Source organism: Eubalaena glacialis, chromosome 3, assembly GCF_028564815.1.
Source record: "Eubalaena glacialis isolate mEubGla1 chromosome 3, mEubGla1.1.hap2.+ XY, whole genome shotgun sequence".
Lineage (NCBI taxonomy): Eukaryota > Metazoa > Chordata > Mammalia > Artiodactyla > Balaenidae > Eubalaena > Eubalaena glacialis.
Window position 1 is genome coordinate 175,977,879 of NC_083718.1, and position 71,684 is coordinate 176,049,562.

General features: G+C 45.7%; 1 protein-coding gene and 1 pseudogene across 3 annotated transcripts; both read right to left on the reverse strand.

Annotated features, from left to right (window-relative positions):
- Window positions 1-11,176: 11,176 nt before the first annotated feature.
- On the reverse strand, window positions 11,177-12,568 carry LOC133087242 (zinc transporter SLC39A7-like; annotated as a pseudogene).
- Window positions 12,569-18,257: 5,689 nt separating this feature from the next.
- Window positions 18,258-58,453, reverse strand: NCMAP (non-compact myelin associated protein). 3 transcript variants are annotated; one of them, XM_061186985.1, is made up of 5 exons: window positions 58,376-58,424; window positions 57,712-57,896; window positions 27,352-27,442; window positions 24,227-24,311; window positions 18,258-20,072 (listed from the first exon to the last, which is right to left on the reverse strand). In XM_061186985.1, the coding sequence occupies exons 3-5, from the start codon at window positions 27,431-27,433 to the stop codon at window positions 19,931-19,933; spliced, it is 309 nt and encodes a 102-aa protein (XP_061042968.1). In that variant the 5' UTR covers window positions 27,434-27,442; window positions 57,712-57,896; window positions 58,376-58,424; the 3' UTR covers window positions 18,258-19,930. The 3 variants fall into 3 exon arrangements, with proteins under 3 accessions (XP_061042968.1, XP_061042967.1, XP_061042966.1); XM_061186984.1 differs by lacking the exon at window positions 57,712-57,896 and having other exon boundaries at window positions 58,376-58,453; XM_061186983.1 differs by lacking the exons at window positions 57,712-57,896; window positions 58,376-58,424 and having other exon boundaries at window positions 27,352-27,466.
- Between the last annotated feature and the right edge of the window lie 13,231 nt (window positions 58,454-71,684).

Genomic DNA, 71,684 nt, shown 5'->3' on the forward strand with positions numbered 1-71,684 from the left:
CATATAACAAATGTCTACGGGGTTCATCTGAAATTCTTTTGAGTTTTTAGCATATGTCAGAGCTGTTCTAAGTATTTTACATGAATTTATTTAATCCTTACACCAACCTTATGAAGTTAGAACCGTCACCGTCAAAACTGAGGAAGTTTTAAGCTAAGGGTACATTTATTTATATTCATGAGGGGGCTTGAGCAGAGGAGAACTCAGCATAGAATTGGGGCAAAGGTTGAGAGAGTCCAAGCTTTAGTTGATTAAAGTCAGGAGGATCAACATCATCATCCCATCCTCCATGTGGGTGGGGACCTTACTTCCTGCAGAACTCAAAGATATATTATTATATATATCTCTTGAGGAACCAGGACCCTGCCCCAAGGCAGTACTATTGTTTCTTGACTGCTCCTCCCTTGTTTCTGCATTCCCTCCCTTAAGATCATTAATTACTGAGACCTGTTCAAGGGCAAGCATTGCAGCCAGGCTTAGATCACAAAATGGCTTAGGCCAAAATGGGTTCTCTTATGTTGAGAAAGCCATTCCTCGTTCTCTTTCTCCAGGGACCCCCTAACCTAATCTGCTTACAAAGGTTGCCTTGAAGTCCAAGGTTATTTCTCCAGGATATCTGAACCTCTAGAAATATTCTACCACATTGATAGATGGTCCTCTGTGATCACTCTGGTGTGAACTGGAGGCAGATCACTTTCCCCACCCCACCCCCCCATGGACATCTGTGAATCCAAACGTGTATTGTGTCTGCCATAAACTTCTGACTTGTGATGCCATCTTCCTGGGAAAGGGAAGTGTTTGAAGCTTTGATCCACAAAAATTGGGTGGGAAAGGAGGGTTGAGTCCTATTTAGATCTCTTGGGTTGTTATGAGGGTTGCTAAAGAAAATTGGATTTTATAGATAATTTAGTTAATAGCATATGTCAAATTTTATTATAATCTTGTTCCAAGGGAAAAGGCTTTTTAGTGGGCCAAATAAAAAAATTTGCTCCAGGGACTTCCCAGTGGTTAAGACTCTGTGGTTCCAATGTAGGGGGTGCAGTTCGATCACTGGTTGAGGAATAAGATCCCACAGGGCCAAAAGGTTAAAAAAAAAAAAAATTGCTCCATTATGGAAAAAAGAAAATGGATAGACAATCATTGTTTGATCAGATAAAGAAAAAAGGATTTCTAGACTATTGATAGAAGACGCTCAGACTCTCAGATAGAAGTCAGTTGGGTAGGTGAGTAGCTAGTTTCCAGAATAAGTCTTAATCCCATTAAAATTCATCAGAAACTTGTTTTAAACATTTTCTCAGAAATTTTGTTTTTGTTTTTCCTAGAGGAAAGCTGTGAATTAGATCCCACAGAAGCATTTTTCCCTAGATCAAGTTTGGGACAATTTACGTTTTACTATGATTAAATAAGTTTATATTTCTAAAATGTTTAGCATAGTCCTTGGTATATACAAAACTTTAGAAGTCTTTGAGAGAGAGAAGAGGAAGAGAAAGAGAGAAGAAAAGAAGAAAGAGAAAGTTATTAGAAGCTACATTTCTCTCTTTTTAAGCCTTAGTGTTTAACTCTTGTTAAGAAAAACTTCAAAATTTGGAAATAGGCTAAAAGGAATTATTGCATTTCTTTTTAATATTCTGGGGCATTGCCTAGCAAGTCCTATCAGTGATTATCCAATTCTTTAGAGGAGTGTACTTTTATTTCATTTATTATTTACTATTGATTAAAACATTTAAAAACTCTGAAAGCCTAGATGTTAATTTGTAGAAGACTGAGAGCAATGCAAATGCTTTTTGTCCAATGGCAATACAAAAAAATTTTATCAGAAAAGATAACCACAAAGATTATGGTTTTATTGCCCTTTGGCATTAATTTCGTTTTCCTTTTTTTTCCTGATTCTCAGTCTTTCATTCTCTTTGTTGAGATGATATCCATTGATCTGTTTTTTTGTTTTGTTTTGTTTTGTTTTTTCCCCCTGGCCACACCACACAGCGTGTAGGATTTCAGTTCCCCAGGCCACAGCTGTGAAAGCCCAGAATCCTAACCACTAGGCCACCATGGAACTCCCATCCATTGATCTGTTTCTAAGTTCACTGATCATTTCCTTGGTTGTATCCAACCTAATGTTGATCACATCCAAAGCGGTTTTGATTGCAGATACTGTATTTTCAGTTTGGGGATTTCCATTCTTTTTTTTTTTTTTTTTTATAGTTTCCAAATCTCTCTCGAAATTTCCTATGTCTTCAGTCACTATGTAGATCTTCTCCTGTAGACTCTAACAAATTTATCAATTTTATCTCAAATTCTTTGTCTGCTAATTCCAATGTCTGGGTCATTTGTGGGTATCTTTATATTGACTGATCTTTCTCTTTATTACAGGTCACAGTTTCCTGTTTTGTTGAATGTCTAATAATTTTATTATATACTTGACATTGTGGATGATATGTCATAGAAACTGTATTCTGTTATCTTCCTCTGAAGAATGTTATTTTATTCTAGCAGGCAGTTAAGTTACTGACAGATCACTTTGACCATGCTTTGTTAGGCAGGTACATTTCAGGAATTGGGGTCTCACAAAGAAAGGAGAGAAATAATAGGGCAAAAATAATTTTTTGAAGAAATACTAGCCAAAAATTTGGTTTAGAAAACAGTACCCAAAGATCCAGGTAGCTCAACAAAACTTAAGGAGGATAAAGTCAAAGAAAACCACACCTAGGCACATCATTATCAAACTGTTGAAAATCAAAAATAAAGAGAAAATATTTAAAGCAGCAAGAGAAAATAGTTGCATTGCGAATAGGGGAGCAATAAGAATGACAACTGATTTCTTATCGGATTGGAAGCTAGCAGATGATGGAACTACACCTTTAAAAGGCTGGAGGAAAAAGAAAAGTCAACCTAGAATTCTATATCTAGTAAAAATTTTTTTCAAAATGAGGATGAAATCAAGATATTTTCTGATAAATCAAGCTGAACCGATTTTTCACCAGCAGACACTCACCACAAGAAATTCTAAAGGAAATTAAGTAGGCTGAAAAGAAGTGATAACAATTGGATATTTAGATCTATAGAAAGGAAGGAAGGGGGGCTGAGTTCCCTCCCTGTTGGTTGTTTGGCCTGGGGTGACTCAGCACTGGAACCCACAGGGTCCTTGATGGGGCTGGTGGTGGACTCCGGGAGGGCTCAGGCCAGGGAGAGCTTCCCAGAACTTCTGCTGCCAGTGTCCTTGTCCCTGCAGTGAGCCACAGCTGACCCCCACCTCTGCAGGAGACCCTCCATCACTAGCAGGTGATAAGAATGGAGGTGAGCCTGATGATGCTGAACTGGTAAGGCTCAGTAAGAGGCTGGTGGAGAATGAGGTGCTCAAGGCTGTCCAGCAGTATCTGGAAGAAACACAGAACAAAAACAAGCCAGGGGATGCGAGCTCTGTGAAAACTGAAGAGGCTGATAAGAATGGCACTGACAGTGGCAACAGCAGGAAATGAGACCTGAAGGCAGGCAGGCCCCCGCCGCTCCGTGAGAAGCATCCCTGCTCCCTCTGCCGAGTCAATGGGCTAATTTGCATTGTGCTGTTCAAGTGTCTCTTGTCCAATCTGTGGAGATTGCCTAATACTTTCATGATTGATGTGTTTGCATTCCTGAAACACAGCAGAAGAGAAATGGAGTGCTGGGACTATCAGAGGAAATTAATTTATGAAGGAAGAATGGCCCCGGTTTCACTTGCCCTCAGCCGAGGCTGTGCGAGAGAGGATTTTGCGTTATGCCTCGTGGACTCAAATTAAAGGCCATGGAAGGGGCCTTGCTGTAAATGGAATACTGCCATTTATATTGCTTAGCAGGGCATTTGACTACTTTATGTGAGGCCAAAACACACACAGAGCTAACAAGTGCTACGATTAAAATGATCACTGTTGAAATTATTATCCATATAGTTAGTCCATAATGTTTCATGTTTGTCCTATGTGGGCTGTTGCTATGCAGTGATCTTGTTTCATGTAAATGATATATTTTTGGTGAAATGCAACCTTTTCTATAAATGTGGGCAGCATTTAAAAGTTTCTTTTTAACCCTCTTTTGATAAGTCGGTGTGCCATATTTAATGTTTTTCATTGGCATTTGCACATAAAATGTATCATATAATTTTTTTCCCATAGGCCAGAAACCTATTGGAATCCGGGACTTAATTAATGAAGCTTTGCGCCGAGAGAGGATGGGTCTGCAGTCCAAAGTGAAACAGATAAAGGAATTTTTATTAAAGCCTGAGACTCAGGCCAAAATTAGGAGGGAACATTTTGAATGAAGATTCATTAACAACAGTAATGAAGGAAATGATGTTGATTGCAGCGCAATTTTGAGGTAAGCTCTACATTGCTATCGTGGTACCAGAGTTTATGAAATCTTTTCAGCTCATTAAATAACTCTTTGGTAAATATCAAAGAAGTGTTCTGATAGAGTCTGCACAACAGCAAACCAACACTGGTAAGGAATTAACAATCTCTTACCAAAGAAAACTGATTCTGCACTGTTATTTTTAAGCTGAATTTGTGTTTTAGAATGTTTATCTCTATAATATCGAGATTCATTTTATAGAAAGGACTTCTTAATTAGCCATTGTGAGATGTTCGTTGGTTCCTCACAAATAAAATATACAGACCGTGGAAGATCATTTACAGACAAAAAAAAATAATAATACAGTATTTTAAGGGTAACTTGTCTCCTGTTGACATGATTTTTGTTGTTGTTAAATCAAAAGAAGCATTGTTCACATGTATCTATGCCTAGTGTTACTTTTAATGAGACTTTGAATGTTTATTGATCACCAGTACTTGAATGAACATTTTTAAATGTAATTATTGCAATCACTGGTTAAGAATGTTTTATAATGTCCATATGTGTTATTTTTCAATGATCAAAATGTAATTTGCTTTTTCATTTCTTAATGAATGTTTGGGATTTTTATTTTCTACTTTTCAGAAGATAACCCCCAGGTCTTACTGTAACCCTCACAATCTGCATTTGTTTGCACTGGTTCATTTCTAAAGAAAATTCTTGAAAAATTTCCCTCCCATATGATAATCACTGGTAACAGCTTTTCTATAGTCAGTGTAAAATTGCTGCTACTAAGAGATCATGATGGAGGGGGAAATTATTAGAGATCAAATATGTAATCATTTCAAAGATAAAATCCAGTTTACTCATGGATTTTAGCTATTTTTTCACTGGGTAAATTATGCTACGCTTATTTATAAGTGAGTTTATGCATTTTCATGCCTCTTAATAAATGTATTGTTTTCCCGTAAAAAAAAAAAAAAAAAAGAAAGGAAAGAAGGAAGAACAATGGGAATGGTAAATAAGTGGATGAATATTTAAAAATACAACTTTTCGTTCTTTTCTTAAATTTCTTAAATGTCAATTGACTTTAAAGCAAAACTAATAACAGTGTAAGTTGGGATTCTTTTTAACACATGTAGACATAAAATATGTGGCAACGACACAAAGGACAGTAGGGGTGTAAGTGGAATTATACCATTGTAAAGATGTCAGTTTTCTCCAAACAGATTTGTTTTTATTGTCCATCATCCAATAAAAATCCAAACAGAAGTTTTGAGGAACTTGCAAGCTGATTCTATTATTTTTATGAAGACAAATGTCCAAAAATAGCCACTGCTAAAGAGCAATTTAAGGTGGGAGAACTTGACCTCCTGTATTAATTAAGAAAATGCAGTATCTTAAATGAAGTAAGTCAGAAAGAGAAAGACAAATACCATATGATATCACTTATATGTGGAAACTAAAATATGACACAAATGAACTAATCTATGAAACAGAAACAGACTCACAGACATAGAGAACAGACTTGTGGTTGCCAAAGGGGAAGGGGCATGGGAGAGGGATGGATTGGGAGTTTGGGATTAGCAAATGCAAACTATTATATACAGGATGGATAAACAACGAGGTCCTACTGTATATCACAGGGAACTATATTCAATATACTGTAATAATCCATAATGGAAAAGAATGTAAAAAAGAATGTATATATATGTATAACTGAATCACTTTTCTGTACAGCAGAAATTAACACATTGTAAATCAACTATACTTCAATAAAAGAAATTTAGAAAAAACAACAAAAAAACCAACAACAAAAAAGCAAACCTATTGACAAACTCACCAAAGAAAACAATAGCATAGAAAAAGCCCCACATGTATATGAAAATTTGATATAAGACAGAGGCAGCTTTGTAGATATTAGAGAAAGGATGAGTGACACCGAGACAACTGGTTATGGATATAGAAAAAATGAAATTGGATTCATACTTCACCCTACACATAAAAGTTCATTCCTAATGATTAAAAACTTTCATGTGAAAGGCAAAACTTAAAACAAAAAGCTTCGAGAGCGTATCTTTAAGGCCTAGGGATAGGAAAGATTTCCTTAAACAAGATACAAAAAACCTGCTAACTATAAAATAGAAATATGAATAAATTTGACTACATTAAGTAAAAAATGTTTGTTCATCAAAAGATACCACGAAGATGGGACTTCCCTGGCAGTCCAGTGGTTAAGACTCCACACTCCCAATACAGGGGGCATGGGTCTGATCCTTGGTCAGGGAACTAAGATCCCACATGCCACATGGTGTGGCCTAAAAGAAAAAAAAGATATCACAAAGGGAGTCAAAAGACCAGTTGTAAACTGGGAGAAGATATTTGCAACAAAATTATTGAAACTGAGAAAAGATTAACATCTAGAATAGATACTGTTACAAACTACCATAAACGAAAAAGACACACAACCCAATGCAAAGACGGGCAAAGACTTGAACCAGCATTTCACAGAAGAACTTATCAACATATGACAAGATGCTCAACCTCTCTAGAAATCTAGGAAATGCAAATTCAGATCACAAGGTACCAGTTTACATCTACTGGACTACTCAAAATTAGGAAGTCTAGTGATACAAAGTGTTGAAGATGTGGATTAAACAAAACTCTCATGTACTGCTGGTGGAAGAGGAAATTTTACAAACACTTTAGAAAACGAGTTGGCATTATTGAATAAAATTAAAGATGTGCAAACCTTATGACCCAGCATTTCTACTCCAAACAATTGTATGCGTGTACCAAGAGATATGTATAAAATATCCATAGCAATATCCTTTCTACTTGCAAAAACTTGGATGTAAACCTAAATGTCTGTCATCAGGATAATGGGTAGATTGTAACATGTTTCCAAAGTGGAATATTATGCAGAAAGAAACAGAACTAGGTACAGCTACATGCAACAAAATAGATGAAACAGAAATATAAAGTTGAGTGAAAAAAAAAAAGAAGTTGCAGAAGACTATGCACAATATGAGCTCATTTATGAAAAGCTGGAAAAAAACTAGCAAAACTAAACAATGTATTATTTTAGGGAAGCACACATTTATGACAAATTTATTTTTTAAATGAGGAACATTCAGGAAAGTGGTTCCCTGGTGCAGGGTGGGTGAGAATAGAGAATATGATAGGGAAAGAACACAGAGGTAGATTATTAAACAGCACTGGTAATGCTCCAACTCGAGTTGAGTTAGGGTGGTTCAGAGCCATTTTTTAAAATGTTACATATTTTATTTGGTATTTTATAAATACAACGCAATGTGGGGGAGAAAAACTCCTGGCAATATGGTTAGATCATTGAACTCAATAGCTGGGATGCAAAAGACAGTGGACTCATATTTTCGAAGTGCTGAAGGCAAAGAACTTTGACACTAGAATTTTACCTCTGGTTATACTGTCATTTATTTATTTATTTATTTATTTTTATTTTCTAAATAAATGTATTTATTTTATTTATTTATTTTTGGCTGTGTTGGGTCTTCGTTGCTGCACACAGGCATTCTCTAGTTGTGGTGAGCGGGGCTACTCTTCATTGCGGTGTGCGGGCTTCTCATTGTGGTGGCTTCTCTTGTTGCGGAGCATGGGCTCTAGGCGCGCGGGCTTCAGTAGTTGTGGCACGTGGGCTCAGCTGTTGTGGCTCGCGGGCTCTAGAGTGCAGGCTCAGTAGTTGTGGCACATGGGCTTAGTTGTTCCGCGGCATGTGAGATCTTCCCGGACGAGGGCTCGAACCCGTGTCCCCTGCATTGGCAGGTGGATTCTTAACCACTGTGCCACCAGGGAAGTCCTATACTGTCATTTAAATACTCGAGGAAAATAAATATTTATTCAAGGTCTCAGAAATGTTGCCATGTAAAGAGCTTCTTTGAAATCCCTCCTAAAGTAAGCATAGAGCAAGAAGAGAACTGAATCCAGGAGAAAGCAATGAGATATGGGGAATAAAGGAGAATAAATGACTTAATAAATTTTATTAGTGTCTAAATAGTGATTTCTCCCCTTCCCTCCCTCTCCCCCCTCAAGAAAAACAAAAAAACAAACAACAACAACAAAAGAACCCGAAGGTTGCAAACGTCAGAACTAAAACTCTATGTGCTCTTACCTGGTAATCAGAGAAATGCAAATGAAAACAACAATTAGATAATATTTCATATCTGTAATAATGCCAAAAATTAGAAACTCAAGGTACTTCAAAGGGCCAGGAAGGATATGGAGGAAACAGGATTTTCCACAAATTGCTGATGGGGGGAGGCATAAATTATGTGTGCTTTCTCCCTGGCAGGCCTTTTGGCTGTACTTAGTTGAATTAAGCATATCTATGTTTGTCCTGTGACTCACCAATTGTACTCCTGAGTATACATACCGTCCCACTCCCTCCACTCCCCACCCCCAAAATACCAAAAAGATCTTTCACACAGATTCATAAGGTGTAAGTTGCAGAAAGTTTATTTCATGCTGTGTATATAGCTGGAGCTGCAGGCAAACCGTGCGTCCACCATTAAGGAGACGGATGAGAAAATGTGGCATTTGATGGCACACTATGCAGTGGTCAGAAATAATGAACTGGATTTACATTCAGCAGTACGGTTCGATCTTAACTATGTTTAGTGAGAAAGTAAGAAGCAGAAAATCTACATGACATTTATGTAAATTTATGTACATTCAAAACATTTATTCTTAAATGAACACTGTATATTTTTCAAGATTCTTTCATTCATCCCATCACGTATTCAATAGTATTTTTTTAATACTTATTGTCTGTCAGGCACCACTCTTGACGTTGGGAATATAGCAGCACACTAAGCAAAACTGTGGTTTTTATGGAACTTATATTCTACTAGAAGAAGAGAGATGACAAGGGAAAATAAATGAGGAACACAGGATGGAGATTGCAGGTAGAGGAGATGTGCTATTTTATACAGGGCGGCTGTGGAAGTCCTCTCTGATAAGGAGACCTGGGGGCAGAAGCCTGCTTTGAGAGGAACAAGACTGGTTATGTGAGGGAAGAGAACTCCAGGCAAAGAGGACAGTATGTGCAAAGGTCCTGGGGTGGGAGAATGTTTGGCATGTTTTAGGACATTAAGGAGGCCAGTGCATGGCCCGAGTAGAGTGAGAGAGGGAGTTACAGGAAGCGAGAGATGTAGTGGGCCAGGTCACACAGGGCCTTGCAGGCTGTGGTAAGTGCTGAGGGTTTTGCTGGGAACAAAATGAGAATCCATTAGACGCTTTTTAGCAGAGGAGTGAAACCATCTGGCTTGTTTTCACAGGATCACCATGGTTATGGTGCAGAGGCAAGACTAGAGGCTGGGAGAGCAGTGAGGAGGGGTTACAGTGATCCAGGACACGGTGCTGGTAATTTAGAATAGGGTGGTAGGAGAGATAGTGAAAGACAAATCTTTAGAGAAAAAAGAAAAGCTGCCAGAGAGTATCTTCAAGAACTAGGGATGGGAAATATTTCAAACAAGGTATTTTCATAAGTGTTAACCATAAAAGAAACAAATTACATTTGTTCATCAAAAGATACCACCAAGAGTAAAAAGACAAGTTGCAAACTGGGAGAACAGAGAGAATTTTAAAAAGAGCGGACGATTTATTAATAAATGGCTGTGAGGGAACAGGAGGAACCACAGATGTTGCTGACGGTTCACTGGGAGGGAAAGACTGGGGAAGAGTAAGTTTAGGTGGAAAAAACAGGAGTTTGGTTTGGTTTATGTTTGGGATGCCCGTTAGACATCCAAGTGGAGGTACTGAGAAGTCTGTTGGCCATTTATCTAGAATAGAATTCAGGGGAAAGGTCTGAGGATACACTTTTGGGAGTTGCAGTAGATAGAAGGTATTTAAATCATGGGATTAGATGAAGTCACCTAGAGACCACAACAGCAAGAGAGCCTGAGACCAAACCCCGAGACACTCCATTATTTAGAAGGAGGGAAGGTGGTGAGGAGCCAGCAAAGGAGGCCGAAAAGGAATGGCCTCTGAGGTTGGAAGAGAACCAAGAGAGGGTGGGGTTCTGGAGGCCAAGCGAGGAGCCATTTCCAGAAGGAAGGAGCAATAGGCTGTGCCCGATTCTGCTGATAAGCTGATAAAATGAGCGAGGAGGACTGAATAGTTTTGGCAAAGATAATTTAATGCAATGATGGGGTTGAAAGCCTCACTACTAGAGAGAGCTTTAGAGAGACCAGGAAAAGAAGTGGGTAAAGCAAGCAGAGACAGCACTTTTGTTTTTTGGGTGGGGCTGAAGATCCAAGGACTTTATTTCATCACCCCTACTCTCCATTCAAACAGTAATATAAAAAGAATAGAAACACACACACACAAATCAGGCCACGAGATTAGCAGCTAATCCCCCTCCTCCCGTCACTCCTGGATCAGGTCACAGTGATTGAAGTTTAATTGATGTTTATCCTCACCTCCTCCTGCTTCCCCCTCTGTCCAGGGTTCTGGTCTTCCCTGGAGCTTCCACCACCAGGTGGGAGAAGGGAGGCAGACCTTGGAGAAGCCTGTGTGTGGCAGCTTGGTCCTCCGAGAACAGGTGGGGTGGGGACACGGGGGGGGCTGCCATCCCCTCTCTCTCTTCCAGCCTTCTTCGTGGCCCCAGGTACCCCTCCAAACCCAACAATGTGGCCAGCCCGTGCCTGATGGCACCATCCCTCTGGCCTCTCAATTTCGCCTCTACAGCCCCTGTAAGACTGCCAAACCCTGACGGTCCTAGTGCCAAAGCCTCCACTTCCCTCAGATACAGCTCTTTCCTTTAGCAGAGCTCCCTGGCCAGGGCCTCCAACCTCCACAGACCCCTGACCTGGAGGAGTTAGAGGCTAGAAGTTTGGGGCAGGGGTGGGGGCAGTTTATCCCACCTCTCCCTCGAGTGGACCATCAGCACCGTTATGACAACCTGCCCCAGCATCTCCAGGAAGGGATTGCAATGGTGACACCTCCCTCAACAACTCAGGCCAGGCGGACATGGGACGTAGTTGCTCTGTAGATAAAGCAGTGAGTGGCAGAGCCCAGCCAGGACCCGCCCCGCCTGCACTTTACTGCCCACGCCCCTCCTTGAGTTAGGAGCGTAAGGCTGCACACACCAGCGCCCCTGTTGCCAGACTGGACCAACAAGGCATAGTCCCCGACTTCTTGGGGAACTTCCTGCAGTGGGACAGTCAGTGGGGTCAGGATCTCCAGCCCCCGACCCCCCGAAATGAAGCACCGTGGCCAGACCACCTGTGAGGTTGGTGCCAGTCAGCAGCCAGATTCAGCTACCCCAATACATGCAGGTCTGAACCTGATTTTTCCCCTTTAGAATTCTGAGGTCTCCTGGGCCCATCTTTGCGCCCTGTGCTCCCTCCTCTCCTCCTCTGAGACCCCTCCCCCCCACTTCCTTTCCTTCTTCCTCTGAGCTCTGCTTCTCCTTCAGGGGATGCTCCTGTCTTCCACATCCATGACTTCCATGTGTGATCCAGAGCATGTGCTTCTCCTCCCGCCTCGTCTCACAAAGAGAGGCGATAGTTCCACTGAGGACCCACCATCTCGCAGACAGCATAGGGCCTTCCCATTGTGCTTCAGACTAGTGGTAAGAATGAGGTTCCAGGGCAGGGGGCATGAGGTTGAGGAAGACATCTCCCAGGAGCCCACCCCAAGCAAAACTGAGTAAAATCTGGAGTGGAAAGCAGTGTCAGGGGACCTGGACTCCTCGGGGATAAGGAAGTGGAAGAAAAATGGAGCTGCAGAGATCAGCACTGTGGCCCCAGTGCATAGGCTGTGCTCATGGTCATATCCATGTCCTCTGTGGGAGAGGCCGTCATGGGAGTGGCCATGGCTATGGCCATGGGGCAAATCCTCCATGGTCGTGACCGGGGGTGTGCCCACGCCAGATGCTCTTGTGAGTGTGGCCATGGGCACAGGCATGACTGTCCTTGGTGGAAATCCACACCTGGGTGCCTGCGGCTGTGACCACAGAAGTTCTCATGCAGGCCTCCATGACCCTCATGTCTGGCCACCAGAAGCCCCAAGACCACCCAGGTCAGCAGTCCCACAGCCACCCAGTGCAGGTCCCTGGGCCTCAGGCCACTAAGCTTACCAGAGGGAGAGAGACAGTGACTCCACTTGACCTTCAGCTCTATACCTGCGTGGGGTCAGCTTTATCCCACTCATGCCCTCTGTCCACTTCTATGGTCGCTCCTCCATTCCATTCTGTCCCCACCCTCATTGCTCCCAAGACTCTTCCTAAGACTATTCCGCAGACAGCACTTTTGAAGAATTTTGCTATCAGGGAAAGCAGAGAGGTGGCCCAGTGCCTGAAGGGGCCTGAGTGGTCAATGGAAAGTTTTTGCTTGTTTTTTTTAATGAGATAAATTAAATAAATGAAAGGGAGTGTCTATGGTGGAGAGGAAAAGTAGGAGTGGCGATTCAGGGTGAAGTGGAAAACATAAAATAAGAAGGGGCTCATTTGGTCAGAGATGACAGCGCCATGAACTTGGAGAGAATGGTGGAGGGGCCAGGCAGGGAGGAGAAGCAAACACACGGATCAAAACAAACACTACCCTCTTCTCCCCTCCTTTATTATGCAGAGCAAACTGCCCAATTCACAGATTCTTCCAGTCAAGGCTGTGAATACTGAGACATGAAAGTGTTTTATCTTTTTTACTCCATATGCCTCCTAAGACAAGAACTGGAAAGCTAGAAAGAATGCCTAAATTGGTGGTTGTATTTCTCTGAGATCAATTAAGACAGTGCAGCATCTTTAAGAACATCTGGGGGCCCAGGTAGCATTCAATTCAGGAGATTGAGTTTGAGCCAGGAAGGGACCCTCTCTGCTACTATCTGGGCTGTGATCAGGTAGAGGGTTTCATGTCACTAGAGACCTGAAGGTCATTCTTGTTTTTACCTGCTTCTCCCAAACGTGGGCAGACCGTCAAGAGTCCAGGACAGTAGTATCTGAACCACAGTAGTTCGCCTCTTTGCCAGGAAATTTTCTGTATGGGGAATGGGTGTCCCGGGACAAAGGGCTACAGAGCTGATACAATGCCCCCCTGTGTGTTCCCATCCAGTGGGCCCGAGAGGATTCCTGAAGACATTTTTGTTGGGTTACTGCACACCCACAAATAGCTACTTAAAAAAAGGAAAAGAACAAAACTTCACAATTAGAGGGCTATTTACAAAAGGCATTTAAAAATTAACAGACACACAGATGCTCCTGTTACTTCTTGCCATAGACTTGAAACTGTTCTCCCAGCCTCCAGTCTCTCCCACACCAATCCATTCTGCACATTATAGCAAGATTCATCTCCTTAAAGCACAGATCTGATCTGGTCACTTCCACGCTCCAGCACCTTCTGTGGCTCCCCATTGCCCTTTATTTATTTATTTATTTATTTATTTATTTGGCTGCGTTGGGTCTTTGTTGCTGTGCGTGGGCTTTCTCTAGTTGCGGCGAGCGGGGGCTACTCTTCGTTGCAATGCACAGGCTTCTCATTGCGGTGGCTTCTCTTGTTGCGGACCATGGGCTCTAGGTGCACGGGCTCAGCAGTTGTGGCTCGCAGACTATAGAGCACAGGCTCAGTAGTTGTGGCGCACAGGCTTCCTTGCTCTGCGGCATGTGGGGTCTTCCCGGACCAGGGATCGAACCCGTGTCCCCTGCATTGGTAGGTGGATTCTTAACCACTGTGCCACCAGGGAAGTGCCCCATTGCCTTTAAAAGAGTGAAACCCTCAAGATCCTTCATCCTGGAGCCTCTCTTCTCTTTTCCTCACCCATCTCCTGCTGCTTCCTTGGCCATCTGCTGAGCTGCAGCTTCTCTCTCCTGCAGGGCTCCCCTCTTCATCTCTCTTCCTCTCCTCCCATTCTTCCCCTGCTCACTCCTACTCAGTCTTTCTCTCTTCACATAGATGTTGTTTCTTCTGCGGAGGCTTCTTCCCTATGCGTCAACCTCGGGCTGAGCTAGGTCCCCAAGCAAGAGGCTTCCATAACACCCTGAACTTCCTCTTATCACAAGAATAATTGTTCTATATTGTGGTTGTTTGTTTGTCTTCCCTGCTACGCAAGAAGTTCTGTGAAGTCAGGGGCCATTTCTATCTTGCCTATCATCCTCTCTCCAGTACCTGGTGTGCATCTATGAATGTGAGCCACAGAGAAGGAACAAGGGAACTGAACAGCCTTCTGGAATTTGATAGGGGTGATGGCTGCACAACTCTGTGAATATACTAAAAACCACCTTTAAAAAGGTGAACTTGATGGTATGCAATTTATATCTTAATAAAGCTGTTAGTTTTTAAAAAGGCAAGCCGCAAGCTGACAGAGGACTTATATCCAGAATTCATATAAAACTCTGACCAGTCAGTAATGAAAAGGGAAAGAAGCAAATACAAAAAATGGACAAATGGAAACATAACTTCATAAAAGATGAAACCTAATGAAATTGAAATGGCCAATGAACACATGAAAAAGCGATCAGTTCCATTAATCATCAGGGAATACAAATTAAAACCATAATGAGCACCCACTGCACACACATGAGAATGAGTGAAATGGAAGATTCTGAACATATCCTAGTGTTAGTAAAAGATGGGGAGCAGGTGGAACTCTCATACGCCACTGTAAATCGGTGCAGCTCTTTGGAAAACTGGCACTATTGACTAAGGCTAAATATATACATACCCTATGACCCAGCAATTACTCTGCTAGAAATATTCCCACAGAAATACATATATGACCACCACAATGTCCACAGCAGCACTACTTGTTACAGACCCAAACCGGAAACAGCTCTTATGTACATCAAACGGTAGAATGGATAAATAACATGTAGTTATAGTCACATAATGACATACTACCACAGTAAGAATCAATGATCTTCAACTACAGGTAACAATAGCAACACACATTACAAACACCATGTTGTGCAAAACAAGCCAGAAACAAGAGTTTACAGTATAATTCTACTTATAGACAAAATTGTTCCATGGTGGTAAAAGTCAGGAGAGTGGGTACTCTTTGCGGGAGGTGAACAGGGCAGGAGGAGGAAAAGGGAGGCTGCTGGGGTGCTGGTAATGCTTTATTTCTTCATTTTCATGTCGGTTACACAAGTATGCTCAGTTTGTGAACATTTTTTGAGCTGCACACACACACACACACACACACACGAGCATGTGTGTTACACTTCAATTAAAAAAACTTTAAAAAATCCTACCCATTCTTCCAGGTTCTTTTTAAATACTCCCTCATTAACATTTACAAAGTCACAAAGTCTCTGGGATAAGAGTAATTGGTGGTGACTTTACTTCCTCTATGATTTCACAGCACTTTGGGATCCTTTGATCACTTGCCTGGAAGCATGTGCATGGAAAGAGCAAGAGCTTTGGGGACCTGGGTTCTAGTGCCAGCCACTTCCCATGTGGGTGGCCACGAGCAAGTCTCCCACAGCCATATAGTACTTAGCTACAAGCAACAGGAAGTGACTCTTGATTTCAGCAGAAAAGGGAATCAGGTAGTTGCTAGAATTCCTAGAAGGCTAGAACCAGGCTCAGAGATATGAGGCCAGGTGTGGTGCTTAAAATCCTACTACAGAACTAGTTTGGTACAGATACCATGGCTGATGTTGTCGGGCACAGCTCAAATAGTCAATTCCAATGGGCACTGGGTCTGGACTCAAGAATGCCCCTGCCACTGCTGCTAGAATCCCTGATGTGGCTGCCTCTTGAAGTGGAGGGTGCCAACACACCTGCCACCAGAGCAGATTCTGCAGTTCCTATCCCTTGAGGTTGCCAACTTCAGGATTCAAAGTCTGCGGCACGGGTGTCTGATTGGCAAAGCCTAGGTCATGTGACCTCCCCCTAGCTGAAAGAGACTCCAAGAAAATGAGTGTCTGGCCTTTCCAGTTTTTATAGCAGGAGGTGGTCCCGTCTCTTAAAGCAGAGGACTTCCCAAACACAGGAATGGTCACTGTTGGGGCTCAGAGTAGCCTGCCCAAGATTCGCCGTGATGGCATATTGATTATTTTGAATTAAAGTTACTTGAGAAACAGCTGGTAGAAAAAAAAATGATATTAAAAAAAACCTCTCTGACCCCCCTGTTTCTCCCTGATAGTGGGAAATAAATCTCCCATGTGAAGGTATCCTCCTTATACCAGGAGGATAGAAAGCATCCTTATCAGCCTTGAGTTAGGGAATTCAAGGCTAAGAAAGCTGTATAAACAAACATTTTTACTTCTTCATTCATCTGCTACCCCAAGCACCAGCCCCTTTGTTTCACTGAATCTTCACAAATAATTGTTTCTTTGTCTAAAAATGATATTGCATAAACAGCCTGCTTTGGTCACTTCAGGGGTCCCATTTCTATGAGACCTCCATGCACATAAATTAATTTTCTTTCTCCTGTTAATATGTCTTATGTATATTTAATAATTAGACCAGTCAAATGAACTAAACATCACCAAAAGAAGGACACATGTCCATGATATCACCCATAGACAAGCTACCTCCCTGCACCTGTTTCCTCATCCAAAAAATAGAAATAATGATCACTCTATGCATGGGAGCTGTAATGGTTAAAGGAGCTGGTGGGTAGAAAGGACCCATCCTATGCCTGGCTCACAGTAGGAGCTTAGTTAATGGTAAACATCATTATTGGTGATTTGGGTTCCATTCTAATGTCTCCTCCACTCCCCGGGGTCCCCAAACCTCAGCTTCTCAGCCTGCTGTGAAATGGGATTCCCTGCAAAATATTTCATCAAGTTAACACATTTTCTACCTCACAGAGCAGCCCATCTTTTCCACCATCCTACAGAAGTGAGAACGCAATGTTTGAAACAGCTCCGGCTTTCCCTTAGGGCCCTGTCTACATTGTCAGGGAAAGGAAGTTTCTAAAAAAGGTATTTGTTATCTCTAAACTGAATTGAAATCAACTCAACAAATGTTTGATTTAAACTTTTTTATTTTTAGACATTTTTCTTTAAGCGTTTAATATCATTTATTGATTCAGTGGCCAAATAAGGCAGCGTCTGCTCCGTTAGGAAAGGCACCTGTCAGAAATGAAATTCAACTGTGCTGCAAGATCCCTGTCTCAGGAGGCCAGCTGCAGACTCCCTGAGTGCAGGGACCATGCTTACTGTGTTTAGTAGCACCTCAACTGGCATACAGGAGCCCTTAAAGGATGTTTACTGAGTTAATCGTCATCAGTTAAAAACAAAACACAACGCTTTTCTTTGCCTCCCCCTCACCTCTCTACCTCCCCCTTCCATTTCCAAGTTTTCATTTATACTAGAGGGATATGTCCTTCTTTCTTCCAGGAAGATTCCACTGTGGACAGAAGAGTTTGGCTTTAGGGCTAGAACACTCCAAACAATCTTTTTTTTTTTTTTTTTTTTAAAAGCAGAATACATCTGGGAAACATACCTATGTGGGCTTGAGTCCTTAAATGGCTTTGCCCTGGTTCGAGGCCATCTCATGCCTTGCCCCTTGGGCCTAAGTGGTGGGGGAATGAAGCAGAAATCCTCAGAGCTTGGATGGATTTGGAAAGGGCCCCTTTGGCTACAATCACGGAAGCCCAAAGGAGGCTACCAAAGTGACTTTGCCCCACTTTTGGTGTGGAAGCTGACCCCCGACCTCCACTCTGACACATGGGTAAGCCTGTCCTCCTCTTGTTCAGCTCACAAAAGGATTCATGTTCTTTGAGCCGGGATGTTAGGGAAGAGTGTGATACAACAAAAAGATGGACTTTGGAGTCAAAGAGACCAGGGTTTGAGTCTTGTCTTTGCAACTTACTGTCTCACAAGCTGTGAGACTTTGAGCGAGTATTTTTTCTTCTTGAGTTTGAAATTCTCATTGGCAAATGGGAAAAATAATACCTCCCAGGGTTATTGGGAAAAATAAATCCCATGACATAACTTATGTAAAAGCACCTTGCAAAGTGTCTGGTGGATATTTAAACACAGGAGGGAGAAGAGATGTCTGGGGAGAAAGAATTTGCCTGTATTTCTCCAGATATATTCAAGTGAGCATTTTTATAGTGGGATGACATGAACTGTGTGACCCTGTGTCCGTCTTCTTACCTCCTGACCCTCAGTTTTCCCTCAGAAGGGATTTCCCTCAGAAGGAGAGACTCCTAGAATTTAAGGTTAAATGTCAGAGTGTGTCACTGTCTGTAACAGAATACAGATTTATTACCTTGTTTCCAAGATGCCTTCAATTGTAAAATGCACAACTGGCTAAAAAACAGCTTTTTGAGAGAGAGAGAGAAAAAAAATGCAACCTTATTAGTGGACCCATCAATTTTAAGACATACTCTGATTTCAGAATCATTAAAATGGGAACAAGTGTATGTCTTACAATGGAAGAAATTCGTAATAATAATGCTGGCTCCCATTTATAAAGCCTCTGCTGGGTGCCAGGCACTACCTAAGCTGCTTTACTAAGTCCTTGGCTTGTTATAGTCACCCAGTGAGGCAGATGTTATTCCCATTTCATGTTAGGAAACAGAATATGGAGGGGTCAAGTCACTTTCCCAAGGCCACAAAACCAGGAAATAGGGCTTGGAAGGCAGGTCTTCTTAACTCCAAAATGCTTTCCTCTTTCAGTAGATTGTTCTCCAGGCTAACGTGTCAAAGAGATGAGTTCTGTCCAGAGGAATGGTTTGTGAATGTGGTACTTTGAATATATCCTGAATCTTTGCAAGGTGACCAGGAAGGGCAGAGGTAACATAAATAGAGTCGTAATCTAATCAGTCTCCAAATACTGGACCTTGGAGGTAAGATGGTAACTGGAGAGTGAGGATTGCTCAGAATCCAAATAGAGGGAAGCCAAGAAATGAGACTGAGTCAAGGTTAATCCAGCCCCCATGGGGGGGGGGAGGGGCCCTGACCAGACACCAGGCTCATTCCAGGCCCATGGACACTACAACAAGCTTTCATCCTAGATGCCATTCTTCCTCAAGGTCATCCTATGCCTTCGACTTTGACTCTTTACTAAAGAAGTAGACACCTTTGGAGAAGAATCCAGTTTTTCCCAAAACCTTTCTTAAAGAGGGAGAAATGTGCTGATCAATCATCATGAGCTAGCTAGCGGTCATTTAGCACTGGAACAAGTTATAAATTAACAAGCTGGGTTTTTGGTGAGTTAGTCCAAGTTAGTTTCCCTGTGCTTGATTATGGGATTGACTATTTTGCTCTACAAAGCTGTGGATATGGCTCTTCCTCTGATATGACCTCAGGCAGACCCTCTCAGGAGCATGCCCTGACCCCTGACTCCTGGCCAGAAGACTCCTGGGCTATCTGCCTGTCTGTCTGTCTGTCTGTCTAGCTATTGTGTTTGGGAGGAGACAGCTAAACCCACAGCAGTGGATTCCCAAAATAGCACAGCTTTTTGGAAGGGTGGCAGCAGGGATATGGACGTACCTGGGGTGGGGCCTGGCAGGATGGGGTTGGGGGTTGCCTGAAGCATCAGGGATTGCATAAGAGATGCCCCTGTTGACCTGACCGGAACAAACTCATAGTGAAGCTGCCAGAGGAGAAATGTGCTTCTTGGTCTTGACTGAAGGCTCTTTGGACAGTGGCCAAGACAGCACCCAGGATGGGGGGTCACCGAGTCTCCACGTGGACGTCAACAGGGCTGAAGGTCACAGTTGCAGGGTGTTGACTGCTGTTGCTGTTTGGGCCCAGGGCAGAAGGGGAGGCTGGCTTGGGGACCTTGGGCTCCAGCTCCCGTCTTGTCCTCATTTTCCTGTAATGAGATACACACGCATGGCTGAGCCTTCCCCCTCATATGCCTTGGGGAATGAGCTCTGTGACTAGAGCTCCAGTGATGAAATTAACATAGATCATCATTAAATCATGTTGCTTAATTGCCAATCACAGAATTTTACAACTGGAAGGGATCTTAGACATCAGGTAGTCTGACCCTTCAGTTTCTTTGTTTAACCTAGGTTGGATACTTAATTTTATTTTTTTCCTATTAATGAATGAGTAAAGTAGCAGATAGGTGGCTATTTTGAAGACAAAATGAAGATATTACATTTTTTTTTCTGTTCAAAGGTGTAATGTGAGTGAAATTTTGTAGCCTCATTATGCTTGCTAAGTTTATTGCTAGAAATATTGAAGAACTTTTTACATAGTTGAGAAGAGAATGGACTTAAAACATATATCCTAGCTTTCATTTCATATGCCATAAAATTCAACAACTAACAACAATCATTCATTCTAACGTCTACATGAAATTTCATCTTGTTGACCTATCATGCTTCTTTTTTCAAAATTTCAAATCCTCAGAAAAGTTACACAAATAGTACAACTAATACCTGAATACCCTTCACTAAACAATTGACAAATTGTTAACAATTTGCCACATTTGCTTTCTTTCTTTTACTTGCCCCATTTACACACACACACACAATTTTTAAAAAAATCATGAACTATTTGTGAGTTAGTTGCAGACATCATGCCACTTCAACCCTAAATACTCCTAAGAACAAGGGCGTTCTTCAATGTAACCATAACACAATTATCACACTTTAAGAACCTTCCATTTTTGTTGTTGTTGAATTAAAATTTCTGCCTATTCTATTTTTTAATTTTATTTTTGGCTGCGTTGGGTCTTCGTTGTGGCGCGCGGGCTTTCTCTAGTTGCGGCGAGCGGGGGCTACTCTTCCTTGCGGTATGCGGGCTTCTCATTGCGGTGGCTTCTCTTGTTGCGGAGCATGGGCTCTAGGCGCACGGGCTTCAGTAGTTGTGGCGCACGGGCTTAGTTGCCCCGCAGCATGTGGGATCTTCCTGGACCAGGGCTTGAACCCGTGTCTCCTGCACTGGTAGGCGGATTCTTAACCGCTGCGCCACCAAGGAAGTCCTCCTATTCTTTTCTTTTATTGAAGTATAGTTGATTTACAATGTTGTATTAATTTCTCGTGTACAGCAAAGTGATTCAGTTACATATATATATTTTTTTCATATTCTTTTCCATTATAGGTTATTACAAGATATTGAATATAGTTCCCTGTGCTATACAGTAGGACTTTGTTGTTTATCTATTTTGTTTGTATCTGCTAATCCCAAACTCCTAATTTATCCCTCTCCCTCAACCCCTGCCTTTTCCCTTTGGTAACCATAAATTTGTTTTCTATGTCTGTGAGTCTGTTTCATAAATAAGTTCATTTGTATCATATTTTAGATTCCATATATAAGTAATATCATATGATATTTGTCTTTCTCTGTCTGACTTACTTCACTTAGTATGATGATCTCTAGGTCCATCCATGTTGCTGCAAATGGCATTATTTCATTCTTTTTTATGGCTGAGTAGTATTCCACTGTGTATACATACCACATCTTCTTTATCTGTTAATCTGTCAATGGACATTTAGGTTGCTTCCATGTCTCAGCTATTGTAAATAGTGTTGCTATGAACATTGGGGTGCAAGTATCTTTTCGAATTATAGTTTTCTCCATATATGCCCAGGAGTGGAATTGCTAGATCATATGGTAACTCTATTTTAAGTTTTTTAAGGAACCTGTTTTCCATAGTGGCTGTTTTCCATAGTGGCTGTACCAACTTACATTCCCACCAACAGTGGAGGAGGGTTCCCTTTTCTCCACACTCTCTCCAGCATTTATTATTTGTAGACTTTTTTTTTTTTAACTGATTTTTTTTTTTTTTTTTTTGGCTGCGTTGGGTCTTCACTGCTGCATGCGGGCTTTCTCTAGTTGCGGCGAGCGGCGGCTACTCTTCATTGAGGTGCACAGGCTTCTCATTGCGGTGGCTTCTCTTGTTGCAGAGCATGGGCTCTAAGCGTGTGGGCTTCAGTAGTTGCAGCACGCAGGCTCAGCAGTTGTGGCACGTGGGCCCAGAGTGCACGGGCTTCAGTAGTTGCAGCTCTCGGGCTCTAGAGAACGGGCTCAGTAGTTGTGGCGCATGGGCTTAGTTGCCCCACGGCTTGTTGGATCTTCCCGGACCAGGGATCGAACCCATGTCCCTTGCACTGGCAGGTGGATTCTTAACCACTGGACCACCAGGCAAGTCCAGTAGACTTTTTAATTATGGCCATTCTGACCAGTGTGAGGTGATACCTCATTGTAGTTTTGATTTGCATTTCTCTAATATTTAGCAATGTTGAGCATCTTTTCATGTGTCTATTGACCACCTGTGTGTCTTCTTTGGAGAAATGTCTATTTAGAGACACTTCCATTTTAAAGATGATAAAATCAAAGCACAGAGAGGCTAAATAACTTGCCTGCTTTTGACAGACCAAAGACTGAACCCAGGTTTCTCAATTCCCAGCCCACGTATCATTGTAAACAGGATGGGGTGAGTAGAGTCTCCATCTAAATTTCAACCTAGAAAAGGGGTTTAGAGCTCCAGCAATGATGGAGAGGAATGGCAGGTAGAACTTGGGGTCTGATGTCACTTCCTGGTTTGAAATAGACCCAAATTGTAACAGCCCAAAGATTTTTAAAAATAACATATGAAATGTTATTATTGTTATTATATGTGTACTGGTGGGAGTATTTTCTCTGAAACGAGATGAACTGGGTTTGAATCCCAACTCTGCCAATTAGGGCTGAGTAAATTCAGGCATGTTACTTAATCTTCCTGTGCCTGTTTCACACCTATAAAATTGGGGATATAGAAGCACCCACTTTGTGGTGCTGTTATGAAGACTCAATGAGTTAATACATGTAAAGAGCTTAGAACTGTGCCCAGCACATAGTAAGAGATCAATATATGTTAGCTACCCTTATAAATACATTAATATTATTATACAAACAATGCAGAAATAAAGAAGCACACCCCTTGACCCTGCAAAAACCAACCAACCAACTAACCTACTAGCAATCCCATCATGCAGACATATTGGTTGTTAACACCTTGTGGTATATCATTTGAACTTTTCCTGGGTGCATGTGCGTAACCCATGTGTATGATCATAATGTACATACTGCTTTAGGGACTTCCCTGGTGGTACAGTGGTTAAGAATCTGCCTTCCAATGCAGGGGACACAGGTTCGATCCCTGGTAGGGGAACTAAGATCCCACATGCTGCAGGGTACTTAAGTCCGCGCGCCACAACTACTGAGCCCACGCACCCTGGAGCCTGTGCGCCACAACTAGAGAGAAGCCGCGCACCGCAACGAAGAGCCACTAGCCGCAACAAAAGATCCCATCTGCCACAACTAAGACCTGATGCAGCCAAAAAATAAATTAATTTTTAAAAAATGATGTACATACTGCTTTGTAAATTTTGACAATATGTTGTAAACAACTTTCCTCATCAATTTATACATTTCTACAATATTTTTTAATGGCTTCCAGGTCTTCTATGATGTAATTGAATGTAGTCTTTTAATTTTGATTTATTCACTGAAAAGAATAATCTTCTAGCAAAGCTGTGACTACAGGTGATAACACATAAGGTGATAACACAGCAGTTACTCTTCTTACAATCAATTTATATGATTTTATTTCCTCTTATTTGGTCCCAGAAAGTAAAGTCGCAGGTATGTGCATTTCAGTATTTGTCACCTCAAATACTCATGTGGTCCACACAATACAACCTAGCAGAGGGCTCTCCAGGAGAAGAGGATTGAAACACTCCTCTATTATCTGTAAATTACATATAAGAGTTTACTACACAGCTCAAAGTTATTATCATTGTCATTATATTATTATATTTAAAAAATATTTCTCCAAATACAAAAATATATGGTCACTGTGAAGTTCTTCCAGTAGAACAGACAGCAAAAAAGGACCCACAAAGGGTTAGAGTATTTGATGACGGACTCATAGATACTGCTGTGCACATAATAGGCACCCACAAACATTAGTTCCCATTCATTCTGGCATCACTGAAGGGACCAGACAGTTCCAAAGCCCAGGGCATCCCATACCTGTTGTACGTCTTCAGCAAGATCAGAACCACGGTGAAGATGATGATGACAACCACCACAATGGCAGCAACGATGGCTCCAGAACCTACGAGGAAGAGAGGAGTGGAGATGGCTAATGTGCAAACTGAAATGCAAGGAAGGATTCGGAGGCTGGGAGGAAGACACACCACCTGGCATCCTCACTGGGTCAAGGAGAGGAGAGAATGTGAAATCCTGGCACACTCACTGCTGACCCCAGGACAGAGTCACATCTAGAGTGGCAGTGTACCTCTACCTCTAATGGGACTTGGAGGGCCATGTCCTCAGCACATTCCCTGCCAAAATCCTGCCTTAGGCTAAGTCCTGCTCTTATCGTCCCCAAGGTAGCTTCGAACTTCTTTTGTGAAGTAAAACATCCTTCCTTCTTTCAGATAATATAAAAGTAATATGTGGTTTTTGTAGATAATTTTTTTTTCCTACAGGACACACATGGGCAACAACAATAGCCCTGTGCCCTGTGTAGATAATTTTGAAAATATACATACAAGCCAAAGAGGAGGGGAAGACAAAGACCTCATTACCCCAAGAACCACTGATAGTCTACATACGTATACATTCACCAGTGTGATCATGTGTTTGCATATATGCATATTTATCTATCATCTTTTAGAATAATTTATTAATCCTATGTCTGAAAATCCATCTTAAGAAAATATTCATAAATATGGAAAAATATGCACTTGATAAAAATGGAACCATATTCCATATACTGTTTTACAACAAAATACCCTGATCCTCTTGCTACATAAGTACATATTTTTCTTCATGACTCTTGAAGGCTGTATAGTACTCCATTGTTTGCCTGTGCCATAATTTGTTTACCAATTCTTTATTGAGGATATTTATGTTGCATTCAATTTTACACTATTAAAAACAAGGCTATGATGAATGTCCTTGTAGCTTAATATCTCAGATTCTAATTTCAATATCAGCTCCCAGTCCCAAAGTCAAACTCTAATATTAGGTTCAAGATCAACAACCTTGCCAGAATTGATATTGAAAACATCAAGAATCATAAGAAAGCTTCATACTTTAAACCGATCTATTTGATTCTGGGGAATTGATCATAGGGAATAATCCCAAATACAGAAAAAGCTATATGAATGAAAATGTTTATTACATTATTAATATTCTAAATATGGGAAGGGTTTAATAAGGTATGGCACACTTATCCCATGAAATATACTGTAATTAAAATAATAATTATGAAGACTATGGTACATGGAACACTTTCGATGATAGAAAAGTGTGGAATATAGAATATGATATTATATACACATCCACATATACATACATATACATTATGTTGCAACCATTAAATGTGTGCATACAGACATAACATTGAACAAAAGAAGTCAGATACAAAAGAGTATGTGTGGTATGATTCCACAAATACAAAGTTCAAAACCAAGGTAGAATTAATCTATGGTGGTAGAAGTCAGAACAGTGGGTTCCCTTGAGTGGGTGGGGGATAGTGATTGCAAAGGGCACCAGAACTTCTGGAACACTGATGGTGGCCTGATTCTTCATCTGGGGGGTTGGCTACACAGCTGTGTGCACTTTGTGAAAATTCGTCCAGCTGTGCACTTATCATTTGGGCACTTTTTGGAACATATGTAATGCTTTTATAAAAAGTTTACTTACAAAACAACAACAACTGTGCATTTATTCATAGGAAGAAAGACAGAGGGAAAAAGGGAGGGGGTGGGGAATCCATCATGGAGTTACTTGTTTTTCTTTCCTTCCTGGAGAGTCCAGTGGGTTTTTCAACCTCGGCTGGATAATTCTCTGTTGTGGGGACTGTCCTGTGCCTTGCAGGGTATTTACCAGCATCCCTGGTCTGTACTCACTAGATACCAGTAGCACTTCTCCTCCCACACTCCCAGTTGTGACAAGCAAAAAAGTCTTCAGACATTGCCAAGTGTCTCCTGGTGGTAGGGTTGCCAGATAAAATACAGTATACCCATTAAATTACAATATCTGATAAACAATGAATAATTTCAAAATATTGCATGGTATATCCTTATACTAAAAATCTATTAATTGTTTATCTTAAATTCAAATTTAATGGGTATCCTGTACTTTCATTTGCTAAATCTGGCAACCTGATTTAGGGGGCAAAATTGCCTAGTTGAGAACCATGACTTTTAGTTAAATAAAAACAGTATTATTCCCATCTTGCTGACAGTGATTCTATCTACCCTGCATTTCACTTCAGAACTGTTTTGAGACATATTTCAGCAGGCCTCTGTAGGTCTCCCCACCCAGAAAAGAGCAGGCTAACATGTGGGACCCTGTCCCAAGAGCGACCCTCTCTGGGTCTCCATAGAAGAGCCACATCCTGCCATTAACCCAGCTTCCTGCCAGTACCCCGGCCTGGAGCTGTCTATCACTGTTCATCACTGCTCCACGTGTGTCGGGAGGCCTGTTCCATTCATGGAGGTATGTACCAAGTCACCTGAGATGACTGAAATGGACCCAAACTTCCCCTAATACAGTCAGTTGGTTTTCTGAAGAATGGTCCTCAAATTTTTCCTTCTAGGGACCCCTTGTTCTTGGCAAATGTCTCCCCAGGACTAACTCTTCCTACCTACATTCATTTACTCCTTGGTAAATTGACGGGATGTTTTTGCTTTGCAAAACTAGTACGAAAGTAGCTGCATTTTAAGGTGACTCGTGTAGGGCCATCTTACAAGAGATACAAATTTCCATTGCCTTCTAAGCCCCAAAATTCCCTAATGAAGATAATAGTAATAGTAATAATAATAATAATACTCATTAGGTACTTAGTATGTTTCATACGCACAGAGGCTATTCTAAGTTTTTTACATGGATTATCCCTTCTAGCTTTCACACCTACCTATGTGGCAGCTTTGTTAATATTCCCATCTTATAGATGAGGAAATCAAGCCCAGAGCAGTGAAGTCATGTGCTCAGGGTCATGTAGTTGGCAAGTGGTATATTACTGAGACCGAGACCCAGGGAGTTTGTCTCCAGGGCCCACGTTCTTGACCTCGACACCAGGAGCTCACCACAACACCTGTCCCGCCCTCGCTCCCCTGGCCGCCAAGCTAAGTTGACCTTACTCTTGTACAGAAAGTCTTCTCCTCTGGTGGTCATGTTCAATGAGAAGAATGTGGTACTCCCCAAAGGGGTAGCTGTGGTCATCTCGACCTGCTGAGAAGGAAGATGAAATATCATTTAAAACCAGAGTAATCTTTATAACTCCTATATGATGCCTCTTTTGGTCTTCATCTGGATGACAGGAGAAAATATTTAAGCATGCAGTTTCTCTTAGCAGCAATTAAAGATAAGGCCTTTTACTATACACTATGGGGAATTAAAAATAAGGTCTGACATTCGTAAAGAACTTCATTTTTCAAAGCAGTTTCAATTCATTCAACAATATTTATTCAACTCCTCCTAACTATGTTTCACACAGAATGTCTAAATTGATCTTCTGGAAACTGTGAGGGAGGTTATTGTTGCCATTTGACTGACGAAACTGAAGCCCCCAGTGCCATGTGGAGCCCCAAGTTTACCTAGAAGAACTGAACCCTGGGCGTCTACTTCCCATGCTAGTGGGACTTTGGCTACCCCACAACCGTGCTTGAAATTGTGTTCCTGCTTTCAAAAGCTTTACAATCTAAGGAGGAAAGAATAAAAGCAAATGAAAAAATTATGGTTACTTGATTATTAAGCAGTCAGTGACATGAGCCATTGGGTTGTGAAGAATGATTTCAAGGAGGAGATCAATTTGAATGGGCCTTGAAGGATGGGTGTGGTTTGGGGATGGGGGTGGAGGAGAGAGAACACAGGTGTGGTTGTGCAAAACCCTCAATGGGAAGAGAGCATCTCCCATGCACAAGGCTGTCGTAGGTGCCTTCACAAATGACATCTGTCAGCTCACTTAATCCTCTCAATCATCACATTTTGCTGCTGAGAAACTCAGGCTCAGCGTGGTTGAGTGAATCGACCAAAGTCACACAGCTACGAAGACATGGAGCTTGGCCCAAAGGCAAACTCCTTGCCTCCGGAAGCTCACATTCTGGTGAGAGTGAGAGAGACAGTAGGTTTGACCATAGCATTCTCGGGCTCAAAAAACAATCATCTCCCCAGTACCCACACTTCTATATCTGGCAGTGAAAGCCCTTCACTGGCTGTTTCCACCCTCCATTTCAGCCTCTTGGCTCCTCCCACCAAACTCTGCCAAATTGCTGGGACAACGGGCCACTCCATTCTCCCCCATCGTTCCTGGTCTTTGCTGTCTCTGGGCTGCGGCCCCAGGCTTTGGCCTCCCAGGTCCCCCAACTCTGCCAGCTCATGATGGAAACAGGGGTCAGCACCCCTCCAGTGGGGTCAGGTCATCTGCAGCCAGGCTGGGGGCTCTGGTGGCTATGACCTGTTCCCCTGCCAACCCTCCCAACAAGGGCCTCAGCCTCAGAATGACCCTGTGTGGCCAGGCCCTGTTGATCCACAGGATAGGCTCTGCCTTTACTTTCTCTGCCCTCCTTTAAGCCTTGAGATCCTGCCTAAACTACTGCTGCACCCCCAGCTTTGTCCGTCCCCTCCTCCCAAACACCCGATCCTCAGGACGTTCACAACTCAGGCTTCCGGAAGGACGTGTCTGTGACTCTGATGTCCCCACGCCAGCCAACCTTTCAACCTTTCAGCCTGGCTGGGCTTCCTGTCTCCCGACTACCTTATACAGACCTGGGTTGCTGGCCACGCTCCATTGCCCGCTCCCCCTCCAAAAGGAACAGAACCTTCCAGACTCAGCCCAGTCACCTTCAGGAAGACTTCCCGCCAGTCAGAATTAGCGATGCTACCCTCCATCCTCCCATAGCAGTGCCCTGCAAAGAAGCACCACCACAGCTTGTGCCTCAGTTGCTGTGTCTGGCAGTCAACTTTCCACGTTCATTGTCAGGTCCTTGAGGTAGAGACTGTTTCTGGTTCTCTTCACTCCTGTCTGGCTCTCCTCACCTTTGCCAGTGGAAGGACTTGAGTGAGGGGCTGAACCTCTCCCAGCTGGGGCTGCTGTTTGTAAAATGAGGTAGCTTTTCCCAAGGGAACTGAGGGTTCAAGGTTAAGTATGGAAAGTGCTTTTAAGTGCTCAATAAATGGTAGATAGCCCTCAGGACTTTACTGGGTATTAGTGAATACTTGCTGAACTAATTAGAGACAGGATCTCAAAACAGGAAAAAAAAATTCTTTCTATAAAAATAGGTATGGACCAGGCTTCCCTGGTGGCTCAGTGGTTAAGAATCCGCCTGTCAATGCAGGGGACACGGGTTCGAGCCCTGGTTTGGGAAGATCCCACATGCCGTGGAGCAACTAAGCCCGTGTGCCACAACTACTGAGCCCACGCGCCACAACTACTGAAGCCCACACGCTTAGAGCCCGCACTCCGCAACAAGAGAAGCCACCGCAATGAGAAGCCTGCGAACCGCAACGAAGAGTAGCCCCCGCTCGCCACAACTAGAGAAAAGCCCACACGCAGCAACGAAGACCCAATGCGGCCAAAAGTAAATAAATAAATTTATTAAAAAAAAAATAGGTATGGACCAATTTGAAAACATGGAATAAAAGTCTTCCCCAGCCCCCCCACCCCTACTCCTACTCCTAAGGAGAGGTGCCTGAACCCCTCCCTCAACACACACATATACACACTCCCCATCTCAGCACATAAAGAGTTTTAATATGCATTTGCCCAGACCCTCTGCTTCTATTCCCACCAATATCAAGCTGAGAACACTCACCAGTAACGCTTTCTCACAATTCCTTTTAAACACAAAAAAGAGAAAAAAACAAAAATAAAAACAAAAACAGAAAGAAGAGGCAAATAGGTGGCCATTGGTCACAGGTCATTTAAGGAGAGAGACATGGCATAATCACTAGATAAACTAAACCCTACCATGGACACATCCCCCATTAAACCAACATGCACAAAGATGACGGAAGCCACCATCCGAGTGTCTGCCACGTGCCAAGACCTTGTGCCAGATATTTTTTATCCATCCTCTGATTTAATTAGCAAATGCCATGTAAAGTAGGTTTTCCTCTCCCCTTGTTTCAAATGAGGACCCTGAGACTTTCCATGCTCATACAGCCTGGAGGCTGCAGGCTTGGCGTATGAACTTGGCTCTGCAAACTTCAAAGACTGTATCCTTCCCTCTACACCACCTGCCCCTGGTACACATCAGTGGGGAGGGGGGAAATGAACAGTCACTACAGGAACCCGCACACATGCACTCACAGACACATACTGACCAGTAATGGAGCCGCCTAAGGCCACCAGGACACAGGCTCCTCTGCAGGTCCTTCAGGGTGACCTCCTGGGTGCCAAGTTCCAGGTGTGACTCCTTTTCGGATGGGCCCAGCTACTCTTCTTTCTGAGAGAACAGTCAGTAATCCCAGAGCATATCTTGCTCCATCTAAGGACCGAGGGCTCTAAATTACGTCTCTGTTCCTGCCACATCAGAGAAGGTGGGAGGGAGGGTGGTGGAGCATTGATGGCCAAAGATGTGGGTGTTTTCATGTGTGGGGCCCCTGCAATTCTTGTTAACCAAGTGAGATCCAGCAGGGGATTTCAGTATCAGATGTGCCCATGACCGGGATCCATGGCCACAGAAAATGGGGGAGCACACAGGGAGGGCAAAGCTAGTTTTTACTGACAGAGGTTAATTTAATAATTAATAATAATAATAATAATATACTATGTGCCCCAGGCACTGCACTCAGTGATTTATATGGGAGGTCTCATTTAATCCTCATACCTTTCTGGTTAGGAGGGTGCAGTCACTGTGCCCACTCTACAGATGAGGAAACTGAGACTCAGATCAGAGAAGAAATCAATCTAAGCTCACAAGGCTAATATGTAGCCATGCTAGGATTCAAGCTAGGGTCTGTCTGATTTCACAGCCCCTTCTCCATAAACTCTCACTGGACTGCCTCCCAGTGAATCTGGGGCCCAAATCAATGTAGGGCTTTGATGAGAAAAACCTCACAGGCTGTGGCGGAGAGAGCCAGAGCCCTTGATCTAACCCTGACCCAGATTGGTCCTACCTGACTGGTCCCTGACCTTGCCTATACTCTGAACCTCTGTCTCCAGCAGAGCCTTAATCTCATTTGCAGAATCTATAGGAAACTTTTTCCTTTGTTTACAAATGGCCCCGTGTGGGAGGTCAGTTTGGGAAGCGATGGAGGGTCATGAACCTCACTGAACCACCCCTCTCTGACTGTTCCTTGGTCAAGTGTAAGGGCCATAACTGGAGGATAAATGTTGCCAGACCCCACCTGTCCAAAATATTTCCCCCTTCTGCTCTGCCCCTGTGGTACCCTCTTTTCCTCTGGCCTAGCCTAAAAACTCCTCCCTGGATAAGACAACGCAGATGCTATCAACCCTGGCAGACCCCTACCCAAACGTCCAACTATAGCTCAGAATACGTAAGCCATGAATGCCTGAGACCCACCAAAACATTGGGATCGATTTCTCCCATTCACCTGAGAGCTGGGAGATTCAGCATGACTTGGTTTCTTCCACAGACAAGAACCTCACTACTCCCAAGCAGTCCCTTGATAATTATGTTTTCATTATCAGAAAATTAACTTTCATTTTGGAACCAAAAACTCTCCCCTTGTGATTTTAACCCGTTGGTCCTAATTCTCTTCCCACAAAGGTAATCTGCTACTTCTTACACATGACAATGATCATGCTTAAAAGCCCTTCTATGTATGAAAAGTTAAAGTTCTATGAATGGAACAGTTACAGTAGCTGAAATCAGCACATCAATTTTACCTCCCACCAGTAGGTGGCAATAGCAGTTGGCTATAGTATGTCCTTTTGGACTTAACCAACAAATCGTTGGCAAATGTCCCGTGAACCCAACCTGTTTCTAAGTAGAGGAGCTTTCTGCCCTTGAAAACAGCAACTGTATGTTCTCTGGTGATTTTCTTCTCCGGGATAAATATTCTCAGCTCCTTCAAACAATCTTTAGGGTGATAGTCTCCCTCATGGATGGGCTCCTTGTTTCTCTGTATGTCAATGTCTTCCTTAAATATAACACCCCAAACTGGATACGTGACTCCAGAGGGGGTCTGAACTCTCCAGAATGACATTTTTCTTTTATCAGACCTGAGCCTGAATTCTACTATTTACTAGCTGTGTGACCTCCATCAACTTTCTTCACTTCTTAGTTTTCTGATCTGTAAAACAGGAATTACAAACTTCATAGGGTTGTGTGAGAATTAAATGAGATAAAACATGATATATTTAGCACAGTGGCTGCACACAAAACCTATTGATATTGCACTGCATTAATGCAGACAAATAGCTCATTAGCTTTCCAGGCAGCCACAGTACACTGTTCCACCCATACCCTGTTGGGACACCCGCAAACCTTTTTCTGACTTATTCTTGTGCTTGTTTACGGTCAAAGCCCTAAGATCGGTAAGTGCAAGGGCTTTCTACACTCAAAGTGCTATGGAACTAGAAGGCAATAACAGCCGCATTATGCATGGTGACAGTATTATGATGAGCTGCGGTCCAGTAACCAGAACTCCATTACACTCTTGTGCAGCTGTCTTTTTGAACTTAAGGGCAGGACTTTGCATTGATCCCTGTTAGCCTTGACCTTGTTGATTGGGCCCTCAGGAGAGAAACTCCAGCTCCTGCTGGGTGGCTCCTGAGAACTCTTGACGGACTGTGACAGAGCATGTTGTCTAGGAACTCTCAAGGGCTTTGGGGTCAGGGAGCCCTGGGGTTTAATCTTGGGCTCCCTGCTGACCAGCTCTACAAGCCAAGCCACTTCTCTAGGCTTCAGTGTTCTCATTTATAAAGCAGGAATAACACTCCCTATCTCGTGGGGTTACGAGAATAAATGAGATGTTATAACTGTCCAGCACGGTGCCTGCTGGATGGTGGGTGATGGGTGAATGTCCGTCCCAGCCCCTCTTCTCCTTTCCTCCCTGTCCCCAGTCTGTGTTCTCCCTGCTCTTCTTGGAGCCCCCAGTTCTCCACCTGGCCAAGTGTTTGCTGGGTTTGCTCAAGCTCAAGTATGAACAGGGAGGTCAAGGAGCCAGGCCATGAAGGCTGATGTCCCAAGGAGGGGATTTGAGGAGGGATACCTCAAAACTTCCAGAGGTTTGAACTTCTCCTTCATTTCCACTGAGGGTAGAGACAGAGGAAATAGTGAAACCACCCCCAGGGAGGCAAAAATCCTAATGGGACTGGTAGGGCACGGGGGCTGCTGGGTGTGCAGCAAAAGAGCAATAATGAACTCATAACTTGGGGTGAGAATCAGGACACCTGGGTCCCCTTTGTTACTCTTTGCCATACAACTTTGGAAAGTCATCTCCCCTCCCTGGACCTTGGTTTTCCCACCTGTAAAATGGCCCAGTTTGGAGATGATCTCTAAGGGCCTTTCCAACTTGTGGTTCTATTGCATGGACCAGTCATTCATAGCTTACCTCAAGAACCAGTGTCTTCCAAAAGCTCATCTTTCTTTGTAGCTACCTACTTGGGGGATATTGGGAGACAGTGTGTACAGTTCAGGCTGGAAGGCAGGTGAGACTAGAACAAACCGAGAAGAACTCCACAGAGGGGTTTTGACATGGCAGCAGCATTGCACACGGGACACTTAGGAACCTCCAAATGCTCTGTTGAGTACATAGTAACCCCAGTCTGCCTGAATCCTAGCTGGCCCCTCCTATACCCTCCATTCCTGTTGGGTTCCACATCATCTCCCCCCACTCCATCTGCCCTGCCTGTGCTTGGCTCTGTCCCATTGTGTGTCACAGCTTCCAAAGGTGGGGTCTGAGTTGGCATAATGCTATCTTGAACTTGGGGCCAGACACAATTACATACTGAATACATGTTCCTTGTGGTTGGTTCCCAGAAATTAGGAAGCCCATTTCTTGTTCCATTCATCCATCTACTTTTCCATCCTCCCATCCACTCATGCACCCACCCACCCACTGTGCACGCATTCATCCTCCCACTTGTTCTGTCCATTTTCCCTGTCATTCATTCAACCAGCACCCACCATGTACACAGCTCTGAGACGATTCAAAGATGGGCCATGGGGATCATGTATCTAGAGCTCAGACAAAGAGGATGAGAAACGGAATTATTTCCTTTAAGAATCTTTCCTGAGACTTTCCTGGTGGTGCAGTGGTTGGGAATCCGCCTGCCAATGCAGGGGACACAGGTTCGAGCCCTGGTCCGGGGAAAATCCCACATGCCGCGGAGCAGCTGAGCCCGTGCACCACCAACTACTGAGCCTGTGCTCTAGAGCCTGCAAGCCACAACTACTGAGCCCGCGTGCCACAACTACTGAAGCTCGCGTGCCTAGAGCCCGTGCTCCGCAACAAGAGAAGCCCCCGCAATGAGAAGCCCGCGCACCGCAACGAAGAGTAGCCCCCGCCCGCCGCAACTAGAGAAAGCCCACGCGCAGCAACCAAGACCCAACGCAGTCAAAAATTAAAAAAAAAAAAAAAAAATTAAAAAAGAATCTTTCCTTCCATCAATATTTAGTGGGGCTCATCCCCCCTCACGCCTGGTCCAGCCTGATCAGAGAGGTGGCTGATCAACATCAGATTGAAGTCCTATGGAAAAGGCAGTGGCCTGTGGCTCTGGAAGTTTGGGTTCCAGGCCCACCACATCTACAAAGTCTTATTTACCCATCTGTCAATTTCTGGCTTGAACATCCTTTGTTTCTTATTTTTGTGGCCCACATTGTAAAGAAAGGTGCCTCAAGGAGCTTCCAGCCCAAGACCTGAAAGTCTGATAAGTTTCATGGACGAAGAGTTATAAATAGAAATCCCAGATGAAACTTGTCACAAGGCAGATTTACACCTAGTGCCAATAGGGTGGCACAGGCCGTGCCAGGAGTCAGTGGGAGGAAGAGACCAGTGGGTACCCTGGTTGAGACTGACCGAGAGCTGGAACGTGACCTGTGCCTTCCATTTGCCCCTCAGTTTTTGGGCTCAAGCCAAGGGCCCAGCCACGGAGTCCTCAAACTACACCTGAGTTCCTACATAAATCTCCAGGTGTCCCACTGTCCCCAAGGGAAATAGGCACAAGGTTAAAGAGTTTATGCCCCTAAGTGAATATTTCAGAGGAAAATAATTCCACCCCGACATTCTGATCAGGAAGGAAAGGAAACTAACATTTAAGGGGACGCTAATGAAGACTCAGACGCTGTGCGTTCATATGTTTTCTCACTTAATCAATACGACAAGGCGGGTCTTTTATCTCCACTTTGCTGATAAGAAATGGAGGCTCAGAGAGGTTAACTGACTTGCCCAAAGTCTTACAGCAAATGAGTGGAGACGCTGACTCTCAAATTCAGATCTACGTCCAAACTGTGGTGGCTGCCAAGTCTTCCAGGAGGTAAGCAATTTTCCTGGGGGCACTCCGAGGGTCAGCAGCCCTGCTGCAGCAGGACCCTGCTCACTATTTTTACTACATGTTGTTATTTTGAGCCCAAGAGTTACCACAAAACCTCAGAGAATGGACGGGTTTCTCAAGCTTGGCACTGTTTACATTTGGGCCAGATAGTTCTTTGTTGTGGAGGTATCTTGTACATTGCAGGATGTTTAGCAGCATCCTTGGCCTCTACCCACCAGATGCCAGTGGCATCCCCCACTTACGAAAACCAAAAATGTCTCCAGACATTTCCAAACGTCTTCTGGGAGGCAAAGTTGCCCCTGGTTGAGAACTACTGGAGTTGAGTTATGGGCCTGTCTCATAACAGCTTCCTATCCTTTCTCTCCATAAAGGTCTAGACAAAGAGGAAAATGTCCAGCCTGTACTTACATGTGTGGGTAGGCAACCAATAACAGCAAGGATGATGGCAATTATGATGCCCACAAACACAGCAGCTACCATTTAGCAAATGCTTACTATGTGTCAGTTACCATGCTAAGTACTTCATACATATTTTCTCACATACCTTTTCTCTATTTTCCAGATAAAAAAGGCGTGAGGCTCAGAAAGGTTAAGTAACTCATCCAAGGTCCCAGTGCTAATGTATGGCAGAGCTAGGATGCATTCGTTTCCTATGGCTGCTGTAACAAATTACAGCTTAAAATAACACAAATTTATTTTCTTATAGTTTAGAGGTCCAAAGCCTAAAAATCAGACTCACTGGGCTAAACTCAAAACATTGGGAGGGCCATGCTCCATTCAAGGCTCTAGAGAAGACTCTGTCTCCTTGCCTTTTCTACCTTCTGTGGGCCACCCGCATTCCCTGGCCTGTGGCCCCTACCTCCCTCTTCACGCTAACAGTGTAGCATCTTCTTCTTTTTTTTTTTTAATTATTATTATTTTTTTTTTCTTTTATTATTTTTTTGGCTGCATCGGATCTTAGTTGTGGCACACAGGATCTTTGTTGAGGCGCACGGGCTTCTCTCTAGCTGTGGCGCGTGGGCTCCAGGGCACGTGGGCCCTGTAGTTTGCGGCACGTGGGCTCTCTCGTTGAGGCGCGTGAGCTCAGTAGTAGTGGCGCGCGGGCTTAGTTGCCCCACGGCATGTGGGATCTTAGCTCCCCCACCAGGGATCGAAACTGCGTCCCCTGCATTGGAAGGCGGATTCTTTACCACTGGACCACCAGGGAAGTCCCCAGTGTAGCATCTTCTTATCTCTCTCTCTGACCTCTGCTCCCAACCTCACATCTCTTTCTCTCTCTCTGATTCTCCAGCCTCCCTCCTATAAGGACCCTTGTGATTACACTGGACCCACCCAGGTAACCCAGGATAATCCCCCATCTCAAAATCCTTAACTTAATCACATCTGCAAAGTCCCTTTCGCCATGCAAGGTAACATAGGCACAGGTTTGGGGGATTAGGATGTGGCTATCTTTGAGGGGGCCACTACTCTGCCTCATATATAGGATTCAGACTCTTCTCTGTTGGACCCCAAGGTTTGTATTCAAACCACACCTGCTTCCCCTGCCCTGCCTGTGTCTGTTCAGACACATCCCACAGGCCAGGTGCTGTGGGGAATGCGGAGGTTGATCAGACACATCCAGGGAGTGGTGGTCATGAGCACACATCAGGAGGTAGTACGTGAGAGGTGCTGGTGCTGTGAGAGGAGCAGAGAAGGGGTCCTGAAGACACTGGGCCAGCTAGGAAGGGGTGTGTGGGCGTGGGCTCAGGAGGCAACCCGGCAGGCCTGATTCCATCCCTGCTGCACGAGCTGATTTCACATGTCTCAGCACCTACTTCCAAACTAACTACGAATACATCTGCGGTTCATCCTGTCCTGAAGGACCACCCTACTCCAGCCCCTGCCTGCCAGGATTCGGTCCCATCGGTGGGATTTATTCGCACAATTAAATGGTGACCATTCTCAATTTTTCCTGTCCAAATCTCCTCCCTGCTGAGGGAGCTAGCATATAGGATTCAGACTCTAATCTGTCAGACCCCAAGGTTTGTACTTAATCCACTCCTGCCTCCCCTGCCCTGTCCTGCCTGAACAGACAAATCTCCTCCCTGCCAAGGGCTTAGAATGTCTTTAGTTTTATAAGTCCACTCCCTGCCCAGCTCTGGTTTGCAAGGATGTCCTTTGGCTGCCTGGCCCCTCCATGAGCCCACCCCTCCCTTTACAGAATAGAGAAACCACACCGAGTGGGTGAGCCGGGCTCTCCCTCTCCCCAGACAGGCAGAGCCTTCTGCCTCTTCCAGCAGCTCTCAGGCTCTGCAGTGACTCAGAGATGGTTTCTCTGGGCCCAGAGGAAGATGACAGGTAAGAAGGACAAACTCTGGTTTGCTTCATCCTGGGAGAAACAAACTGTGGGATCTATCTTTGTCTTTTTAAAAATGCAGGAGGGAATTCTGGTCCAACAGAGCAGACAGAACACAAGCCTTCATCTCTGCTTCCTTCTGAAACCCCCCCATGGACGACAGTAAAGGAATTCAGACGTATGGATCCGTAAGGCCAAAGAGAAAGGAGAGACGACAACCACATTGGAGAGAGGCCAGTCAAGGTTTGAAAGCTGGAAAAGCTCATGGCTGAGTGTGACTTAGCAGCCTGGCAAAGGCCGAGGCTCAAACCTCTGGCCATCTAAATTTAAATGAAATTAAGGAAAATTAAATAAAATTAAAAGCTCAGGGCCTCAGTCGCACTAGCCACATTTCAAGTGCTAACATCCACTGGGGCTCGCGGCTCCTGTATTGGTCAGTGTGGGTCTAGAACGTGTCCACCACTGCGTAAGGTTCCACTGGACGGCGTGGCTGTAGACCCTGGCCATCCAAAGTGCGGTCCTGGGAGCAGCAGCGCTGGCAACCCTCCGACCCTGTTCGGAAGGCAGAATCTCAGGCTCCATTCAGACCTGCTGAATGAGAATATGCCTTTTATTTAGCCAGATTCCCGGGTGATTCATAGGCACGTTTGACTTTGAGACTTAAGGAAAAGGAAGGTGATGGTTAATCTCTGGCTGAAAAATGGCGTTGAGGTAAAGTCTTGCATTGTGGGGCTCATCTAGCCCCTTTAACCCCCTGGGCCACGGGGCTTAACCTCCAGGCAGGAAATTAGAGGCTCTTGGGAGACTGACCAGCTAAAGAGAACAGACTGACAGATACTGATTGATGTTACACGATCCTCCAATGAAATGACCAGCCGATGGGGAGGCCACTAGCTGATGAGCTGGCCCCCACACTCAGAGCTTCCCCTGAACTTTTTTTATTCAATGAGCTTTCTAGTGGCTTACTCTTAAATAGGAACAGATAGCTAAGGGTCAACAGACCTCTGAGGGTACAAGCCTCAAACACGATGAACAGACAGCAAACAAATGAACAGAGGGAGGCATTTAAAGCACATAGAGACAGAAGGGCAGAAGGGCCCTTCAAAGGGCAGAAGAAAACTTCAACATCCTCAGAGAGATGAGATACTACATCAATAAAACAAGAACAGAATGCTATAAGAAAAGAATATTCCAAGAACAAGAAAGAGTGCTAGGATATTTAAAATATGACAAAAGAAATTTAAAAATTCAATAGAAGCATTGGAAGATAGTTGAAGAAATGTCTCATAAAGTGGAACAAAAAAAGATTGGGAGAGAAAAGGGGCAAAAACAAATTACTCCAGGAGGTCCAACATTCTAATGATAAGAATTCCAGAAGTGATTAAGCAGAAAAAATCAAGGGGAGGAAATTATCAAAGAATACCTGGAAATTTCCTGGAAATGAAGGACATGAATTTTCAGAATGAGAAGACTCACGGAGTCCCCAGAAAAATGAATAAAAAAGACCCACAGTGGGACTCATCATCATGACCTTTCAGAACACAGGGCCTAAAGAGAATATCCCACACACATCTATAAATAACAACAACAAAAAAAGGTCAAATACCAATAAAAGGATTAACACTCAGATGAAACCAGAACAGCAGTGGATTTGACAGCAGCAGCAGGGAAGTCTGAGATAACTCTCCAAAATTCTGAGGGAAAATAATCTCCAGCCTAGAGGCGGACAGAAGCCAAACTAAATATCGAGTGTAAGGGTAGAAGAACAACATTTTGGGACATAGGAAGCTTCACAAAAAAATCCACCCCACCCCATGCACCTTTTCCTGGGATGCTCCTGGAGGACGTGCCCCACTAACGTGGAGGAGCGAATGAACATGAGAAGCTCAAGGGACCCAGCGATCGAGGAGTGCCCAGGGCGGTGCCCCACAGCAGCCTGGGGGTAGCCAGTCCAACTAGGGGGAGGAGGGAGGTGCAGGGGGATTCTGCCAGCCAGGAAAAAGTGAAACCGGTAGACTTTCTATGTGTTTGTCCAGAGTGAAAGGAGATCTACTCTTCCATTGGAGAGTTTGGGGGATGAACTTATGATGGAAAATTCAGCTCCTCCAAAAGGTTTAAGGAGCCAAACTGCTCCCTTCTACTCCTCCCCCCACAATTTCTCTTTCACTGGTCCCTACACCCTCTGCGATGGCCCTAGGAGGCAACTCCTGTGATCAGAAGATTTGGTGGAAGTCGTCTGAAAACTGCTGAGTCCACCGCCCTCTCCTTACAAACGGGGAAGCTGAGGGCCGGCAGGGATGCCCAGGGCACACAGACAGGAAGGTTCATTGGTAGTTCATTTCGTACGTTTTCCAGAACTCCTTTCTGATTCATTCAAGACAAGATCAGTAATAACAATAGCAAGAACCGAAGACAACCCGAAGGGACTCTGGTCCGTGAGCACGATGAGGTGCCACCGGGCCCTGCGTTTCCCCCTCAGCTTTGCCCTCAACCACCCCGCTTGGTAACTGCACTAAGTTTCTAAAACACACCAGCTGAGGTTTCTGAGTTACTTCTCGTTGCCACCTATGAAAGCAAGAACATAGAGATGTACCTGAGTTGTATACACCATGGACATGCCACTGTGAACCTCTGGAAGAAAAGAAATGGGGGGTGGGAGTGCAGGGAAAAAACCAAGTCTCCTCGGAACCAGGTGCCCTGACCCCCAGTGCCCCTGGTTAACTCCTTATTATTATTATTATTTTTAAAGAACCCAGGCAAATGCCGTCCTACAAAATCCAATCATCTGAGTTTACCCCTAACGCTGACCTTTCAGGGGCCTCGCTTTGATTCTCTGCCTCTCCCTCCGCCTTTTCCAAGGGCTTGGTTAACCTCAAGGTCTTTGTAATGAATGAGTTAAGGATGTAAACTCTGTCTGGAGCATCTGCACTTTACTACAGAATTCGAGGGAACCTAGTTCTGTGTAAGCTTATCACGTGACGTTCTTTCTTTGAGTCTCAGAGTCCCGGGCTATGGAGCTCATTACATCACCTGTTCAGCAGGGTCACCACCAAAACCCTGACAGGGAGGCCTGATGTAGGGGGCGGCAAGAACCCTGGGCTGGAAGTTAGGAGCCCAGGGTTCGAGTCTTACCTCTGTTACTTGCTTGCTGTGTGACCTTGGGCAAGTCACTTGTTCTGTCTGGACTTCAGTTTGCTCTCTTGCAAAGTGCACGGCGGGGACCGGTGACCTCTCTCTCACGCTCCTTCCGTCGTGTGACTCTCCCGCCTCCCAGTTTGGTTCAGGACGTGGCCCCTCACCCTCCCCAAGGCTCGCCTGCCTCCTACACCTTCCATTCCAGAAGGAACAGCCCTCCCCTTTCCTGCCCGAGCTGGGGCCTGGCAGGCGCTGGGCGGCAGGCGCTGGGCGGCAGACAGGACAGAAGGCAGGGGAACAATCCCAGCCATTCAAGCTGCCCGCGGGGAGAGCTGGCCCGCAGCCAGTCACAACAGGCCCCGAGATACAGAGGGGCGTTTGTCTGGGAGACCCACGGTTTCATCTAAACCTTCGCTCTCTCTCTCCTCCCTCCCTCTCAGGTGGCAGCGCCAGCCCCCAGCTTTGCTAGGAGGCGGGATGTGGATGCCGTGCAGACCTGAGCAGCCCCTCTAAGGGCTGGGAAACCGGACAAAAGGAGGAAGGTGGGAAGAAGGGCAGGGGAGACACGTGTGCAGGGTGGCCGCACGGGGCGTGGCCACGGGGAGGGGACAGCGCGTGGGGGGCACAGGAAGGGCTTTGGACAGGGCAGGGGCAGTAGGGAGGGTTCAGAAGGAGGGGCTGGTTCCCCACCCTCACTGACTAGGAGGAAGGGACTCATGAGCAAGATGCTCCCTTCTCCTCCAGGCCTCAGTTTCCTCAGCTTTAAAATGGGGCTGGGAATTCCCTGGTGGTCCAGTGGTAAGGACTCCGCGCTTTCACTGCCGAGGGCGCGGGTTCAATCCCTGGTCAGGGAACTAAAATCCCATAAGCCGCGCAGTGAGGAAAAAAAAAAAGCTGATTATCCTGCCCTTATGCTGCAAATCAAATCAGATGATGAACTTGCAAACAGCGTGGTCTAGGGAAGAAACGAGTTTGGACTCAGGTGGACCTGGGTTCAAATCCCACCTCTGTCACCTCTAAGTTATAGGCAATTTATTTACCTTCCATGAGCCTCATCTTCCCCATCTCAGGGGAAAAAAGATGTGTGTGCAGCCAGACAAGATCATAAGGAACAAAAAAGAACAGATGCGACGTACCCTGCCCAAAAAATGCATTTGAATGAATGAAGAATTGGTCAGGGCCGCAGTGTGGCCGCAGGGCTGCTTTCACCGTAATAAAGTTTCATGGGCTCTAAACAGTTTATTTTTTCTGATGTGAGAAAAAAATGGAAACATTTTCTTCTGCCCTAAAATGGGATTTCCCCCCCTCCCCCGATTTTAAAAGAAATTAAAACATTTTGGGGGCCCTTGAAAGTCTTGTGGGCCTTGTGTCTGCTGTGCCCGGCGCAGAAGTCGGCCTGATGTTGGATCAGGGTCTTCTCAGTGCTGACCTGTCCTGGGCAGAGCCCCCAGTGCCGTCTCTGAAGAATCTCCCGTGGATCACTGATGCTTCCCACCCCAGAGCTGAGCCCACGGTCCTCCAGTTTTGCCAAATCTTCCAGTGTCAATGCAGTCCGAGCCCTGTCACGCGAGGATGACAGGCCCCAGCAGCATGGCAGGTGTGGAGGCAGGGAGAATCCAGGGGCCCTGGGTGTGTAAGCCGGCCTGGCTCTCAAGGAACTGGGGTGGGGGGCGATGGGCACTTACCACTCACGGTCACCACCACTCCCTTTTGGGACCTCCTCTGTGTCTAGCACTGTGCTTGGGGCTTCACGTTCATAATCTCATTTACCCCTCGTCACACCCATTCCGCTTTACACCCAAGGAAACTGAGGCTCAGAGAGGCCGAGTAACTCACCCAAAGTCACAGAGCTACCAGAGCAGGCTTGGGACCCAGTCTGCTGCTTCCCAAACCAGGGGCCTCCCAGCACCCACCCCGGCCTCCTTGAAGAGTCAGAGGGAACATGAAGCAGGCTTTGAGGGTGTGCAGAACATGCAGGGCAAGTGTGAGTCTGGGGTCCAAGGAAATATGAAAGTGAGCAGGAGAGCATTGTGGGGAAGGGAGTGGGTGTGTCAGGGACTGAGCGCGCCAGGGGCACCTGGGTACCCCGGGGGGTGGTGGGCTGTGCAGGGGCAAGGGCGGGGGCCAGCGTGCCAGCATTTGCCTCCACGGGCCAGTGTGTCTTGAGCCGGCAAGGTGCTTGGCCAGGCGGGGCTACTGCAAAACGTTAATAGGCACTTCATTTTCTCTCCGAACTGCCCAGAGCCATGTCTGTTTAGCTACAAACCACAGCAGATGCCGCGCTGTTCAGGGAGCACTGACTGCCTCGGGAAAGAGAAGCTCAGATTCGCAGAGGAGAATGTGGCTGCTTGCGGGCTGGGGACCTCGGGCTCTGACGTTCGCCAAAGGAGGGAGATTCTTAGCTGGGGACAGGGCGCCCGTCTCCACACCAGTCACACCACAGCCAGGGGGAGTGGAGTATGCCCTGAGTGTGACCTTTCCATGCCAGAGTGGAGAGGATGGAAAGGGACTCTCTGTCTCAAAGCCCATCGGCTGCGCGGCTACCCCAGAGAGCTTTCTAGCAACAAATCTGACCGTGCTGACCTCTGCACAGAGGCCTTCAGTGGCCTCTCACCAGCTAAGGCGAATGAAGTCCAAACCCCTCGGCAGGCTTTTTACCGCCCAGCAGCATTTAGACCTGTGCTCGCCAATATGGTAGCCACATGTGGCTATGGAGTCCTTGAAATGTGGCTGGTCTGAATTGAGATGTGTTGTATGTGTAACATACCTGCGGGAACTCAGAGACGTAGCACAAAATGAAAGAGTGTGAAATATCGCAGTAGTTTTTAAATATTGATTAGATGTTTGATAATATTGGGATATACAAGGTTAAATAAAATATATTATCAAAATGTAATGTTTCTTTTTACTTTTTTAACGTGGCTACTAGAACATTGAAAATTACAAATGTGGCTCATTTATATTGAACAACACCGATTTATACTATGTCCTTCTCTCTTTGCTGCCTCTCCTATCAACACTAGCTCATTCATTTTTTCATTTCTTCATGCATTTATTCATTCAGTAAAAATTCATTAATCATAAGCTACGTGCTAAACACTGGAGACAAAAAGGAAACAATATAGGCCTGAGCCCACATGGAGCTTAGGAACTATACTTTAGAGATACCAAAGAACTTGTGTTCTACACACACACATCGCATAGCATTACCTGCCTCTGCTCATATTCATGCTTCTCTCTAGAACAACTTCCTAACCCAGTCGGCCTGGTGAACTCCTATTTATACTTCAAAACCCAAACCGTCAAACACTTCAAGCACTTATGTCAAATGTTTCAATTAAAAAAAAAAAAATCGGGCTTCCCTGGTGGCGCAGTGGTTTGGAATCTGCCTGCCAATGCAGGGAACATGGGTTCGAGCCCTGGTCTGGGAAGATCCCACATGCCGCGGAACGACTAGGCCCGTGAGCCACAATTACTGAGCCTGCACGTCTGGAGCCTGTGCTCCGCAACAAGAGAGGCCGCGATAGTGAGAGGCCCGCGCACCGCGGTGAAGAGTGGCCCCCGCTTGCCGCAACTAGAGAAAGCCCTCTAAAGCGAAGCCCACAGAAGCGAAGACCCAACACAGCCATAAATAAATAAATAAATAAATACATTTATTTAAAAAAAAAAAATTCTAACACTTTAAAAAAAAAAAAATCTACCTCATACAGTTTGTTCACTCCCACCCCCACTCCCTGCTGGGGTTCTTAACTATTAACTGTGTGATTATGCAATTTTACTATTGTGTCAGTTTAAATGTCACCACTCTAAGATTATCCCTTTCCCTACAACCCCAGGAATTGTCTCACCCTCTTTAACCTTCTTCACAGAATAACCACCAGCTGAAACTGTCTTGTTTGTGACCCATCCAACCCCCAGATCCTAAGCTCTGTGAGAGCAGTGCGGGAGGCCGCCGGTAGGTCAGCATGCCAGCTGGCATTTGCCTCCGTGGGCTGGTACGTCTGAGCCAGCAGGGAGCTCGGCCAGGCAGGGCTACTGTCTTTCTTGTTCAGAGCTGACATCCCAGGGCCTAGCACAGTTCTTGGCACCTAGTAGGCACTTAGAAAATAAAGATGATGGCATGATGGCTGTAGAGTAGAGGGTGTTACAACAGAGGCTCTGGAGCCAGACTGCTCAGTTCAAATCCTGCACTCAATTAGCTACTGTTATCACCATCGTCGTTGTTATTATATGTCTGCTTTCCCCCTCTTGAGGGCCCAGGCAGTGTCTTGGGCTTTGTCATGCCCCAGCATGTCACAGAATCTGGTCTCTTCCAGGGTTCCCCATTGCAGGAAATGTCACTGCCACTCACATAGTCTCTGAGGCCAGAAACCTAAAGTCACCACCTGTCACCAGTTCTCCACCCCCCTCATCAAGGCGTTTCAGATTTACCTTCATTTCTTATACATTTTCTTACTAACCTCTCTCATCCTCCCCATCCCTGTTCAGGTCCAGGCTTCTGTCTTCTCTCACCTGGATGCTGCAATAGCTTCCTAACAGGCCAAGGCTGCCTCTGCTCTGGGCCACTGCAACCCTTCTCCACAGCAGCTGCAGCAATCTTCAAAAACCTCAAGACTACTTCAAACTAGAACTTATGATGGTCAGCAAATCCCCTGTACAGGATCTGGATCCTTCAGACCCCTCCAGTCTCCTCCCTGTCTGACCTCTGCCCTCTGTCACTCTGTCCCATCGCTGCCACAGGGCCTTTGCATATGCCAGAGCACTCTTTCCTCATTTATTGACACTTCTGATACTTTAACCCAAGCATCACTTCAAATTCCCATGCTGTGCACTCTCACAGCCCTGTGTCCCTCTGTCACCACTGGTTGTAGTTAGCACCTTCCATTTGATGAATGGTTGTGTCCCGTATCAGACTCTGAGCCCCATGAGTGTAGGGGATGTGTCAGTTTTTATTCACCCTTTGAATCCCTAGTTCCTCAAATACTGCTTGGCACATTTCAGGTATGAACACATAGTTGTCAAATGAAATCAACCCCCGCTAAGTGAATGAGCAGTGGGGGGTTAATAGCAGCTGACTGAACTGCCTCATCGAACAAGGACCAAGCACAGGTCATGGGTCTTGTGCTTTCCCACCACATGTGGCCGCTGGTAATGCAGACATGACATTAAGAGACAAGACAGGCCGTGAGTGCTATGGAGCCCGGAGTGGGAGAGGGTGCTGAGCAGGGGGCCGGGGAAGAGGGCGTGCTGCCTGGAGAGGCAAAATTTGAGTGGCACCAGATGGTCATTAAACCATTGTGCTCTGGGGTCAGTGATTTGGGTCTGAATCCCAGTAATATAATAGTAGATTATATTTACCTGTCTCTAAGTGCAAAGCCCTCTGAGTGCTTTATGTCTATTTGATTGTCTCATCCACCCTAAGTGGAAAGCACATTACAGTTTAAATTTTTTATAGAGGACACTGAGGCCCAGAGAGGTTAACTAACTTGTCTACGGTCACCAACTGGGATGGGATGTGAACTCCAGGAATCTGACTTCAGAGTCTGCTCCACATTTGAAGCCTTGATGATAAGAATAAGCATTTGATGAGCTCTTACTAGGTGCCAAGCACTTTTCTAAAAACTTTACAAGTAAGTTTTTATTTGTATCATTTTTATTTTTATAACTCATTTCATCCCATAATTTTATCTCTTTCTTATAAGTAAGCTGGGTATCATTAGCTCCATCTTACAGGTGAAGAAACTGAAGTCCAGAAAGGTTAACTAACTTGCCTGAGGTCACACAGCCAGCAAAAGTGATGAAACTAGTTGGAACCATGCAGAACACTCAGAGTTCATTCTTTTAACCACTCCACTTCACAGCTTCTGCTCTATGAAGGTGCATTATTATTATTATTATTTTGCTGGGATTTTGTCAGGTGGAGAAGGGAGGAGTGACATTCTAGCTGGGAAGAACATTGGGTGTGAAGACTGGGAGGCGGGGGTGAGGATGAACACTTTCAGGAAGGAAAGTGTGAGATTGGTGAGGCGGGTGGGACAGTGAGGGTCCCAGCACGGTCAAGCTGAGTGTCCAGGGAAGGCCAGAGAGGAGATGAGATGTGAGGGATGTTTTGGGATTAAGCTATGGAGGAACTTCCTCCACAGGGAGATGCTAGCATGCTCTGCTCTCTCCAGGATCCCTACGTCACAGATTCCATGTGAGATGTTTGAAAACTAGGAGCCTCAGAGCTTCTGACCTGGCTCTGCTGAGTGTCCTTTGGGAAGTTACTTAACCTCTCTGTGCCTCCATTCCTTTTCTGCAAAAGGGAGGTAATAAACGGGACCTCTTTCATTGGGCTCCTGCTTGAGTAAAATGACATTATGCATACAAAGCCCCAGCAGAGTTTGGCATAAAGCAGCCCTTTGATATTTCATTTCTCTCCCTTCCCCGGCCTCTAGGATGACCTCCCCAAATCCCCAGCCTCACCAGAATCAAGGCTAAAATCAACAGCTGATCGAGAACCACTAAGGTCCCTGGAGACCACAGGTCAATAAGACGAGGAAGCAGAGAAGCAAATGTCAAGCTATCCAAAGTGTGTCCAAGACTGAGGAAAAAGAATAATTATAATTTATTTCCTTCTCCTTCTTGCTGTGTCAACTCGGGGTTATATAACTGAACTTCTCTGTGAGGTAGCCCTTGGGGCCGCCAGGAGGCAGGGTTGGCGGTGACATAAGTAAATATTTCTCTGCTCTCTGCCCCGGGCTTGGGTTCTGAGCAAACACCACAGCCTGAAAGGGAGGCTGTGACAAGGAGGAAGCTGGGTGAGGAGCTTTGGGCTGGCAGTCAGGAGCCCGTGTTCCAGGCCTAGCCCTGACTTGAAGGACGTGGACGTCAGGCGACGAGTGACCTGGGAGGAGAGATTACAGTGTGAGCTAGGGAGTGGTGGGACCTTCCCTGGGGAGAGAATCCAGCCTTCTCCCTGTACCCTGGCCTGGCATTCAAAGCCCTCTCTCCTGCCTTCTCCCCCATCCCATCTTGGAACCCACACACTACGAACCCTGGCTCTTTGGGACTACTGAGTCCCCCACGTCCCCCCAACAGGATTTGTTCCTCTCCCGGGAAGTCCTCCCCTTCCCTCGAAATGGTGGTATGGTGGAGCGAACAGAGGTGTGGGGTTTGGAGTCAGACACGGGCTTGAAATCCGGCCTGAGTGGCCTTGGGCCTGTGACTTAACCTCTCTGGGCCTGTTTCCTCATTTGTAAACTGGGCTTGGTGATTCCTGTCTTTTTCCTGGTTGCAACAATCAAATGAGATAACAATTGTTAATAAGTGCCAATTACTTAGCCTTATCGCATAAACGTGTGAGGGTTTTGCGTGCATAAGTCATTTAGCAATGCATGTCAAGCCTCTAGAAAAGTGAGTGCTTGATGCATAGTGGGCACTAATAAATGCTGCTTTCCTTCTCCAAGACCTGCCCAAAGCAACCCCGCCAATCTCAAGTAGGTCGATGTCTTCTGAGACGTCGCAGCATCTCATAGGTACTTTGCTTACAGCATTTATCATATGAAAGTGTTGTAATTAGTAGACAGGTCTGTCTTCCCTTCTATTCTAGGAGCTCCATGGGGAGTGAATTCATGCACACAGAGAGGCTGCGTGGAAGAGATGGGCTTTCGCAGATGCCCTAGGATGGGTTGGCTTTGAACATACACTGAACTCTCTGGGCTCTGGCTGCCTGAGCTCTGCTGATGGCCATCAGAGGCCCTCGCTCAGCTCCATGCAGACTCCAGGGGCAAGCCACACCCTCTTCTGGGTGCTTATGGGGCTTGGACTTGGACCTGCACCATAATTTTTTAGTCAAAACCCAGGACACTTGTCCTAGCAAAAGATTTTGGGTCCATGAGGAGTCCAAGAGGAGATCTAGAAGCTATAGAATGAATGTAGAAATACTGCAATTTGCAGGATAGTCCAGTGGTTTATGAATTGTAGACTTACTTCCACAATGCCTGGCCTGGTCATGCACCTGGCATACGATAACTGTCTAACAAATGCTTAGTGGATTGGGGGCAGTGTGTTTTTTCACTCCATCGTGCTGCTGGGATATTCTACTGTAAAGGAACAGAAGCTACCAGCCTTCTTCCCTGGGGACCCACTTGTTGCAGAAAGAATTGCTGAGACCTTGGCTTTCTGAACGGTGTCTCTCCTTCATTCCAATACCATCAATCGCTTCTGGCTGGCTACAGAATAAAGCCCTAATTCTTCGTCTCATCAACTAAGGTGTTCCATGAAACTTTTCCAGTTTTATCCACCAGCACCTGTCTCCTCCTTTTCTCCCCGGCCCTAGGCAGGGAATGAGTGACTTCCTGTCTCCTAAACTCACCCATGCTTCCCAGCACTGGGAAGCTAGCTGCACAGTATTTCCCATCTTACTGCTCCCCGCTGAAGAGGTGGAGTCTATTTCTCCACTCCTTTGAATCTAGGTGGGCCCTATGACTGCTGGGACCACTAGAATACGGTAGAAGTGACACTGGAAGTTCCAGGTATAGCCCTTCAGTGGCAGCTTCTGCTTCCTGCCTCTCAGAATGCTTGCTCCTGGAAACCTCCTTCTTGGAACCCAGCTGACATGCTGTGAGGAGCCCAAGGCACGTGCAGAGGCCACAGGTAGAGGTGCTAGCTGACAGCCCCAGCTGTGCTCCCAACTGACAGCCAAGTGTCACTAGGCAGCCACGTGAGTGAGCCACTGTGGGCGCCCAGGCCAGCTGAGCCTTCAGATGTGAAGATCTGACCGAAACCACGCGACAGACAGCATCAAGGCACTAAGTCTTGGAGTAGCTGGTTACACAGGGATAGATAATCAGCACACTGGTCTTTGGTCCAGTGCTCTCTTCCCAGTGCTACACCAATCTAAACCTTCCTCTGTCATGAGACCCAACTGTCCCCTCCTCCCTAGGTCACCTCTTCCACCTCTGACTACTTATAATAATCGTCTGCACCAATCACAATGGCTTTGCAGTGAGATCCCGGGACCCACTTTTCCTTTAAAACATTTAAAAGTGTGCTCTAAACAGAAATGTTCTATCATTTCTGAAAATGGAAAACCAATGTCACTTGCCATCAACAGAAAGTAACAAAATAAAATAGATGAAACGGATCAATGTCATTAAACTCTAGCCGGACAGTGTTACCTCCCAAAGTGCCTGGGCCCAAGGCTGGTCCTCCGTTAAAAACACGAGCAAGTGTTGTAGCCAGACTCTGAGTTCCAGAATCTGGGTAGTTACAGCATACCAGCTTCCAGATCCCTGGATCACATGGCCATGGTTGTGTATCCTTAAATTCAACAGCTCCAGGCAGCCTTGTGATTCCTTCACTTTCCTGATTATGGCAGGTGCCATAGCTCTCCAGTCTGGCCAGTTCTGTATTGTTTTGGAAGCCTCCAGCCTTTCCAATATTTTAAAAGAATTAGGTGCATAAAATCCCTTCCTACCGAAAATGCTGAGTTCTTCTTCTGTTTCTTGCACTGACCCCTGACTTAAACACCCTGACTTCCCATAGCTCTTGCAGCACGTCCTGGACTTGTTTCTTTTATTATTTAGGTATTTCCTTCATGAGTATTTTCAATGTGGGTCTTTGTGTATTCCACCTTCTAAGGCTTTATTTGCCTAAGAATATTTTTAGTATGACCTCATGTTTGAATGACAATTTGGCTGGCTTTAAAATTTGGATTGAAAGGGTTCTTTTCTTTCAATTCTTATAATAACATTACTCTTTGACTTCCTGGATCAAGGGCTGTTATTGAGATGTATAATGTCAATCTGATTCTTGGCCCTTTGTAAGGGATGCTATTTCTCTTTGTCCTTCCTCTTTGTCTGTCATAGTCTCGATTTTACCATGATATCTTTGTGTGGATTTTTCTTTATTTCTACTGTTGGCTACTCCATGAGTCCTTTCAATCTGAGTTCATTCATTTTCCTTTAATTCTGGAACATTTAATCTCCATTATTTCAATTCTTCCCTATTCTCCATTTTTCTTTTTCTCTCCTTTAGGGACACCTACTTCTACCCTCCATCTCTTAGGTTTTCTTTTTCATTTGTTCTCTCTTTGTCTTTTCCTGCATCCTGGGACAGTTCTCAATCTGATTTTCCTCTTTACTAGTTAGTTGTTAGTTCACTTGTATCCAACCTGATATTTATACCATCTACTGTGTCCTTTATTTTAAAGAGTGTATCTTTCATAGCTAATCTTTTGCCTTGGTTCTCTCCTGTGACTTCTTGCCCTTGCGTTATTTTACAAATGTCTTCCCTTATCTTTTTAGGCATAATTATCGTGCTTTACTTCAAAATCTTGGTCCATCTACTTCAATCATTCTGCTTTAGATGACATATGCAGCTTGATTTATTGTCTTTCTTGTATAGTAGTTGTAATTCTCGGGCATCTGATTATTTTGGTGGGTGAATTCATGTCCCCCTGGGGGTATTTGCTCTCAGTCTGGTAATGTGCCCTGGGCAAGGGCCAAAGGCATTAAGAGGAAAAAAGATGAGCCCAGGGCCAGAGAGCCACACAGACTCCCTCAGCCACCTCCTTCCCATTGGCACTCTGCCTGTGTGTGTGTCAGGCTTCACCTTGGAGTTCCAGGGAGAAGCAGCCTTGGCAGGAGGTAGAGTCCTCCAGTGGGATCCCACAGGCTGGGCTGGGTGGTGGGGTTGGACGGGCATTGATGGGGGAGTGAATGCCTGAAGCTTGTCCTGTTTTGGTCAGTCCCTTACTCCAGCAGGGCTTTGAGCTGTCCCAGACTCCCCCCAGGGCTGTAGCTGCCAACTTCTGCACTACAGAGGCAGGAGATAGTGACTGTCCCAAGACAAGGAGCAGGGACAGGAAGTGGGTAAGCGTCCTAGAGAGCAGGACAGTGGAGAGGTCAGGCCACCATTCATTCATTCCACACTGAAAGTGTGTCTTTCCACACTGAAAATTGTGCTGGGCGACAGGGGAGACTGTGGGAAATGGACCCTGCCCTCGTGAAGGTCATGCTCTGACAATGAAACAGGGAAGAGCTAAATCTGACTACAGATTGGATGTTTCTTTTACTTTAACCTTTGCTTTCAGCTGCTTTTGCTCATTAAAAGGATATTGTCTATACAAAATGGCCTGCCTTGGGGAACCCTGCCCCTCTGCTTGAATGTTAAACCAGAGTGCCTTTGTTCAGGGAAACATCCGGACCCTGTCCACCTGTGGATGGCTGCAAGAAAGAAGAAATTAACACGTCCCCTCACCGAGGCTGGCCATTCCAGGGAACAGCTGCAAATCTTATGTCCTTTTTACTTTACTTCCTCACCTCCTTCCCCTCTCTGTTCTATAAAAGAAAATGGCATCCGAACCCGATAAGTTGGTTTTTCGGAGACATTTGTCTGCCATCTTCTCGGTCTGCCGGCTTTCTGAATAAAGTCGTTATGCCTCACCTCAACGTCTCCAATTTATTGGCCTGTCGTGCGGCGAGCAGAGAGAGCTTGGACCTGTAACTACAACGGTCTAACAGACCCAGCTTAGTTCCCTACTAAGGTCCCTATCTTGGCACCTCCTTTTGGGCACCTCACTGAGTCTTCCTAAGTCTCAGTTTCTTCATATGTAAAATGGAGATGAGACAGTTCATGCCAAGTGATTAGCAAATGCCCAGCACATTGAGAGCTCTCAAAAATATGAATTACTGTTGTTATTATTACCATGACCAGTGATAATGTTTCTGGGGATCAGGTAGGAACTTGGAGCTGCTCCCATAAGATAAATGAATCCCTTTTTGTCCTCTGGGCAAACCAGTCACCCTTTAGGTCTGAGACTGGATAGAAGGCCAAGATGGGGTGTCTAGAATTTCCACAAAAGAGGATAGAGTGGTCTTGGCTCTTTGAAAAGTTTTGGTCAAGAAGTAGCAAGGCAGAGGGTGGGAGTTTGGTGGGGAGGTGAATAAAAAAACCAAGTTACATTTTCCAGAGAGAACTATTAATACCACCATAGGCATTAAGATTTCAGATAACTAGTCCCTTTTCTACAGTTTCTTGCTTGTTCTTTTTTTTTTTTTAATTGCTAAAGGGCAGTACAGGGAGGAGGTTAGAACTTCCACAGTGTGGGCGGAATCTCAGCCTTGTTTCTCCCTAGCCTCAGGGCCTGTGTCCCTCCTGGGCCCAGGAGACAAAGTGCCAGGGCTCACAATACTTTCCCGGGCTCACAAAAATGTTCTCATTTCTGTCAAAATCAGAAGAAAACAGGAACTTTTAGGTTGAAGAAAATGTTTTAATACACCAATGCAGTCATTAATATAACTGTTAATATTTTTTAGGGAGGAAGGGGTCCACGAAGGCAAAATTGCGTCCCTGGTAAGCTCTGTGACCACCAGCAAGTGGTCTCTGAACCTTAGCAGGGACCGGGGGAATACTACTACTCACCTCCTGGGCTGCCGTGGGTGTTAAAGGGACTGAGGCATGTGGAGCATTTAGCGCTGTGTGGGCACCAGCAAACACAGGCTCTCAGCAAGCAGACGTTAACCATTTATTTCCCTCTGAGACCTGCAGGCTAAAACCTTAGGAAACCTGGAGGAGGATTAGGGGATTAGGGACAGCAGCGGGGGAACAAGTTACACAACTGCTTTTTATTTTGCACGACAGACTGAAAGAGATCATCCCCAGTGGAGGAACAGATGGAAGCTTCAAGGCCAGGCCATGTGTGCCGGCGTCTGCCAGAAAGCAGACAAGCAGCAGGAGAAAGAGCTGAATTTCCAGTGCAGGCCCGAGGCAGGTGTTAGCCTTGGAGAATGAGTGAGTGAATGAATGAATGAATGAATGATGAATGAATTCTGGAGGAATTGAAAAATCCTGAGGCTTGTTGGCCCTAAAAGTTGGCTCGACAGGTCCCAAGACACAAGCTTCTCTGAAGGGGAAGGGAAACTAATATTTATTGAGGACTGTGGATAGTATCCTCTTTAAGACATTGGGAAACTGAGGCTCAGAGAGGCGATGTGGCTTGACCAAGATCCCACGGCTCAAAAGCAGAGGCCTACGTCCCTGCTCTGTGCCCCATCCTCACTGCTGGCTGAGGCTGCCCTGGATGCAGCGAGGTGTGCTGGCAGTCTAGGGTCTGTGCGGGTCCTTGAGATGCCAGGAGCTTCTAAGACCGCCCCCTCCACCTCCTGAAGCTGCCCAGGACGTACCATAGGATCTGGCAGCCCCACTGAGGGCCCCAACAGCTCAGGAGTATCTGGCCCAGGCAGGAGGCCCCTCACAACAGTCCTGGAAGCTGGCTGAAGAACAGGCCTCTCTGTCTTAGAGACTGGCACACCCTCTTTTCCTTCCTTAGGCCAAACTGCAGCCACCACCCCCAGGAGTTTCAAACCACATGAGAGGTTCCAGCCCAGCTGCCACTGGCCCTACCCCCTCAACTGTACCTACACCCAGCCCTGCTCAGGAATCCAGAGACCTGCTGGCAGGCTCTTGCCTTGGCTCAGTCCCCTTCCCCTCTTCCTGCCCCCTCCTGCCCACCGAGGATCTATCGTCCTGATACGGAATTCCTCTGAAAGAAGGCAAAGAGGGATCCACCCTGCCAGATCCCAAAGCAAAGAGTGGGATGCCAGAAGCCCAGATGTCAATGACCGCATCAGGAGGCCGGATGGATGGAGATGGGGAACCCAACAGGGCGGTGTGCTCGGCGCTTGGAGGTTGTCCAGGAGAAACAAACACGCCGCTGCTTCTGGGCTGCCTTCAGAGGCTCTCGCATGGCAACGTGCAGGGGGCATCTTAACACAGGCGCTGCTGGCCAGCAATACTTAGCCTAGGTTAGAGAGGTTCCTATTTTGGATTATTTTTCTCCAATATCAAACATACATCTTTTAAAAAGTAAAGTGAACATACATAATTTGGGGTCTATTTTCATCATATGAGGTTTTGGTTTTTGTTTTTAATTAAAAGGGTTTATTGGGCAACTTAAAATCCACTTTACCATTCTTTTTTTTAACCTTCCATTACATTTTATTGGAAGATTGGAAAGTAAAGAGAAATGTTGCAGGATTTACAATTCCCAGAGACTCTCACAGCCCACTGTAGTGACAAAGCACTTGGATTAGGAGACTTGAGGTCTCCTCTAACTCTCCATTGACCGAGTGTATCTCATCCTCTCCGGACCCCAGTTTTCTCACCTTTAAATGGAGGGAGCCCTCTGTTACCTTTAAGGGTCTCTGTAGCTCCTACCTGCTGTGACCCTGAGTCCCAGGAGCAATGGGATGGGGATCAGCTTGGATGTTGCTTTCCTCCTCTCAAAGCCCCGGGGGGCTCCGGGGGGCTGATTGTCAAGGGCAGCAGGGCTGGGAGCGGCAGCACAGTGCCTAGGCCTCCCCACGAGGTGTAAATGTCTACTAGTAGTGGAGTCTTCCCTAAGACGCTGATGGTGGCAGGAGAGAGGGTGGAGGCACAGAACATGTGGCAGGGGAACGCACCCTTCAAGCTGTGGGGTAGGGATTGGACAGGGGAAAAAGAACTTGCAGTGCTTACTTCAGTTCTGTCAGGAGGTGCTCTCCTCTCGCAACGCCAAGAGCCCCAGTTCTCAGCCCAGGTTTGTGCATTCCACAGACATTCACCGAATGCCTACCACGTGCGGGACACTGTCGTAGGTGGGGATACAGTAAGGAAGGAGGCAGGCTTGCTCCCTGTTCCCATAGAGTTTACAGTCGGTGGGAAACACAGACATTAAATGATTATGAGCAATTATGGAAAGTGCTAAAAGGAGAAGCTTTGAACTTGGCTCTTTTGAGGGATACAGTGGCTCCCATCTCCTCTTGATGTGTTCCCCCAAATCTCTCACCTCCACTTCATTCTCACCTCCTCCTTCATCAAATGTTCCATTAAACATTTACTTTTCAATTGCTTCTCACAGACTCCTAGTCACCACAGGGAGATGGAAACCCAATGAGGCTGCCTGCCAGGACGTCAGACAGGCTGAAGGTCCCTAACTTTGCTAAGAGTGGCTCCACCTCAAGGACATAGCTCCCTCCCAGCCTGAGGCATCAGTGGCCACTGTCCACAGGGGTGATAAGGGGTGTGGGAACCGGCCACGGGGATAAGCTTTGAATCCACTGCAGCAGATTCCCCCAGAGACCCAACACTTTCCCCTAGCCCAACTCACTGTGAGCCTGGCTCAGCACACCCACAGTAGTTGGCCCACCTGGCACCACACTGCCCCCTTCAGCTACCTCACCACCAGCCAGGAGACAGCAGGACAAGGTGAGGAATGTCCCACCCCCATGAAGGGGCCATGGGAGCCCCTTTCCCTTTTCATCTTCCGTTCCCATCAGGCACCCACAGTCCTTTGCTCTGTCTTCCCCCCCGCCCACCCACCTCCCCTTACCCCTGTAACTTGGAGGTGGACACTTAGAGGATGTGAGAAAGGTATTTGACCTACCTAGAGTTCCAGCTCTTTCATCTACTCCCATGTGGCTGCTGGGACTCAGGATTCCAGGATTTTGTGTGCCCTCCCTACCTCTGTGCTCTGGATGAGCTTATCATGTTACTCCCCTGCCCCCCATAAGAGGGGGTGCCCCAAATCTGTTACTCTGGGCTTATCTTAATCTGTTCCACTGCTCCATCCACCTAAACCACCGTCTCCTACATCATCCCATCTGTTAGGATCTGATCATCTCTAAATTCACTGCTATTTATTGACTACTTACCACATGCCAACTGTTGTACTACATACTCATTCATTGTTCATTCATTCAACCAATATGTAGTGAGACCTACTATATGCCAGGCACCATATAATGGTGAACCAAATAGACATGGCCCCTGCCCCCAAGAAGCTACAGCCTAGGGCTTCCCTGGTGGTGCAGTGGTTAAGAATCCGCCTGCCAATGCAGGAGACACGGGTTCGAGCCCTGGTCCGGGAAGATCCCACCATGCCGCGGAGCAACTAAGCCCACGCACCACAACTACTGAGCCTGCGCTCTAGAGCCCACGAGCCACAACTACTGAGCCCACGTGCCACAACTACTGAAGCCCGCGCGCCTAGAGCCCGTGCTCCGCAACAGAGAAGCCACGGCAACAAAGAGTAGCCCCCACTCTCAGCAACTAGAGAAAACTCGCGTGCAGCAACGAAGACCCAGTACAGCCAAAAATTAAATAAATGAATAAATAAATAAATTTATATATAAAAAAAGAAGCTACAGTCTAGTGGAAATTAACAGCTTATATTTACTGAGTGCCTATAATATACAGACCTTGTACTAAGCACTTTATATGGACTAGCTGACACTCTGTCAAAGAAATTGCTTCACTTACGGAGCAAAGGGAACTGTAGAGAAATGCAGGGTCCTGCCCAAGACTAAGTTATTGGCCACATAAGGGGCAAGGCAGGGATTCCAATGCCCAGGTTGACTGATTCTAAAGCACCAGCACTATGCTGTCTTCCCCACCCCTACTCAATCCCACCTCCTCCAAGCGCCCCTCCAGATCCTCCTCCCAGACTAGACGGCTTCCTCGGTCCCTCTAAGCCTGCTCTAGTATTTGACACACCCATGTCCTCCTCCTGCCAGATATCCAGACCACAGAACGTGTCCCCACCTCTTTCCTCTGGAGCAGCTAGTCCAGTGAGCCACCCCGGAGCTGCTGAGTTTGCTGATCTGAGCTAGAACACTGGTTTCCTCCCCCTGCTGTGGGTTTTCATCGCAGATCTTCCTCCTGGAGGGGCCTCCGCACAGGGCTCACCCATCCAGACGCCCATTTCACAGATGAAGCCAACACAGGTCCTGAGTGGTTCAAAATCCCTTTACCTCCTGGCTGGCCGAGTCCGCTCCCTCTTCTTCCGGGGAGCCTCGGACCCCCAGCCGGAGGCTTGGTGAGGGGGGTGGGACAAGGAAACGACCTGCCTGCGGGATGCCCGTAATATCAACCCCCCAAACGCAGGCTGGCGCTCGGGGCACTTCTCCGCGAGGGTCGAGCTTGCTCGGCACTCCGGACACTTGTACGCATGCCCCATCCCCATTTCCAAAACCCGCAAAAGGTGACCGATATCCCTCCCTCCACCCCGCCCACCGCCCACCGCCCTCGCGCGCAGACCCCAGGCACCTCTTCCAACGAAGGTGGGGGTGGGACTGGGAACCCCTCACCCTCCCTTTCCCGTCACCCCTCCGCGGAGCGCGGCAGGTGGACAGCGAGCCGCTGCGCCTGAGCCGGGCCGCCCGTGCCCCCCGCAGACCCGGCGTCCCCGGCGTCCCGCGCCTCCTACCTGCTCGGGGGAGCCCTGCGCGCCGGCCGCCGCCCACTCCGCCTCCCGCCGGCGCCACCGCAGCCGCCCCGGCTCTGGCCGCCCGGGATCCCGCCCCCGGCTCCGCCCCGCCCCGCCCCGCGCAGGTGATCCCGGGGAGGGGCCGAGTTGCCCCCTCGGTCACTGCCTCGGGGGCCATCCTGGGGGCGCCAGGCTCTGGACGCTGGCTGGACGGCGCCTCACCGCAGTGTCCTCGCGCTAATGCTGGCCTGGGTCCTTCTTGAGATTCCAGTTCTGGCACCCCCACCCCCACCCCCACCCCCACCCCCAGGCGCTCAGCCCACCAAGGCCACGTCTCCCAGGCCAGACTTCTGCCAGGGCAGAAGGGGAGAAGGGGCCTTACAAATACACCAGGCCGGGTGTGAGCTGCAGGGGGTTTGTGTAGGTGTCTGTTGTTGTTGTTTTTTTAATTTATAATATTTATAGACTTTTTTTTTTTTTTTTTGGCTGCACTGGGTCTTTGTTGCTGCGCGCGGGCTTTCTCTAGTTGCAGTGAGCAGGGGCTACTCTTCCCTGCGGTGCGCGGGCTTCTCATTGCGGTGGCTTCTCTTTGTTGCGGAGCACAGGCTCTCGGCGCGCGGGCTTCAGTAGTTGTGGCTCGCGGGCTCTAGAGCACAGGCTCAGTAGTTGTGGCGCACGGGCTTAGTTGCTTGCGGCATGTGGGATCTTCCCAGGCCAGGGCTCGAACCCGTGTCCCCTGCATTGGCAGGCGTATTCTTAACCGCTGCGCCACTAGGGAAGCCCATTTATAGCCTTTTAAAAAACATTTTTATTTGAGTATAGTTGATTTAAAATGTTGTGTTAGTTTCAGGTGTACAGCAAAGTCAATCAGTTATACATATACGTATATCCACTCTTTTTTTAGATTCTTTTCCCATATAGCCCATTACAGAGTATTGAGTAGAGTTCCCTGTGCTATACAGCAGGCTCTTATTAGTTTTCTATTTTATATATAGTAGTGTGTATATGTCAATTCCAATATCCCAATTTATCCCTCTCCCCCCCATCCCCTGGTAACCATAAGTTTGTTTTCTACATCTGTGACTCTACTTCTGTTTTGTAAATAAGTTCATTTGTACCCTTTTTTAGAGTCCACATAAGCGTTATCATATGATATTTGTCTTTCCGTGTCTGACTTACTTCACTCAGTATGACAGTCTCTAGATCACCCACGTTGCTGCAAATGGCATTATTTTGTTCTTTTTTATGATGAATAATATTCCATTGTATATATGTACCACATCTTTATCCATTCCTCTGTTGATGGGCATTTAGGTTACTTCCATGGCCTGGCTATTGTAAATAGCACTACAGTGAACATTGGGGTACATGTATCTTTTCAAATTATGGTTTTCTCCAGGTATATGCGTAGGAGTGGGATTGCTGGGTCATATGGTAGTTCTAGTTTTTTTTTAAGCTGTTTTAAAGTTTCATTTTATTTATTTTATTTATTTTTTGTCTGCGTTGGGTCTTCGTTGCCGCGCATCGGCTTTCTCTAGTTGCGCCGAGTCATTGCAGTGCGCGGGCCTCTCATTGCGGTGGCTTCTCTTGTTGTGGAGCATGGGCTCTAGGCGCTTGGGCTTCAGTAGTTGTGGCTTGCAGGCTCTAGAGTGCAGGCTCAGTAGTTGTGGTACACAGGCTCAGTAGTTGTGGTGCACAGGCTTAGTTGCTCCGCAGCATGTGGGATCTTCCCAGCCCAGGGATCGAGCCCGTGTCCCCTGCGTTGGCAGGCGGATTCTTAACCACTGCACCACCAGGGAAGTCCTATTTTTAGTTTTTTAAGGAACCTCCATTCTGTTCTCCATAGTGGCTGTACTTGTTTAGGTGTCTTTAAAGTGGGATTGTGCTGGGAATTCCCTGGCAGTCCAGTGGTTAGGACTCCAGGCTTCCACTGCAGGGGGCATGGGTTCGATCCCTGGTTGGGAGACTAAGATCCCGAAAGCTGCATGGTGAGGCCAAATTAATTAATTAATTAATTAATTAATTAAGTGGGATTGTGCTAATTTGACTGAAGGCTTTGGGGGGAGGTTGGGGTCTAGACAATCACAGAATGTTACACCAGGAGGTTTGCGGGCTAGCAAATGTCAGATTTCATTTCAAGAACCATGGAAAACCATGGGAGGGTTTAAGAAAGGCAATGGCCTGATCTGACCTATGTTTTTAACAGACCACTCTGGGCAATTCCCTGGCAGTCCAGTGTTAGGACTCTGCGCTTTCACTGCTGAGGATGTGGGTTCAATCCCTGGTCAGGGAACTAAGAATCTGCAAGCTGCACAGTGTGGCCAAAAAAAATAGACCACTGTGGATGGCTGAGAACAGATCAAGGGAGCCCAGGTAGGAGGGAGGTGTGGAACAGGGGGTGGCAGTAGAAAAGGAGAGAAGTGATCAGATTTGGGATATATTCTGGAGGACAGGCAGACAGGAATTGCTGATGGAGAGGAAGGTTCAAAGAAGGCCATGTGGTGGTTTGTTTGCTGCCGAGTCAATTCATGCCCTGAGCAGTGGAAGCTTCCATGACCAGAATCCCTGACCCTCCTTCTGCTGAGCTGGATGAAACTCGGAGACCTTCAGGTCACCCCCAGATCTTACATCCACAGAGTGTGAGCCCGGGGAGGTGGGGAAACGTGCCCGGGTAAAGGCAGAGGTCCCCTAGCTCCCAGTCCAGAACCTGCCTGACCCACTGGCCTTGATTTATTCCTTGGGCAAACCAGGAACTGGTCATCTAAGGTACCGCACCAGGCAAAGGGATTATCAAGTGATATTCTGCATGTAAAAGCTAGAAATGACCACAATTCCAAGCAATAGAGAATGGCCTAGCCAATTGTGCTTCATAACAGATGCACCAGACATGTAAATGCTCAGGTGTTTCCAACTGTGGAGATACATAAGAAATATGTATTTTGGTCTTCATCCAAGGTTTCTGGCTCACAGCTCCCCAAACCCTGTAATTCCTAAGTGATTTAATTATAATATTTGGTTTTTATCCTCAGTTCCTAAGATAGCTTCAGAGTGATAAAAGTGAAATGAGTGTCTTCTGTGATTCACAACAAACTCCTTTCAACCACACCTGAGTTTATGTTAATGAGGTGATTTTTGGAAAGCCGCTAGGTAACCTAAGGATGGGAGCTAGTTGCCGGACCAGCCAAGTGATTAGAGGGTTGGAACTTTCAGTGCAGCCCTCCCTGAACAACATCCAGAGAGGGGAGAGGGGCTGGAGGTTGAATCAATCATCAATGGCCAAGATTTAATCAATCGTGCCCTATATAAGGAAGCCTCCATAAAAAACCCAAAAGGGTAGGATTCAGAGAGCCTCCCGGTTGGCAAATAAGGATACATCCATGTGCTGGGAGGGTGGCACAGAAGCTTCTGTAGTCAGCACCCTTCTGGACCTCGTGCTATGTATATTTTCATATGGCTGTTCATTCATATCCTTTAATATCCTTTGTAATAAGCCAGTAATCTAGTAAGTAAACTGTTTTCCTGAGTTCTGTGAGCCACTCTAACAGATTAATCAAGCCCAAGGAGGGGGTCACAGGAACCTCTGATTTATACCACGTCGTCAAAAGCACAGGTAATAACCTGGACCTTTGATTGGCATCTGAAGTGAGGGTCAGTCTTGTAGGACTGAGCCCTTAACCTGGGGGATCTGATGCTATCTCCAGGTAGATGGAGTCCGAATTGAGTTACATTGTAGGACACCCAGCTGGTGTTGCAGAATTGCTTGAGAAAACCACCCCACTCCTCCACCCCCACACACAAATTTGGTGGTCAGAAGTGTCAGAAGTAAAGCAGGGTATTGAGAGTAGAGGAGACACAAGATTACGCTTTCACATAAGAGTGTATAAACAGAAAATGAAAACAGCACGTGCAAACTCTGACAACTATATAAAGTGTATGTCCACATACTGATTAAGATTTGAAGGGAATTTGGTGGAATGTAAATAAAGCGTGGGGATTTTCCGTGTTCTTTTTTTTCTGTAGAGACGATGATATTTATGTAAAACAGTTTTATAAGTCAATGAAAATGGCTTATAAAATTACCCAACAAACCACCCCTGTTTCAGATGTACCATATGGATGCTTAGGCACCAGGAGGTTTAAAAATAACAAAAAACTGCTCTTTTCACATAGAAAATACTCAGATGCACCAAGCTAACCTTCCCTTTCTTGTTAGCAGAGGGTGTTGCTGCAAACCAGCCTTTGAGCCCCCGGGGTTTTCATCTCCTGGCCGGGACTGTGTAGTCTCTCACCTCTGCCCTCAAAGCCTTAATCTGCTATTCATGGCTTTTGAGATGGTTGCTGGGGAAACAAGACAAATGTCATGTAGGACTAGAAGGCAATTTCAGGGGGAGACGAAGCACAGAGAATCATGAATCCAGAGATGTACAGGTCCACACTGATTCATCCAGGAAAAAAGAGGAAGCAAACATACCCAGGCCAGTCGATTCTGAAATCAATTCCTTGCCTCTCAGCCAAGGGGATGGAGGGAGCAGCGAAGGGCAAAAGGCTCAGAAGCCATGGTTCTTAATTAGCTACAGAGCACACTGTGTGATTTTTCATGTGACTGCTACCCAGATAAATGTGTACCCTGTGGTACCCAGAGATGTGATCCACAAGCTGAGCAGCGGTCCTGCATTCGGGTTAATTCCCATTTCAGCTGTGAGAAAATCTGGGTGATGGAGGGTGAAGACAGGAGAGAGTGACGAAGGCTGAGCCAGGCTTCTGTAACCCCCAGCAAGCCACCTGGTCTCTTGGGGCCTTTGTTTTCTCATCTGTAAAATGGCAGATTGGACTGTTTGGTTTCTGAGGCCTCTTCCAGTGAGTTTGACTGTCATGACTGCCCCTTTAAATAGCCAGCCCAGGTCATTACCTGGCAGCTTCCTCATTTTTATGCTACATTTTTAGGAAACCCGTGATTCAATTTCACTGGTTGCAAGGGAAAAACTTCTGTTCCCAAAATGAAAATGAGAGGCTGTAAATTAAGTTAAGCCTTTTGGCCACCAGCAGAAGCTGCACTTCCTCACCCTGGCAAGGAAATTGTGCTTTTATCTGGGATTCTAGGAGCAATTCCAGACAGCAGTCAGTCCATTTGCAGCTATCTCTGCTGCTGGATTCGCTCTCCCCTGGTACCTCCTGGGTCCACCCTAATATCACAGTCACCCTAGGAAACCCAGAGCAGGAGTAGAAAGAACACACACACACAGAGAAGCTACTCTATTTACTCGCTGTGTGACCTCAGGCAGATCTCCTAACCTCTCTGGGCTTTAGTTTACTCTTCTGTGATTCATTCATTCATTCATTCATTGAAAGAATATTTACTGAGTGCTTGCTATGTACCAGCAATGAACAAAAGAGACAATAATCCCTGTCCTGATGAAGCTGACATCCTGAGATGAGGGGAAAACAATAAAAATAAATAAGCCAGTGATATGGCATGTCGGAAGGTGGTAAGTGATCTGGAGAAAAATAAAAAGGAGTTGGAATAGTGATGTCTGCCTACTGCCTACCCCTAAGGGTTGTGATGAGGATTGAATGAGCTGATGCTCATAAAATTACTTCCTCAAACAGTAATGGGCTGTGCAAATATAAAGAATAATTATAATATATAAATGAACATTTTGTTCAATGAAAGCATTTACAGAGATCCTAAAGGCCCAGAGAATGTGGTGATCCAGGGATGGAGAACCCAAGTCAGCTTGAATCATGGCCTGGGTCTGGAAGGGAACTTGGACATCCGCTAGCCCAGGGATCTGGCTGTCCCTCGGAATCACCCAGGTGCTTTGAAAAACTGCTGAGGTCAAGGTCACACTGCAGATTCCCTTGAACCAGAGTCTCTGGGGGCAGGGCCAGGCATTCACGTTGTTTCTTACAAGCTGCCCTAGTGATGCTCTGTGTGATCAGGGTCAAGAGCAGCATCTGACCATAGAGAAGGGGGTGACTTGCCTAAAGGCTGGTACCCAGGCCTGAGATCTTTCCTCTCCCAGGCCCAGTGTCATTGTGTGCCACTCAGCACCTCATTCCCTTCCATGCTGGGAGCCCCCAGAGGGCTGTCACGGCATCTCAGCCACTCCTCCCACCTTCCTGTGAGCCGGAGTGGCCCTCTTACCTGAAGGCTAAGAAACTGTGTTACTTCTCAGTGATGGCCAGGCTGTTGATCATTCCAACTTCAATTTCTGTTATGGGCTGAATTGTCCCCCACGCCCCCCCCCCCCACTCACTCCCCCCTCCACCCCCAGAAAATTCCTGTTGGAAGTACTAACCTCTAATACTTTCGAATATGATTGTATTTGGAGATAGGGCCTTTAAAGAGGTAATTAAAGTAAAATGAAGTTGTATGGTTGGGCCCTAATCCAATGTGATTGGTGTCCCTATAAGAAGAGCAGATTAGGACACAGACGCAGAAGGAAGACCATGTGAGGACACAGGAAGAAGACCGCCATCTACAAGCCTAGGAGGGAGGTTCTCAGAAGAAACGGACACAGATCTTAGATTTCCAGCCTCCAGAACTCTGAGGGAATAAATATCTGTTCTTTAAGCCACCCAGTCTCTGGTACTTTGTTCTGGCAGCCCTAGCAAACTCATACCACCCCGTAATTGGTCACATCACGGGGCATCCCGTCCCCTGTGGCACTGGAAGGAGAAAGCGTATTTGATTCCCTTGCAGCCTGAGAACCTTGTGTACCCTTCAAGTCTCAAGACTAAGCTCGACTGTCAGTTCCCAGGGAACTTTTATAACCCCAATCGCATGTACCTTCACTTGCTTCTGTTATGGACACGGTGGATGTTATTCTTCCTCTCCGAATAGACCATAAGCTTCTCGGGTCCTGTTCACCTGTGTGTCCTCCACAGCATCAAGCACAATTCTCTAAACTTAATAGATGTCCAGGAAAGTCATGAATGAAGAGATGAAATACAGTCTTTGGCCAGGGTTTCTTGGATCATCGGGTAAGAGTGAATAATAAAAATTAAAATTATAGGTCATGTTTAGGGAGCATGTGTTACATGCATAAGTCATTTGACTGTCTAGACAATTCTATGAAGTAGATACTATTATTTATTGCATTTTACACATGAAGAAATTGAGGCTTGAACAAGTCAGTACAATTTGCCCAAGGTCACCCAGGTCGTCTGGCCCCAGGGCTTTCAGGCTTACCCACCATGAGGTTAGCCCTACAGTAGGAGTTGAACCAGAAAGAGCCCGTCTAGTCTGGAGATTAAGATGGTGCTTGACCTTCAGGGACACATGCCCTCCATCCTCAATTTCACTAACGATCCAGATCTGACCATTTGTTCATCTCTTGCTCCCATCACTGTGGCCATCATTCTCTGGGCCTGCTCTCCTTTCCAGTCTTATCTGGACTTCTCCCCAGCCCCGTGGGCGGCTTCTGCTCTTCAAACCTGCCCTGCGCTCTGGGTCAGAGCTGGCCATTCCTTCCAGACAGATGCTCTCCTGTCCCTCCCAGTCACAAATGGCCTTCCTTCAAGATCCTACATCCTTCCATGAAGCCCCTCTAAGCCCCCAGCCAAAGTCTGGCCCCCCTTCTTGGGGAGCCCTAGCACTGTGTCTGTCCCCAAACCATCACCTGTGATTCTGTCTTGCACTACAGCTGGCTATTTGCAGACCCATCTCTCCTGTTCTGTTCTGGGCTTTGGAGGCCTGAGTTTATATTTCCCAGAGCATTTAGGTTTTTGTTTTGTTTTGTTTTGGATTTTTTGGCCATGCCGTGAAGCGTGCAGCATGTGGGATCTTAGTTCCCTGACCGGGGATCGAACCCGTGCCCCCTGCACTGGACGCATGGAGTCTTAACCACTAGACCTCCAGGGAAGTCCCTCCCAGAGCATTTAATGTTAAACAGATTTTTTAAAATGTGTTGGTTTGCAAAATGAACTCATTTGCCTTATAGCACCCTCTCCTTTGAGTGGACTTGGCCTTTCCCAGCTGTGGACATGGTAGGGAGAGGCAGCCAGCAGGGGATTGACAGAAGACGCTTGGTAGGGCTACAGCATATCCAGGACCAATCCCAAGAAGCCGATGGCTTGTCGTTTTGCCTGAAACTGCTCTGCCTTGGGATGGAAAAGCAAAACATTCCAGTGAGAGGAAACCATTTTGGGATTTACTTATCAGGCAGCCAGAGGAATTAGGCGGGAAGGACCCAGTCATCCAGGGGTGCTAAAGATCACAGAATCCTGGCTGCCCACAGTCCTGGACATTGTGGAATTTTCTAGAAAGACTGGTGTCCCCAGGGGGGTCTGCTCCCAGGATGGGCGGATTAGAGAATTGTTCAGGTTGAGCCTCACCCTTCTTCTCTCTGTCCCTCTCTACAAGGTGAACTGAGTGGGGCACAGCACAGGGGAAGCATGTCTGCAACAGCCTGCGTGGGTCAAATGACGATGTCCTCTACTTCTGTGGCATTTGTACAGCTCACACAGCTCATTCACTCTGCTGAAGCGAGAGTCTGGAGATTCAGCAGGTCAGGTCAAGTTTGGGCACCTCTGACACTGGCCAGCTGCACTTGCCAGTATTTTTTCACTCCTTGGTCACTTATTCTTACGGTTAACTTGTGAGGCAGGAAGGACATTACCCCTGTTTTACACACAAGAAAAAGGGCCACAAAATGATGTGGCCAAGATGCCAGGAAGGCAAAACTTGAAGCACAGCAACTTAACTCTGAATCCCAATTTCTTTCCAGATTTTAAGCACACAAATCCTCCAGCCTGCTTCTCCTCCACCCCCTAACTGACATCCCATTAAATACCATCAGACTGAGTTTAAGGGGAGCCAGTTATTCTTCTAGGTGTCTCCTTAGACTGCGTCACCTAGTTCAGCTCTTCCCACTGCACCGATGAGAAAGGGACTTGCTTATGGTCACCTGGGGAGCCAGGAGGAGTCCAGGTTAGAACCTGGGCTTTCAACTGGCTCTTTCCTACACAGGTGTCAAGTGTAAAAACCCATGACCAATGAAACCAGAGCCTGTTTCAGAGAAAAATCGTTTCACAAATTGGGGCAGGTAGTGAGTGACGATCCAACAGGACAGCTGCTGGGATCCCAGGGAAGCAGCCAGCTTTGAGAAGCCAGTGGCAGTGCCCCAAATATAACATTGGTCAAGCAGGAAATGTACCAAAATTTGTTTTCAAACCATGCCCTTTGCTGTTTGTCAAATGCAAAACACAGAAGAGTTTATAATGGCCAAGTTCAGAGGCCATGGCACAAAATCAAAGTAATTCCCAAACCATTTAGCACACTGCTGATGGAACCACCTTCCAACATCCAGCTCACCATTGCTTTTAGGATCAAGAACAGTCATTAGGTCAGCATTCAGGGCCTGCCTTAGTTGTCCTTAGCTCATCTCTCCAGCATTACCTTCTACTATGCACCTATTTATACCCAACCCTTCAACCAACTACACTTGCTCCCCCAAATGCTGAACACTATCTTTAGGCTTTTGTTTCCTCTGCCCTGATAGCCGTTCCTTCCAACCCCACTTTGTGAAATTCCTGCTTCTCCTGTAAGCTCTGGTTCATTTTATTGCTCTTTTTTCTAGCTTCTTGAGTTGAATGTGTTGTTTATTTAGACTTAATTCTTTTTGTTTTCTAATACATGGACTTAAGGCTACTATGCATTTTCTTCTGAATACAACCATGGCCCCATCCCAAATGTCTTACTAGGGAGCATTCTCACTGTTCATTTCCAAAAACAGTTTTGTTTTCCTCTTAACTAAAGAACTATTTAGAGGGGTAGTTTTGTATTTCCAAGTGGTTAGATGATTGGTTTTTCTATGCTTTTATGGTTAATTTTGAATTTTATTATATTATGGTCAATGAATGTGGCACATGGGTGCTGTAAGATTGAATATTTGTGTCTCCCCTCCCCCACAAATTCATATGTAGAAATCTAATCCCTAAAGTGATATCATTTGGAGGTGGAGCCTTTGGGAAGTGACTAGGTCACGAGGGTGGAGCCCTCATGAATGGAATTGGTGCCTTTATATATATATATATATATATATATATATATATATATATATATATATATATATATAAAATATATATTACATAGAATAAATATATATTATATATATTTTATAAATATATATATTATATACATTTTACAAATATATATTATATATATTTTACAAATATATATTTATACATATATATATTTTTTACAAATATATATATTATATATATATTTTTTTGGCCCTACCACACGGCATGTGGGATCTTAGTTCCCTGACCAGGGATGGAACCCGTGCCCCTGCATTGGAAGCACAGAGTCTTAACCACTGGACCGCCAGGGAAGTCCCCTCATGCCTTTATAAATGAGTGCCCAGAGAGATCCCTTGCCCCTCCCACCGTGTGAGGACCCAGTGGAAAGACAGAAGTCTATGAATCAGGAAGCGGCCTCTCATCAGACACTGAATCTGCTGGTGACTTGATCTTGGACTTAGCCTCCAGAACTGTGAGAAATAAATTTCCGTTGTTTATAAGCCATCCAGTCTATGGTATTTTGTTATAGCAGCCCGAATAAATTAAGACAATGAGATTTCTGCTTTTTGTGATTTGTTGAAAATTTCCTTGTGGACTAATACTTGATAATCATTAGTGATATTAGATATATGCTTGAAAAGAATGTGCTTTTTGGGGTACAAAGTTATATATAAAGATACACACATAATCTATGTATTTATATAATCTATCACATAATTATGTATCATGATACTAGATTATATTATTATACAAGGTATATTTTGTAAAATGCAATATATATTTATGTTACATATAATATGTAATTAAGCTGTTTAATTTTTATTTAACATTTTGTTATCTATATTTTTTTGTCTACCATATATCTTATGATATATATTAAAATCTTCCCTTCCTGTTCATATACCATCTCCTCTGTGAACTTCTTCCGAATGCCCTAGGCAGGCTATTTCAAAGCTGACTGCTGTCTCTGAGATGAGCCCATTTTTAGATGGGTTGATGGTACCCTAAGCATGACTTTGTCCTCCTGGGTCCCTTTTCCTCCAAGCCTGGAGTGCCATTCCTCTCTCCTCTTTATCCTATGTGCTCACCTCTTCTCAAGATACACATTGTGTTCTTCTTTTTCTTCGTGACTTCCCCAGGCACTTCCTTGAGTTTCCGTTGAGCTCAACAACTGTGTTTTTGTCTGTTAAACAGTAATCACACATGCCTGGCTGACCTTCTGGGTTACTGTGAAGACCAAAGGAGATAACGACTGTGAAAATGCTTTGAAAACTCTCAGGTACAAATGTCAAATTAATTACAGTAATTAATAATTAGACCCATAATGATTGGAACACAAAACATCGTGACTGTGTTATGGCCTAGTGTGGAATCTGTTGTGGGGCAATATTGTCCGGAACTATTAACAGCAATTGAGGGACGCCTGTCAATCAAGGATGAGGCTTGCTTAGGAAATAAAGTAAAGCATCCTTTGAGCTCTTTTTACACAACTGATCATGGAATGGCATTTTGAGGTCAGACGCTGCTCTTAGAAATACGCTTGGGAAGAATGTGGTCAAAGTTTTGCTTCTCTTCTGTAAAACTTGGTGGCTCTTTGTTTAGATTTCAACCAAAGATGTTATTTTCCCAGTGGGTATCTTTAATGCTACTGTACTGTAAGGAAATATAAAGCCTTCAAGGAAGAGTCTTTTTCTTCTGACTTAAGAAGCAGAGAGAATAATCCTGCCTCTTAAGTCAGAATAATGTAAAGAAGTTGATCTGATTTTTCTCTTCTTACCAGGGCAGCCACCAAATACTCAAAATAATGTTATTACTTATTTAGAGCATATTAGATACCAGAACACTGCTAGTGTTACTGAGTCCAAGCTCGCTCTGCCTGCTGCACAACAGGCCAATAAATTGGGAGGCGAGGTGTTGAGGCAAGGAATACGACTTTATTCGGAAAGCCAGCAGACCGAGAAGATGGCGGACTAGGGTCCCCAAGAAAACCATCTTATGGGGTCTGGATGCCAGTTTCCTTTATAGAATCAGAGAGGGAAGGAAAGTAAAAAGGCAGAATAGAGAGGGAGAGGCGGGGAGGAAGTAAAAAGGGCCATCAGTCTTGCAAAACATCTCCTGGAATGGCCAGCCTCGGGGGAGGGGATGTGTTAATTTCTTCTTTCTCGAAGCCATTCACAGGTGGGTAGGGTTCCCTGAGGCAGGCCATTATGCATGATTATAATAACAAAAGCAACGAAAAGCAAAGGCTAAAGTCAAAGAAACAGATCCAACATGGAGTCAAAAGTGGCTCTTCCCTGTTACATTAGATGATCTACAAGTGTGTTTTTTTTTTAATTAATTTATTTATTTTTGGCTGCATTAGGTCTTCGTTGCTGCACGTGGGCTTTCTCTAGCTGCGTCGAGCAGGGGCTACTCTTCGTTGTGGTGCGCAGGCTTCTCATTGCGGTGGCTTCTCCTGCTGTGGAGCACGGGCTCTAGGCGTGCGGGCCTCAGCAGCTGTGGCTCGCGGGCTCCAGAGCGCAGGCTCAGCAGCTGTGGCGCACGGGCGTAGCCGCTCCGCGGCACGTGGGGTCTTCCCGGACCAGGGATGGAACCCGTGTCCCCTGCATTGGCAGGCAGACTCTTAACCACTGCGCCACCAAGAAAGCCCTACAAGTGTTTTTGAAATCGTGCACCTCAGATTGGGACTTGAACCCACGGGTCTGGGACTCGAACCCACGCGTCTGGGACCCGAACCCAGCCAAAACCCACAGTCTTCCAACTGAGATCACACACCTGGTTTCAGGACTTAATGAAGCTCAGGTTCTTTTTTTTTTTTTTTTTATAAATTTATTTTATTTTTATTTTTGGCTGTGTTTTTGTCTTCGTTGCTGCGTGCGGGCTTTCTCTAGTTGCGGTGAGCGGGGGGCTACTCTTTGTTGCGGTGTGCAGGCTTCTCATTGCGGTGGCTTCTCTTGTTGCAGAGCACGGGCTCTAGGTGCACGGGCTTCAGTAGTTGTGGCTCGTGGGTTTAGTTGCTCTGCAGCATGTGGGATCTTCCCGGACCAGGGCTTGAACCCGTGTCCCCTGCATTGGCAGGCGGATTCTTAACCACTGCGCCACCAGGGAAGCCCGAAGCTCAGGTTCTTGATGTCTCATCGCAGAAAGAATTCAGTGAGAGACAAAGTGATAGGTAAGAAGTGGATTTTTTTAGAGAGAAACACACTCCACAGTGCGGGCCATCTCAGAAGGTGAGAAAGGTACCAGGGTATGGGGTTGTCAGTTTTTATAGGAGTGGGTAATT

What these genes read in the sequence shown, in the direction of transcription:
- NCMAP (XM_061186983.1), bottom strand. Translation starts at nt 27,466, where the DNA reads ATGATATTTCATCTTCCTTCTCAGCAGGTCGAGATGACCACAGCTACC. An exon ending in AGAAGACTTTCTGTACAAGA is followed by an intron (nt 24,312 to 27,351) that starts GTAAGGTCAACT and finishes TCTTCCTCGTAG; the next exon opens with GTTCTGGAGCCATCGTTGCT. An exon ending in TTGCTGAAGACGTACAACAG is followed by an intron (nt 20,073 to 24,226) that starts GTATGGGATGCC and finishes ATCTCATTACAG; the next exon opens with GAAAATGAGGACAAGACGGG.